This window comes from Gymnoscopelus braueri (genome assembly GCF_963280865.1).
Source record: "Gymnoscopelus braueri genome assembly, chromosome: 17".
In the NCBI taxonomy this organism is placed as follows: domain Eukaryota; kingdom Metazoa; phylum Chordata; class Actinopteri; order Myctophiformes; family Myctophidae; genus Gymnoscopelus; species Gymnoscopelus braueri.
Window position 1 is genome coordinate 52029535 of NC_137617.1, and position 72089 is coordinate 52101623.

At 41.0% G+C, this 72089-nt stretch overlaps 2 protein-coding genes and 1 pseudogene across 4 annotated transcripts; 2 read left to right on the plus strand and 1 right to left on the minus strand.

Moving 5' to 3' along the window:
- The first annotated feature begins 11850 nt into the window (after positions 1 to 11850).
- Positions 11851 to 15325, plus strand: LOC308104438 (uncharacterized protein). Of its 2 annotated transcripts, none has more exons than XM_080454845.1 (4): positions 11851 to 12907; positions 12994 to 13097; positions 13320 to 13760; positions 14097 to 15325. In XM_080454845.1, exons 1-4 carry the CDS (start codon positions 12743 to 12745, stop codon positions 14632 to 14634), a joined length of 1248 nt encoding a protein of 415 aa, XP_080310971.1. In that variant the 5' UTR covers positions 11851 to 12742; the 3' UTR covers positions 14635 to 15325. The 2 variants fall into 2 exon arrangements, with proteins under 2 accessions (XP_080310971.1, XP_080310972.1); XM_080454846.1 differs by having other exon boundaries at positions 13413 to 13760.
- Positions 15326 to 17456: 2131 nt separating this feature from the next.
- On the minus strand, positions 17457 to 27415 carry LOC308105231 (uncharacterized protein; the record flags this gene model as incomplete). Its single annotated transcript, XM_080455866.1, has 6 exons — positions 17457 to 18051; positions 19152 to 19394; positions 21313 to 21445; positions 21564 to 21795; positions 22090 to 22314; positions 27388 to 27415. The coding sequence occupies 6 exons, from the start codon at positions 27413 to 27415 to the stop codon at positions 17533 to 17535; spliced, it is 1380 nt and encodes a 459-aa protein (XP_080311992.1). The 3' UTR covers positions 17457 to 17532.
- Positions 27416 to 51696: 24281 nt separating this feature from the next.
- Positions 51697 to 71848, plus strand: LOC308105232 (transient receptor potential cation channel subfamily M member 5-like; annotated as a pseudogene). Its single transcript, XR_013935016.1, has 15 exons — positions 51697 to 51753; positions 53208 to 53399; positions 55069 to 55171; positions 56011 to 56168; positions 57689 to 57925; positions 58743 to 58841; positions 59893 to 60024; positions 60311 to 60440; positions 61851 to 61993; positions 63016 to 63502; positions 65044 to 65159; positions 66424 to 66556; positions 68636 to 68804; positions 69204 to 69357; positions 71623 to 71848. The product of XR_013935016.1 is annotated as a transient receptor potential cation channel subfamily M member 5-like (transcript).
- Positions 71849 to 72089: the final 241 nt, after the last annotated feature.

Below are 72089 nucleotides of genomic sequence, written 5' to 3' on the forward strand. Positions count from 1 at the left end.
GGTGGTGTTAATAAGTCAACCTGTATTGATCATATTTTCACTAATATACATGAGCTGTGTTCACAAGCTGTCTCAGTGGCAGTGGGATGCAGTGACCATAATTTGATTGCTTTAACAAGAAGAACGAAAATGCCAAAGTCAGGGGTTAGGATTGTTTACCGGAGGTCATATAAAAGATTTAATGCTGACTTGTTTGTTAAGGAAGTTCAAGATTTAAAGTGGTCTGATGTATGTCAGGAAAATGATGCACATATTGCTCTGAAAATCTTCATGGGTAGATTTGTGAGGCTTGTAGATCAGCATGCTCCACTTAGAAAGAGGTCTGTGAAGGGGAGTAGTGCATCATGGATTGATGATGAGTTAAGAGCTTTAATGCAGCAGAGGGATAGAGCTAAGGTATCTGCAATTAAATCAGGGTGCCTTTCAGACCGACATTTTTATTGTAAGCTGAGAAATAAAGTTACTACGTTAAATTACATTAAAAAGAAAGAATATTTTAAACATAAAATCTGTAATTCTGTAAATGATAGTAAAAGATTATGGAAAACTCTGAATGAAATTATGTGTAAGAAGTCACGGAATTCTCAAATGTATGTTGAATGTGCAGGTCAATTCATCACCAAGCCATATGATGTAGCTAATTACTTTAACAACTTTCAAGGTTGAAAGTTTGAGATCTAGTATGAAATCACATGATGTCAATTTAACATGCAACACAATTAACAGTATTATGAGAGATAAAACATGTTCTTTTACTTTTGATACGGTTAACCAAGACACTGTGGAGAAGATGTTACTTTCTCTTTCAGATGACACTTCCCCTGGTGTAGATCATTTAGATGGAAAAGTGTTCAAGATTGCAGCTGGGTTGCTTTCTAAACCAATATGTCACATTTTTAATAGATGCATAATTAGTGGGAGCTGTCCGCAGCTATGGAAGGAGTCAAAAATCATACCCTTACCTAAAGATTGTAAGGCTGGTTTTACAGGATCCAACTGTAGACCTATTAGTATACTTCCTGTGCTTAGTAAAATACTTGAAAAAATAGTTTTTAATCAAATGTTTAATTATTTTAATAGAAATGGTTTACTTACGAATGCACAGCATGCGTACAGACCAGGGCACTCTACTAGCACTGCATTAGTGCATATGACTGACAAATGGTTAAAATCTATGGATGACAGCAACCTAGTTGGGGTTGTGCTCCTGGACTTTACTGCTGCTTTTGATGTCATTGATCACAGCATTCTTGTAGCAAAGCTTAAATGTTATGGTTTCTCACCCTTATCGCTGGCTTGGATTGAGAGCTACCTCTTTGGCAGAACGCAGCGAGTATTTTTTAATGGTAGTTTTTCAACCAGCGGGAATATGTCGTGTGGCGTCCCGCAGGGGAGCTGTTTAGGTCCACTTCTATTTTCAATTTTCATAAATGATTTACCTTATGTTGTTAAAAATGCTGATTTAATTATGTATGCTGATGACTCTACTTTGTTTTGTTCATCACCATCTTCAGTTGAGCTGGAAGAGAATCTTCAGGTTGAGTTGAATAACATTACTAAATGGGTACGAATGAACAAGCTAGTATTAAATATTGCTAAAACTAAATCCATTGTATTTGGGAGTAGGTATGCTCTTGCCAATGCCGCTCCACTCAACTTACTTGTAAACGGGATATCAGTTGAGCAGGTAGTTAAGACCAAATTACTTGGTGTGAAATTAGATAATGTATTGACTTGGTCTGATCAGATTGATCATATTGTTTCGAAGATGGGAAGGGGCATTGCAATTTCAAGGAAATGCTCTGCTTATGTTCCATCTTCTGTCATGAGTGATGTTGTTCGGTCACTTGTTTTGTCACACCTGGAGTATTGCCCTGTTATTTGGTCAAGTGCTTCTGAGAAACATATAAAGAAACTTCAAATTGCTCAGAATAGAGCAGCACGATTAGTTCTTCATTGTTCTTTCCGTGCCAATGTAAGAAAGATGCATAAACAATTATCGTGGTTAACAGTTGAGGTTAAATTAAAATATTGTCTTTTGTTATTCATGCATAATGTTATCTGGAACAACACACCACACTTCTTTCATGAACAGGTATTATATTCAGGTTTCTGTCATGGACATTACACTCGTCAAGTGAGCTCAGGTCATCTGGTAGTGCCAAGCCACAACCTAAATAGTATGACAAGAACTGTTCATTATAGAGGGTTTTCAGCTTGGAATATGCTCCCCATAAATGCTAAACAAACCAGAAGTAGATTTTCTTTAAAAAAGTTACTTAAACATAAATTGAGTCCTATATAGATGTAATTTGTGTTTTTCACATTTTTTGTACAGTAACATTATTGTTTTTTGTGTATTTTGCGAACAATCTGTATTGACTTTTTTTGGTTATTGCTGTCTCTGTTTCATATGCAGAGTGACTTATTTTGCTGATAACTATAATTTGTCTGTTTTTTTCTAGTTATATTGCACAATTTTAACTATTGTCTGTTTTTATTGTATACATGTTATGTATGTGAGGACCCCAGGAAGACTAGCGACCACTTTGTGGAAGCTAATGGGGATCCTAATAAAGAATAAATAAAGAATAAAAAGTAACTAGTTATAGTTATAGTTACTGCTCTCAAAAAAGTTACTAATCCTCTACAACATCAGGAGGATTCGCCCCTTCCTCACGGAGAAGGCAGCCCAGGTGCTCATCCAGGCTCTTGTCATCTCCCGCCTGGACTACTGCAACTCCCTCCTTGTGCTCCGGCATCTGCCATCAGACCTCTGGAGCTTGTTCAGAAAGCTGCGGCTCGTCTGGTGTTCAACCGCCCCAAGTTCTCCCACACAACCATCCTTCTCCGTTCTCTACACTGGCTCCCCGTAGCGGCTCGCATCCAGTTCAAAACCCTGGTGCTAGCCTATAGGGCAGTGAAAGGAACAGCTCCTTCTTACCTCCGGGCTATGGTCGATGCCTACACCCCTGCCCGACCACTTCGGTCTGCCACCTCGGGGTGACTGATTGCCTCGTCACTCAAGGGTCCTTCTGGCCGATCCACACGGTCACGACTCTTTTCTGTTCTGGCCCCACAGTGGTGGAATGAACTTCCCACTGATGTTAGGACAGCAGAGTCACTGCTCATATTTCGCCGCAGGCTGAAAACTCACCTCTTCAGGAAACACTACCCTTCCTCTCTGCCTGACCTACTTGTTGTTAACTAGTTGTACGAACGCTTGTTTTCTATTGTTGTATTGTTTATTGGATCTTGTTTAGTCGATACACTTATTTGTTTTAGCTCATGCTCATTTGATTTAGCTATTTTGTCTCATCTGTTTAAGGAAATAGGTAGCTGATATATTGCACTTTTACCTTAGCGCTAGGTATACTCTTGGTTGCTTGTTTTTGCAGAAAATGCACTAAAGACTTCCGGTGATTAGTAGTTTTCGTTCCCTACCTATGTTGAATACACTTATTGTAAGTCGCTTTGGATAAAAGCGTCTGCTAAATGACTGTAATGTAATGTTACTTTATTAGTTACTACATTTTAAAAGTAACTAGTAACTAGTTACTTTACTTTACTTTCAAAATAACAACAATAAAAATAAAGTTTTTTTTTTTTTTTTGGTTTCTGTGGCACAGGAAGAGAAAAGACAACTCCCTATCATTGTAGCAATTATTATGAAATGTAGTGGAACAATAAAACACAAAAGATATGTTTAGATTTTTTTACAGGCATCTTTGGCATCTATATCTTCAGGCATCTATTGTAGCCTCAACAACTAAGTAGTGCACTTGTACAAATGTATTTTTGAGCTCAACTTCCATTTTGGCATATTCAATGTCCATGTACTTTGAAAACGTCTTTCTGCACTGTGGCCCTGAATTCACTCCTTTCACTGGTATATGGCTGACTAGTTGCCTGAAGGCAACAGACTCAACCGTTGCAATGGGCAGCATCTCCTCAATAACATACCTGGCAATCAAACTGTTTAGTTGATTCTGTGTGACACTGACATGTGGCGATTTAAAAAAATCTATTTTTGTCTGTTTAGCTGGTGTTGCTCCATCTGGATCACTGCTGGTTGTAGAGACGGTGGGGTCTTTGGGAACCACTTTTATAGACCCATGCGCCTACTTTACTGAGAGGTGCTTCAGCACATTGCTGTTATTGGATGTGGATAATGCTTTCTGTCCTGCACAGAGTTTACATTTAACAGTAATATTTTTTGCATATTTTATCCCTGCATATTCAAAATAGTGGCTAAATCGCCAAGTTGTAAAGCTGCTGCTGCTGTCGTTTGCCAGTGTGTGTGTGTGTGTGTGTGTGTGTGTGTGTGTGTGTGTGTGTGTGTGTGTGTGTGTGTGTGTGTGTGTGTGCGTTAGCAAGCGTTTGTGTGTCTGTGTATTTCCCCATAAGACAAGACCCGCCCAACTCTGTCTCTGATTGGCTTAACCTGAAATTTTACCCTGTGTTAACCAATCATCGTCCTCTCTAGCACTTTCACTTTTTCATCATGTTAGAGCGAGAGGGACTGCTGATTGTCGCTGGCTGCTGCGGGCTCCCTGTCTGTTAAATGACAGGCAGAGAGAGGAAGGCTGCTCCGCAAAAAACAGTTCATTTGGATCACATAACGTAACGCAAGTAACGTACCCATTTAAATCACAGTAACTCTAACGGCGTTACTGAATGGGAAAAGGTAACGCGCTACGCTATTAGTTACCGCAAATAGTAGTTGCGTTACTTAACGCGTTACCTTAGTAACGCGTTAGTCCCAACACTGGTAACCACAGCAGGAAACTTCTGGATCAGAGCATGCACCTCAACCCCCTGCTCTGGCTGTAGATGTTCCACCACCTGACCCCACTTGGCCATCACCTCACTATTTATCAAGCGTATTCCCACTGGCTCCAAACTCTCTGCCCCACTATCTTCTTCTGTCTCACACTTTTCTATGTTAATAGCTACTACTGGCCTCTCCCCCTGACCATGATACAACTTCAACATATTTATGTGACACAATCTTTTCTTCTTACGCCTATCCGATGTATTAATGACATAATTAACATCATTTATCTTCTCCCCAATCAGATAGGGTCCACTAAAACAAGCATGCAGGGGGTCTCCCCTAATGGGCAACAGTACCAGCACACTGTCTCCCACCTTGAAACTACGCGCCTGCATGTTTTGGTCATACGTAGCCTTCATTTTCTCTTGGGCCCCCTTCAAATGTTCTCTAGCAATCCCACATGCTGCTCTCAGTCTGGCCTTAAACTCTGCTACATAATCTAAGATGTTCACCTCTGTCTCCTGCCCCAGAAACTTCTCCTTCACCAACTTTAACGGTCCCCTTACTTCATGTCCAAAAACCAGTTCAAACGGACTAAAGCCTGTTGACTCATTTACTGCATCCCTGGCTGCAAATAGCAGAAAGGGGATCCCTCTGTCCCAGTCCCCTGGGTCCTCCACACAGTACGTTCTAATCATTGTTTTCAACGTCTGATGATGCCTCTCAAGGGCCCCCTGAGACTGTGGGTGATATATGGATGACTTCAACTGTTTTATACCCAGTTGACATTACTTCTTGAAACACCCCTGACATAAAATTGGATCCTTGATCAGATTGCACCTCTCTTGCCAGTCCATACTGTGTGAAAAACTTTATTAGTGCATCTAATACTGTTTTTGCCTTGATATCTCTCAGGGGAATTCCCTCCGGATACCTCGTAGCCACATCCATTATTGTGAGCAAATACTGATGCCCGCTTTTCGTTTTAGGCAGGGGCCCTACACAGTCTATCAACACCCGAGTAAAAGGCTCCTCAAAAGCAGGTATCGGAATCAGTGGTGCCCTGGGAATAACCTGGTTTGGTTTTCCCCCCACCTGACAGGCATGACATGATTTACAAAAATTGACTACATCCTTATGCATTTTTGGCCAACAAAAACGCTGTTGAACTTTGGCTTGCGTTTTCCTTATTCCTAAATGCCCGGCTGTCGGAACCTCATGAGCTAATTTAAGAATGTCCTCTCGGTAACAGGGTGGGAGCAACACCTGATACACTACCTTCCACTCCTGGTTAGCAGGACACTCCCTAGCCCTCCATTTCCTCATAAGTACCGCATTGTTCAAATAAAATCCTTCTGCTTCATTCCCCATTTCCTCCTGTGGTATCGCACTCTCACCCACCTCAAATGCTTTCTCACTTTTACCCACCCCGTGCTCCAATTTCTTAATTTCCAATTGGATCCTCAATTTCTCTTTTTCTAGTGCAATACGAGCAAGCTCCCGCTCTGTTTCATCCCTTTCCTTGACTCTCACTTGCTCAAGCGTTACTCGTTGTAACTCCACTGATGACAACTGCTGTCGAGTGGCGTTATCAAGCGGCTCTCCCCCCACCCGTTGCACCAAGATCTCCACCATTTCTCCCTTCTTCATCTCAGGCGTTAATACCACTTCTAAATGCTCGGCCACTCGGCGTAAATCATCTTTTTTCAGCTCATACCACTCGCTGAGCCTGCAAATCTTTTCTAAAAATGTCTCGGGCGTAAATTCATCACCCATGTTTACTTTTACTGGTTAACTCCTCGGCTACTAACTATATAACAAACAAACTACCCAAATAAACGGTTCAGTAAAGACGAGCCCCCATTTGTCACGGGCAAATCCTACCGGCTCGCCAAACACCATAGATAGGAGCTACCCTGACCTGAAATGTGTGGGTGTGTGTGTGAGCGTGTGTGTATATGGCAAACTAAAACAATATGGCACTGTTCCCCCCACGTCAACAACCCCTCAGATCCACTCACCTACTGGCTACGGCCAGCTCTGGCGTTGGCCCACACAGCCGGAGCGAGATGCTGGATCTTTCACGGTTCAGGTGCAGGGACAATAACCCGCGTTCTTTTTATGGTATTTTTATGTTTTCTTCTTTTTTCTCCCGTAGGGTTTTTGTGCTATTTATGTAAGTCTCTGTACATCACCGACACTGGACATCACTAGTCTACGGTGGGACAGTCAGTAACTTCTTCTCGTACGCGAAGCTCCACTCATCTCAATTCATCCAGAAACTACAAGGCACAGTAGGACAGCGCTATCCATCCGTCGCTTATCTTCTTAATCTTTAGTTGAGAGGTGGCCTCTGTGTGTACTGTATACAGAATATTACTGACTCCCAAACCGCAACTCGTAACAAACGCGCCGCCACACTCTTCAAACACTTCCTCCCCCCGTCCCTGCGTGATGACGTTCACTTATATAGCCGTACCTCCAGTGGCCGGCCGCCGTTGTGACGTACAGAAACAGTGCCAAAACAATAAATTAAAATAAACAAAACATGTGTGCAGGATGTGAAAAGATATGTATGTATGTGTGTCCTACATTGCCCACTGCACAATATCCTAAAATATGTCCATCAGATTTTGGAAGATGCTTTTGATTATTTATGGTACAACTGATAATGCTCCTTTTCATTCCCTTGCCAGCGCCATGGCGACTCTTATTGTGACACTGTTATTTGAGTCTTACTGTATTAGAGTGTATTTGTTATGACGGGGTCCGACAATAAGCACTGCCCGCTTGCCAAGCCCCCAGAACCCAGTGGTTTCATTGAAGCCAAATGGACATGCTGGCCATTCATGGTACTGCAGCTTAAGGGCTCCTCCAACATGAACGAGCGAAAACGGTTTCGACCAATGGGCTCGACTCACGAGCATGCGAATGGGGCTGCGCGCTTCTGTGACGCACTGAGGCCCAAAAAAGGCCGCGCCCACCAAATTTCCAACCCGGAAGAAGGGGTGATTTAGGCCCATGCGCTGGGTGAGCAACTCAATGCAAGTGGATGGGAGGAGATTTCGGGTGCCCTCTCTATTATTTTTAACTCTATGCTGCTTGCCTGGGGCATTTTGATTGATTTGATGGGTTCAGTTTCTGCCATATTGTTTTTACCTGTCCATGCTTCAAAATAGAAGTGGACTAACAGGAAACCTGGGCCCTCGCTAACATGGAGGAGCATGTTACTCTCCAGAATGTAGCAGATCTACAAGCTCACAGATCTGCTGCTTATACAATTTATACCACAAAACAATTACATTCACTCAGCTTTATAAAGTAAACTGTGGTGCACAAAGTAAATATTACCTTAGATTCATACATTTCTCCCAATATATCCCAACATGAAGTCTATCACAGGCAGTGGTGGAAAGTAACTAAGTACATTTACTTAAGTACTGTACTTAAGTGAAATTTTGAGGAATTTGTACTGTACTTGAGTATTTCCAATTTCCAATACTTTTACTTCTACTCCACTACATCTCAGAGGCAAATATTGTACTTTTACTCCACTACAATTATTTGAAAACTTTAGTTACTAGTTACTAACGTGCTAGAAAAAGTGCTCCTCGGAGCACAGGTCTCCGCCAGGTCAGTTATGTTATTATGGCCGCCTGGTGGCGCTATAATAGGCCAATGTGAAAAGGGTGCCATTTCTTCTTAGGCCTTTCACGGCAATAGGACACTGCATTCATGATTTGAGGCATTTTGTTCCAAAAATGTGTTTTGCTAAATTACACCTGCTGGTGGCGCTATAACAGTCCAATGTGAAATGGCTGGCATTTCTCTCTCGGCCTAGCGGGAATGTGCGTGTGAAATTTCACGGAAATTGCAAGCTGCGTTCATGATTTGAGGCATTTTGTTCAAAAGGGACCAGTCCTGCAAACTTTGGAAGCCAACCTTAGCCAATCAGGATGGAATATGGGAAATCGGACAGATCCGGGTTGATCACATGACTATTCTCCACTTGCACAAAGTCCTCCGCCCCCTTCCGGCTAGAGCGACAACCCCGCCGTTCACTTCCGGTCCATCCGGAATACATTGACTTCAGTCATTTTCCCCCCGTCAATTTAAGTACTTTCTCGTCACTTTTTTTCAATTTAATAACTTGCGTGTATCAGTTGTGTTTGTATTGTTCATATAATTTACCGTTTGTTGTGTGTTTAGTGTTGCCAGCGTGTTTTAACGGTGTCTCTCTGCAACGTGTGTTGTTGTTGTTGTTAGCCAGCCAACTAGCTCTGTAGGCTAACGCAGCTTTGTATACAAGGCACGTTATATTTCGCCATGGCTCAGGGTCATTTTTACACAAGATGCTTGGACGAGCTACCAAGAATGAAAGTGACGGATGTCCACAGGATCACAAAAGCAGGCAGTAAAGCATCTAACTCGTTGCTGGACAAGGGTTTTAGACTATTTGTATCCAGCTATATCTTCAATTATGAAGGCGAGTACATTTTTCATTTACAATTTGTGTAGCCTACACATTGTACACTGATAAATTAGTCTTGGTCAAACTATCTTGTTATTCATCATGTATATGTTATATGTCTGACAGTTTCAAATAAAGACAAGCTGACAGGTGAAGTCAGCATCAGAGCTTGTTGCTATAGTAGGGGGTACTAAGTGAAAAATCGTTACGCGGCAGATAAAAGCATGAAATTTGATACAGATGTCCCTTGGGTCATCCTAAAACATCCTAGAAGGGGTGCCCAAAAAAATCTTAAACAGGAAGTGAGTTATGGACAAAATCCAAAATGGCCACCTAAACTGTTGACCGTTGACTCAAAAGACACCAAAATAATCTCCAAAAAGCATAAAATGTGGCACACGTGTCCTTTGGGTCATCCTAAGACATCCTAGAAGGGGAGCCCAAAAAAATCTGAAACAGGAAGTGAGTTATTGACCAAATTGAAAATGGCCGCCTACAGTGTTGAAAGATGATGCAAGATACCTACAGAATCTCATAAAAGCATGAAATGTGGTACAAATGTCCCTTGGGTGATCTGAACGCATCCTACAAGGGGTGCCCAAAAAGGTTTTAAACAGGAAGTGACCGCCTAAAAGCAGTTGACACAAAAGAAAACATAAGGGGACGTCATAAAAGTGTATAATTTGGTACGTACATTGAGTGCTTCTTAATATATCCTAGAAGGGGTTATTTATTTGTTTGCTTGTTTATTAAACTTTTTAGGAAGGGACCATGTTGAAGAAATTCTAAATGGCTGTTTAAACAGTTGACCATGGCAGTCTGCATATTATGCAGACTCAATACGACAGGTTATGCAGTGCATAACTTGCCGTATTTTGTAGTCTACCTTCTGTTTTCATTTCTACATCACTTATTTATTATACTTTCTGCATAATTTTTTTTATTGTACTCTTTGAATCTTCTTTATTTATCTAACTCTCTGCATATTCTCATTTATTTTACTCTGCATCTTATCTTACTCTGCATATTCTTATTTTACTCTGCATCTTATTTATTTTGCACTCTACATCTTCTTGCTTGTTTTACACTCTATCTTCTCATGTATTTTCTTCTTGATCATTACTGTTTTTTTGTGATTAGTGTTTAGTAACTACATGTATTCATGTGTGCCATTTCGCAATTACCAGCACATTGGCATAATGCTCTGCAAGGTAACCCAGCATCCCGGCATCTACACTTTCTCGAACAGAAGGGCTCAGCTTTGCAGCCACACTTGAGTTCTCTACAAACTTAAGCAGCCTCTGGCAAGAGTGTCCATAAAGGTGTCCACGAATCAGCGACTTTAATTTATTTGTCAGGAGATGGTAGAGATTGCATAGCTTTCAGGCTTCTGGACCAATTGCTAGATTGGCTGCTCGATTTGAATATTGTAGCAGTGCAGCCCGTGTGGGAGGAGTGTTTTCCATTGAGAGACTATTCAAACTTTTTTTGGCACCCCTTAGGATGCATTCAGATCACCCAAGGGACATTTGTACCAAATTTCATGCTTTTATGAGATTATTTTTTATGAGTGTCTTTTGCATCATCTGTCAAGACTGTACACAGCCATTTTCAATTTAGTCAATAACTCACTTCCTGTTTCAGATAATTTCAGGCACCCCTTCTAGGATGTCTTAGGATGACCCAAGGGACATGTATGCCATTATGAGATTCTTTAGTTGTCTTTTGAGTCAATCGACAACACTGTAGGCGGTCATTTTCAATTTTGTCAATGACTCACTTCCTGTTTAAGATTTTTTTGGGCACCCCTTCTGGGATGTCTTGGGATGACCCAAGGGACATGTATGCCAAATTGTATGCTTTTATGAGATTCTTTAGTTGTCTTTTGAGTCAATAGATAACACTGTAGGTGGCCATTTTCAATTTTGTCAATAACTCAGTTCCTGCTTAAGATTTCTTTGGGCACCCCTTCTAGGATGTCTTAGGATGACCAAAAAGACATGTGTGCCAAATTGTATGCTTTTATGGGATTCTTTAGTTGTCTTTTGAGTCAATCGACAACACTAGGCGGCCATTTTCAATTTAGTCAATAACTCACTTCCTGTTTCAGATTCCTTTGGGCACCCCTTCTAGGATGTCTTAGGATGACCCAAGGGACATATGTGCCAAATTTTATGCTTTTTGGAGATTCTTTTGGTGTCTTTTGAGTCAACGGTCAACAGTTTAGGTGGCCATTTTGAATTTTGTCCATAAGTCACTTCCTGTTTAAGATTTTTTTGGGCACCCCTTCTAGGATGTTTTAGGATGACCCAAGGGACATCTGTATCAAATTTCATGCTTTTATCCGCCGCGTAACGATTTGGCAATTTTTTGTGCTTAGTACCCCCTACTACTACAGGTCACTAAAGAAGAACGAAAAACCCCACACTTAAGAGTAGGGTGAAATTGAGGGATGGTGTTTGTTCAGGGCTCCAGAGTACTAAAGGTTTTAGTTGGTTGCACTGTGTGCCTAACTTTTTCATGTAAAATTATCAATACTGCATTGTAGAAATACTCGGTTACAAGTAAAAGTCTGGAATTCAAAATTGACTTGAGTAAAGTACAAAAGTATTGGTATCAAAACGCACTTTAAGTACCAAAAGTAGAAAGTACTCATTATGCAGAAAGTCCCATCTCACATGTTAGCTAATGTATAAAAATCCTTTGAAAATGCATTGCATTGTGAGCTTGTAGATCTGCTATTTTCAAATGTCCTAAATGTATATAGGGCTGAAGTGGGTAATGTATATGTTTAGTAATAATAATCAAAATCTACAAAGTAACTAGTAACTAAAGTTTTCAAATAATTGTATTGGAGTAAAAGTACAATATTTGCCTTTGAGATGTAGTGGTGTAGAAGTAAAAGTACTGAAAACTGTAAGTAAAAAATAACTCAAAATTGTACAGTACTTGAGTAAATGTACTTAGTTACTCCACACCACTGGCACCTGCATATAATTTAGGACCTATACATACACACACATAGACAGACCTGCTAAATGTAAGGTGCACTGGTGCGACCAATTACAATTTTTAGATGCACTAAAAAAAAATTTGGGGTGCATGTGCTTTCCAAATGAGTGACTCTGGAGCCCTGTGGGTGCTCTTGTCAGTCACGTTATTGACTTGACTCTTATGGCCTGTTCATGGCCTAGTTTTCCCGTTCATGGTCCAGACCAGTTCTGTTCTGTTCATGAACTTGTTCTCTGTTCAAAGCCTGTTCATGGCTGTGTTCTGTTGAAAGCCAGTTCATGGCTGTGTTTTCTGTTCAAAGCCTGTTCATGGCTGTGTTGTGGTCTACCTGCTTAATCGTTACTGCTGGTAAGTATCAAAGCAGTGTTATAACTTATCATTAGCATATGGAGGTTTGTCTCATGTTGCCTAAAATCAAATCTATTCTTTCTAATATCTTCTTTTCTTTTTAGGTTGTCCTGAAACATTCAAAGTCAGTAATAATGACTGAGCATCATTGCTCTTGTGTTGCTGGCACAGCACTTTGCAACCACATTGTTGCACTACTCCTCCAGTCAGCTCAATATTCAGAGACGGGTACCAAAGTTGTCCCCCCTGTACACAGCTGCACTGAAACGGAGCAGCAGTGGCATAAACCAAGAACCATGGTCAGTTCCAAATGGTACATCTAATGTTTTTTGTTTATAATTTCATAATTTTGCATAGACCTAAGCACTGCTGAATTAACTCATAGGGGCTGAAACCAGGTCCAGTAGACCAAATGACCATCTCCAAGCCCAAGACCAGGAAGACCACAACCAGGATGTCCAGAAAGACAGGAACCTCAGGAGGAATTAGGTATGTAAATATGGAGTACTGTTTTACAAGTGTTTCAAGGATAAACACTGAAAAGATTATTCTTGTGATATTGAACAATGCACACCAGTTATTCACAATAATGTAGAGATTACAACTAAATTATATTCAACATCAATTTGTAAATTAGATTTTTGTATTATGTGAAATTCTTAAGTATAGAAAATGGAGTAAACCAATGAGCATCACTCATCTGTGTTCCAGAAGCACACTCTACAAGGCAATTGCTGGACCTCTTCCTGACCTCTCCGTTCTCAAGGTCGAAGAGGCTTACAAAAACTTTGACCCCCTGTCTAGGCCATTGGTCTGCAGCATGGGAATGTCTGCAGATCAACCCTTGGTTGACAGGCCTTTTGGACTTGTTCAGGCTGGTAGTGTCCTGTCATACCAACAGCCCCCAGTTCAAGCACGCCACATCATGCATCATGAAGATACTCTACCATTCCCCCCAATCCCCCTGGATGAGTACAGACTTGATGAGAAACTGCAAGGCTGTAGCTTTGTCCTCAGTGAACATGATGAGCTTCACATCAAGTCTCTTCAAGTCACATTTGACACAGCACAGAAAATTGAAGCCGCAACGACAGAGCAGAGCCGGAGTTCTGAGTGGAAATTGCTTCGCAGGCCAAGACTTACCTCGTCCAGGTATGGCTGGAACTACTGATAATTTCTTAGCAATTATTATACAATTACGACTTTTTCAATAGTATATTCAAGAAGCACATTGTAATCAGTGTTGATTTCTATTCAAAAGACTATGACTAAAACTAAATCAAGATTTTCTGTCAAAATCAACACTGATTGTAATATAATTTGGTGTGTGTGTGTGTGTGTGTGTGTGTGTGTGTGTGTGTGTGTGTGTGTGTGTGTGTGTGTTATATAATCAATGAAAAAGGTCAACCAATGAGCTAAATAGGGTTATTTTTATTCAAATCGATTATAATTGCTTAGTTCAATTAACTGTTTCACCACTACCTCCAGGTTCAGAGAGGCGTGCCATGTTCGCGGGATGTCTTCAGCAACGAATTTGGCTCAAAGAATTATTAAAGGCACCGTGCAAACAGCTGACATGAAGAGGGGCCTCGACATGGAGATGGAGGCAGCCATGGACTATGCCAAGTTGAAGAATGTCAACTATTACCCCTGTGGCCTGGTGATACACCCTGATGTTCCCTGGCTTGCTTCCTCCCCTGATGGAAAGGTTTTTGACCCTCTTAAGCACCCACCTTTTGGACTGGTTGAGTTCAAGTGCCCCAATGTTCCAAGTTTTGTGGACTGTCAATACATGATCATGACGGATGGCTCACATGTCTTGAAGAAACAGCATAAATACTACTGGCAGATTCAAGGACAGCTTCTCACTTCTGGCTTGGAGTGGTGCGATTTCGTTGTGTTTGCACAAGATGACATTTTTGTTGAAAGGATATACAGAGATCCAGGGGTGTTGTCAAAAATCAGAGAGAAGGGTGACTGGTACTATCATTATGTGTACATGCAGAGCTTTTTAGAAAGGGCATAGGTCATGGGTTCCCAAACTGTTCATGGTAGTGCTGTAGAACAATGCTGTGAAATGATGCCACAACTAACACACTGTGTCATTACTGCCTTCAATGCAACTGGAGATTATTTCTGCAATGAGTAAAACTCATTCATCAGACTTATGCAGGAGGTTACTCAGGTATTAAATCACTTCAATCGATTGTGCTTGGGTGGTAACTTAGAGTTGAACGTTTTGTCATTTGACAAGGTTTGGCAGTTGCTGGTTTGAAGCCTCACTGGCTCTTCTTTATGTTTGGAGAACTTGCTTGCTTTGAAATTATTTTCCCCTCTTCTCTTATCTTTAATCCGGCCTGATTGACTAGTATGGATTGCTGTAGTAGTTAGTAACTACTAGTTACCCTCTGGTCTATTTCAGTTATTCACGTTTTGTGTGCCCCCCCCCCTTTCTTATTGTTCCACAGCCCGATTGATCATAAAAATGGTCTTGGAATCTTTTGTGTACTTAATACTTCCACAGCTGCCTAAGTCCTCAGATGTCTGCTTACATGTTTAGCTTGTTTGGCAGGGGGTCGTGAGGGAAGTTAAGCGATTTATTCTGGAAAAAAAAGAATTTACATAAAAAAGATATCCACAAATTGAGGGGGAAAGGTGTTTGCGGTTGGTATATATTTTGAGACTTTCGCATTACGTTACACTAAAACATTTTCCGAAGGTAGGATCCATATATACTTTAGATATTGGGTTGTATGATGGATATTTTGGAGTGAAGTCCTTAAAACAATGTTCTATTGAGTTCAAGCAATTAATTGATTTGAAAAATAATCAAATGTACAGGGATGTTTTTCAACTGATTGAAGTGGAAAGGAATGAACCTTTTACAATTTTTCAACCACAATTTTTGTTTATTTTCACAATGTAGTGCCTAAAAGTAACATGTCGGGATATAAATATGTGAAATCTATAGCCTGTCCTACTAATGGCATCTGACTTTTCTTAATACCATGTATTATTTGCCGTATCTGCTGGTTTAAGAAATCCTATTAATCTCTGCCTTTTTGTTGGACTCCATTCACACTATTCTAATATAGTTCAAAAACCTTAATAGTGTGTCGGTAATTCATTTCACCAGTTGCAAGTGCTGTAGCGAGGAAGTTGAAATATGTTGTTGACTTTTATCCTTGCGAGATACATAGGCCTGCAGTGTTGTCTAGAGGTACAGACCATTATGCTAGTGTAACACCTGAGATTCGGACGAGGGTCCCCCATGTGGGAAGGGACTTTAGCCAAACACCATAACCACTAGACTAAGAGGGAATTCCCTCTTGGCCAGTGGAGATATTAGGCTTTTGGTCTTCAGGTTGAGGCTCTGCTACACATGCGATGAATTAACAGTCAAAGTCAAACGACTTGAACAAACTTTTCAGGACCCTCCCACCCTGACAAGCACTTGGAATTGTAGGCATTACATTGAGTTTGACTCGGTTACACCGATAAATATTGTGAAAATAGCAGATCTACTAGCTCAGTGCGAGGCGTCGCGAGCTTGTAGATCGTCTATTTTCACTATGTGCCTCTTATATATTTGGCCAATTTGCTATTAAAAGGTCTCAGAAATGTGTACCCTGTGTGTACCCTATGTTGTATGTAAAGGTATTTAGAAATGTGCAGATACCCTGTACAAACTTATACTGAATGTTGGTTTGTTTACTGTTGAGTGAGAAAACAATGTTGCACATTAAGCTAATCATCTGGGGACCCCCCAGTTTGGGAACCACTGGTTTGCAGGAAAGTGGCAACTAAAATGTAGACATACTGTTACAAGTCCTGTGTTCAACATTTCGAGTAAAAGTTTTGACATCAACATATACTTTAAAGTACCAAAATAAAAGTACTCTTATGAATGGCCCATTTCAATTAAAGATTGTATAAAGTAGGTCTTTTTACATGAAAATGTACAAATGTTGCAGTGGCACAATTTATTATCCAGCGAGCTTTTAATAAAAGTAATGTTTCACCAAAGTGTCTTATTCAAGTATATGCAAGGGTAAGTGTCCTCTTCAGGGTATGCAATGAAAATGGCAGATCTACAAGTTTTTTCTACTCTGATTCTCACACACACACACACACACACACACACACACACACACACACACACACACACACACACACACACACACACACACACACACACACACACATATATATATGCATGAAGTAAGAGAGTGTGAATGTGGTCAATTCATTATAAAATAAAGGCCACTGTCTGGAATTACTTAGTAGGCAAGTGATCCTGCACTGTAAAATCCTCAGTTTATTTATAATTCAGTTGCATCTACACACCAAATACAATCTGAAACAATGACGGCATGATATATTAACCACTTAAACCCTATGTACTTTGTTGACCACAGTCCCCCAGAGGTCTATAATAGGCCCCCTCCTTTTGAAGAATCCAGAGGCTTCATTTGTCACTACTCACAGGTAGAAGCAGTGAAATGCAAGTGTGGTAACAGCAGCAACATTGTATTGTCTTTGCATATGGCTCTAACAGCTGCCGGGAAATAAACTCTTCTTGAGCCCCAGGCATTGAGGCACCTGTAGATGGTCACAAACAGTCCGTTTATTTACCCGTCTATTCTATTTCTCCCCCCCCCCCCCCCCCCCATATACACAAAATATCTCCATAGAAAATAGCCAATATAGCCAATCTAAAAGCTCGCAACACGTTCTGAGCTTGTAGGCCCAGAATAAGGACGCCAGGGTTCACATGGCTAAAAGCCGTCCACACCAAGAATGATGAACTGTTAAGATGACTATACAGTAACTATAATGACGTGAGCATCCACACTTATGAACGATAACGTTCTACAAACATGTTGAGCATGAGTGAGGTGTTGAAAGTCAGATCTGCTATTTTTCACTGAATTGCCCACGCCTTTACAAGAGCTCCATACTGGTAGTTGGTTAGTAAGCAGGCTACGGTCCACATAGAGTTAATGCTTCCCATCGAGGACACTGGAATCTCAGACTGGAAGAGTTTGTTCAGTTTAATTCTTCCAATTAGCCTTTCAACGTGGACTCGAAGGTGCGCAATCTCCTGGGTTTTCTTAACCTGTTCTGCTGGCATCTGGCTCTGTTTTGAGAGGAAGGGTGGGCGATATAGTTTACCAGGGATACAGTCCTGTATCAAGAATCCCTTGTCTGCCATTACAGCCATATCCTCTGTCAGCAGGCGTTGGAGGCCTGACTGCTTAAAGAGCTCTTTGTCACTGATGGAGCCAGCATACAGTTCTGATATGAAGGTGACAGCTCCATGAGGTGCCATTCCGAGCAGGCCCTTCAGGGTGGTATGAGACTTGTAGTTGGAGTACAGTTCACTTTGCAGAGGCAGACTTTCTGGCTGTTGGCATCTCAGCTCTGTGCAGTCAACAACTACCTGCCAAATCAAGTAACATCAAATTATTTTTCACACATAGTCCTACTGCAACGTTGAGTAATAACCAGGCACAAAGGGGTTCCACTGCGCCTCAAGACAACTTTTGGCTGGTTCGGTGCATCTCAGGAGCGGGACTGGTATATGTAGAAGGAAGGCACTGTAGCGAACTCTGACAATTAAAGCCTTTTTATTCACAGGGTGCAGGCAAACAGAGTGACAACGTTTCGATGTCAATACATCTTTGTCAGGTCATAGAGCATGAACACAAAGCAAGCAGCAGTGGTGTAGCAGCCTGTATTGACATTGAAACGTTGTCAGTGTTTGCCTGCACCCTGTGAATAAAAAGGCTTTAATTGTCAGTGCCTTCCTTCTACACAGTGAAGTAATAACCAGTCACACTTCTCAGGTTTTAATAATGTAATAACACTAACTGGAGAGGAGAGATACTTTAAACATTGACTTTCTGTCAGAGACGCTAAGTCGCAATTCCTAAGACTTGGAGTCAGATATTCTCCTCTAGTTTCATATCCATTTGAAAGTTCTGGCATAAAATGTGTGTTTACTGTTTAGTATTATTTAGTACTTAGGATATGAAACTAGAGGACAATATCTGACTCCAAGTCACAGGAATAAATGATTGGGTGAGTACACATGCAGCGCGATGTTTTATGCCGCAAAGATCAGTCTGCTACCCGGGCGGGCATAGGAGCGATCTATGGCCGTGTATTTGGAATACATTAAATGTATGTCATATCACAGCCATTCTAGGGTTGTTGCACTAAGCTGATTCACAACAGTACATTACACCTACAACATTTAACTCAACTATTATATTTATTTTAGAACACTTAATGAATAATTCAGAGGAATGATAGTTATGATAAATGTAAACAATAATTAGAAATGCAGTGAGCCCAACGTGACTTGTATTCAGTGACAGTAGTTATCTCCTGCAGTCAATAGACTCTTCTATGCAGTGACCAAGCAAAGAGACCATAATTGGCAAAACATTATTTTGGTGTAGTGCTTTGGTGTGTAGCAACTGCGAGTCAGTTTATGTAACAAATAATACAGTAGTGTATGTGAGTGATAATGTTTACCTGTGTGTCTGCGTATTGGCTCTCCCTGAAATCCCTCGGCAACGCAGCCTGAACTTGCTCTTTAGATATCCAGATGGTCAGTGAGCCAAGTAGAAAGTACAGGTAATGGGTCCAGGTCGTGATGATCCGGCTAACTGTCGATGGGTGGATCCCAAAGCGATCTGCCAGGTCAACTTCTGTGGACCCCAGGGCCATGTACATGAGGTAAAGGAACAGCTCATCCAGCAGAGGAAGAGCATGTCTCTGTAAGACATTGTACAAAACATATTAGACAGTTATTATCTCAAGCATTCAATTTTACACATCTTTCTAATAGTCAGAAGTGGGAAAAACTTCTCCTAATGTTACCAACTGAGAATGGATTTGTTTCAGACATTTACACAGCCATCTCATCTCTTACTGATGTGAATACACAACGATTAAAAAGTAAATGGGAGAGAGAATTGAGGTCGAAGTTGACACATGAGTGGTGGGTGCTATAGACTTTATATATAATCATTTAAACTACCTCATGTGCACATCTTAGTCTAATTCATCTTAGTAAAGCCAAGTTGGCTGAAATGTATCCTGAAGCCGATTCAAAGTGTGATCGCTGTGCCCAAACACAAACACACCACCACACCTCATAGTCCAGGGGCCAACACTGATATTTTCACAAATTGGTACCACCTGAGGTGGCCGTGAAATGTTTGTATTTTTGTATTCCTACATGTCTCTAGTTTATATTTTGGTATGATACATCTTCCAATTCAGTAGCTTAATGACAGTAATCACTCTAAACAAGCCATATGAAACCGTGATGTGTGTGAATCATTTATATGACTTCTAGACAATACTTTTTGGAATCCAATGGTCTTATAAACAGTTGACCCTAAGGTAATTTTACCAGTAGAATCCATTTCTGCTGAGGAAAGTTTGGTATTGTGCATATTTAATAAGATAATTGCATAATTGAACACATTTGTGAAAATAATCACATGATAAATACAATTACAGTTAGATATTTCAAAAAGTGTAAAACATATGTGAGAAAAAATAGTGGAGATACGTCTGTGACCTACTGGCAATTTGGTGCTGATCGGCCGAACGGTTTGCGAGATTAGCTCGGACAAACTGCTACAAGCTGTAGTTGTAATAGCTGTGAGATTGTGCATTTTGACATGGTGTTAGGTGTGGGTGTAAGGTTTTCAAAAGCCCTGCATACAACTTGGGCTGGCCCACTAGTGGCCGGTATGCAGAAACTCCAATATTAGATGGCTCAGTATATGGTTGAACACCCCATAAATTCATACAAATTATGAATTATGTTACTATTGGGCATGCTAAAAAAGCATACAAAAAAAATCTAGGAAAATGTAACTTCCAGAAAGGCAGAAAGTCTCATTTTCAACATGGCGTCCATGATGGCTGCCAGGAGCTTAAAATGGCTATGTTTCAAATACTATTCAATCTATAAAGGGAGAAGCATAATACGCAAGCATAAATCTACTGCTTACTTACGAAATTACTTGAATAAGCCCAATGGGGTTGTCCAGTAATCCAGTAAGCCATAGCCCATTATAGGCACTTATTGTGTTATTAACAGGTGCTGTTATACAGTCACTATTCATCGTCATACTCATACTCTGACTCCTCTGGAAGATTTTTTTTATGTGGAATTGAGACATTCCTCAAGTTGACACAGACAGTAGTACATGGTTGTCCATATCTTCTACCAGATCAGCGGAGTGTCTTGTAGGCAGTGGAGAAGTTACAATGAATGAACTCCAAAATGAATGCTTCTGGAGCAGCATGCATTATTGACATACAGTAAGTTGGACAAATGGATCATCCTGCAGCTTGCACCCCTAGTTCATGGCATCCACACACCCTCCTTTTCCCCATCAAAACCATGTATATGATAGACCAGTGTCAGCTATGACCACCCACTAGACCGAAGGAAAGTCAACTTTTACAAGCTTATGTTAAATGGGAAATGTCAATATTCAATGCTCTCTAAAGCAGTTAGGATAGGTCAAATGCAGAGGACAAATTTCCACAACACCATGTTGCTGTACTTTTAACTACATCTTATCTTGATTACATCCTTTTGTGGTATAGTGAAGCTACAGTAAAAACATACCGCACTGATCAAAATACTAAACCAGTAAACACAACTTACTGAGTAAGTACATGGAAGAGTTATTTCCTCATTTCTCTGCTGGGCTCTCCGTGCTCGAGTGACCCGGATGATGTTGGCAGTGGATGGTTCTATGAGTTGCCAAAAAGCCATCAGGTGCTCATAGCTAGCAAATCTAAGGAACATTAAGACACGTGCATACAAGTAAGGTTTCATATAATGGCATTTACAACATCATAACTTAGTAATGTTATTCATGTGAAATTGGTATGCTTTGTGCAAGTTATACTAACCTTGTGAAGACTCTAATCTGTGAATCTGAGCCTTCAAATCTACGTAGCCCAAACCGAGATTTAACTGTCAAGTCCTCCACTTGCTTCGTCAGTTGACGGATTTGATCTTGCATTTCATCCCTCTCACTCAAGGCCAGGTCAACTATGGCAGGTTCAGGGGCTGTGCAGTAGTCGTGGTCACACACTTCCACTGCATGTGCAGCTGCTCCATCCCCGTCATTGTCAGTCTGATCTGCTGATTGATTGAATACTTTATTGGGCAGAAATACAAACAGCAGGAGTACAGTCATACACTTGGTCTAACTAAAAGGACAACCCCAAAAGGTCCTGAGGACTTGTTTCCATTGAGGTCCTGTGTATTCAATTCATAGAGATATTTAAAGACATACAATAATATACAATACTATATCCTAGACATCATCAGCATTAGTAGCAATAAAACGTAGCAAAACAATATATGTATGTAAACTGTTGGGGGGGGGGGGCATTTCTGGTTTTAAGTTTAGACGTTAATCAGACCAGTTACCTCCAGCTGCAGCACCTCCATCCCCGTCATTGTTGTCAGCCTGATCGGTGCAGTTAGCCACTGCCACTGGTCTTTCTCTCCTCTCCCAAACACTCACACGCTGGCGGACTTGAAAGCCATTCCACTCAAAAAGTACAGGCAATGCTCCCTTTCTGAGACGATTGACTCCACCGGTAGTTTTGCTCAGGTCTTCAGGGAGGAAATGCCTGCTACACACCCAGGGGCCTGTTCCTCAAAAGGTGAATTAGAGCTAAAGCCTGGCTTTACCACCTATCCTGGCTTAATTTAGCCAGGATTAGAGCTGAGTCGGTTCCTCAAAAGGTGAATTATCTTGAAGATTAGTTTAGCCAGTTCACCCTGGCTAAGTTTAGCCTTATCCGATTCCTCAAAAGAGAATTGAAGCAACACATGTGTTTGTATATGGACTCATTTGAATGACCCTGCATTCAAATAAAATGAAATCAATACAATAAGATATAATCAATGTAATTACATTACTGAAATAGTGTGTGACCATGAATCATAATTGTTTCACAATAACTCATGTGATATGTCATTGTCACTCTGTTAACACTATAGTTCATATTGTTGTTAGATGTTTGATAATATATTACTTTTTTTTGGTAATATTATAAGAAATGTCTAACACATACATACATAGCCTACATACATATATATATATATATATATATATATATATATATATATATATATATATATATATATATATATATATATATATATATATACATATACATATATACATATATTTAAATATATATATACATTATTAGTTACGGGTTTAAAGGAGCCTCTTTGTAAGTCAATAAGGAGCATATTTTAAATTATCAATTTCTAGTCAATGGAGAAATTATTTTTTATTTCTTGTCCACCTTTGGAGTTACATCATGATGGCAAGGTAACTACACAACCCAAATTTCTACTAAAGTGGTCTTGCAATGTGGGGTTATTGCGTGTCTCGTCCCGTCCCCCGCTCATCCCGTCGCGGTCAACCCCCCCGACCCCCCCCGTCCCGTCCCGTCCCCTCCATCGCCCCCCCCCCCCCCCCCCCGTCCCGTCCCGTCCCGTCCCGTCCCCTCCATCCCCCCCCCCCCCCCCCGTCCCGTCCCGTCCCGTCCCGTCCCCTCCATCCCCCCCCCCCCCCCCCCCGTCCCGTCCCGTCCCGTCCCGTCCGTACGTCCTGTTGCCCGTCCGGCGCTGACACACACACACACACACACACACACACACACACACACACACACTCTGTGTGTGCTTTCAATACTTTGCCAGCTTTCGCCCTGGATCTATTTATTGCGGTCGCGTTTCCTTTTCTGTTGATAACATGTTTCACTTCCTCATAAGCTTGCATGAGCTGCTGCTGTTCGGCCACAGAGAAAAACGCTGCGCGAGTTTTGTTCCCCGCTGCCATGATTGGTCAAGTTCAAGGAATCTGCGCTCGAGTTCATGGTCTTTTATAGAAATACGTCGTCGGCGAATCGCCGCCCATTTAGCCTGGCTTCATTATCCTGGCTGGACACAGCCTGGCTTGACAAGGTCTAGCTCGACAAAGTTGCTCCTTTTCAGCCTGGCTTGGCGTCTGAGGAACGGAACAAACGAGGCTTTTCGGACCCGACTTTGTCAAGCCTTGATTTGGCTTAAGGCCAGGCTTTGTTAATTCACCTTTTGAGGAACAGGCCCCTGCTCTTTGAAGTGACGGTGAAGTTATCCCTTTTAATGTTGACAAGCCACTTTGCTCGAACCTCAGCATCAGCTGGGAAAACATGAAAACTCATGGAACAGAATGAAGATGATGCAGAGCAACGAGGGACTGAGCAAAAGTCTGCAGAACTGCCCGTCTTCTTCATAAATGTCGTGGTGCCTTTCTTCATTCTGTAGTTGCTAAAGTTGCTTCATTGCTGTAGTTGTTAAAAATGACCCTGAGCCATGGCGAAATATAACGTGCCTTGTATACAAAGCTGCGTTAGCCTACAGAGCTAGTTGGCTGGCTAACAACAACAACAACAACACACGTTGCAGAGAGACACCGTTAAAACACGCTGGCAACACTAAACACACAACAAACGGTAAATTATACGAACAATACAAACACAACTGATACACGCAAGTTATTAAATAAATAAAAAAGTGACGAGAAAGTACTTAAATTGACGGGGGGAAAATGACTGAAGTCAATGTATTCCGGATGGACCGGAAGTGAACGGCGGGGTTGTCGCTCTAGCCGGAAGGGGCGGAGGACTTTGTGCAAGTGGAGAATAGAGATACTGTGTACTGATTTGCATGACATTTGGATAAAATCTGTAGGAGTATTGTCAAAAAATTGGTTTTGCACAAAACGGCCTCCTGGTGGCGCTATAACAGGCCCATGTGAAAAATGTGGGGCAGAGGTTCTGAATTGGCATCCAGGGAGTGTGTGTGCACAGTTTCACAACGGTGCCGGAGATTAGCTGCTAACACACAGACACACACACACACACACACACACACACACACACACACACACACACACACACACACGGACGGACAGGGGGTAAAACATATTCTCTCGCCATGCCTTTCGGCCTGGCGGAGACAATTATGATATTATAAAACACACATTAACCACTTTAGCCCTATTTTATACATACTGTAGGCTATTTGAAAATAGCCGATCTACAAGCTCACAACGCGTCGCATCGCGAAGCGTTGTGAGCTTGTAGATCTGCTCTTTTCAAACATTTTAGTCCTTTTACTTTTGGTTACTTTAAGTACATTTTGATGCCAATACTTTTGTACTTTTACTCAAGTAAATTTTGAATTCTGGACTTTTACTTGTAACGGAGTATTTCTATATTGCAGTATTGATACTTTCACTTAAGTAAAGAATTTAAGTACTTTTAGTACTCCAGGAGAGGATGTTACATAAAGCTGAATGTAAGAGTAATAAGCAAACAGCCTGGTCTACAAACAGTCTGATAATCATCATCGTAATCCTCATCCTACCTAATTTGCATCATGTTCCCTAATTTGCATCATGTTCGACATGTATTCAATCATTGGCTGTCCTGGCTGTCCTTCACTCCTTTAAGCCAATGGGGAGACGGCCCGTCCTCCGCAGTAACCGCCCTCCGCTCCATTACTTCAACACCGCAACAGTTGCAGAGAGACAGTGCTGGCCTCAGGCAACAGAGGTAGCCTCAATGCTAGCGTGCTTCATTAGACCTAGTTTGGCTATTAAGTTATTATTTGGCCATGTTCACATTGACTTTAATCTTCGCTATTGTTGGGAAGACCCGTGTGGTGTCTAAAAATGTTGCCACCACTTATATAAACAAGTAAGACGCGCGAACGCTGGAAGCGAACGCAGATCGACTGTGGCTGCTATATTTCAACCACACTGTAGTAGTGCACTCTGCCGCACTCTGCCGGCTGTATACAGGCAGTGCAGCTGCTGGCATTTCAGCACGGACTTTCGAGTCACATGGGGGCGCGAGCCAATGAGAGCGTGAGTCACATGAGAGCGTGAGTCACATGAGAGCGTGAGTCACATGAGAGCGTGAACACAGAGACACAGACGGAGACACACACACACACAACCCAAGCACGGTGACATAGTATGCTCCACTTGGTCGGAGGCGGCGCGTTCGCAAAAACATTATTAGCGTTTTGTGTCGCATATTCAATGTTGCCAAGTTCGGCGAGAAACAAGCAATCCGAAAAACAAGCAACCAGGTCTATGAAAACAATCTCTCACACACACACACACACACACACACACACACACACACACACACACACACACACACACACACACACACAGCACCTGGTAGAATATGACTTTTGTCATTTTGTTCTTGTTTTACTTAATTCTTTATTGAATTATTTCTCTCACATCATTATGGTTATTTCATGGTGTGGAGTAAAGGCCCTTTACTCTGTGTGTGTGCATCCATTGACATTATCAGGTGGGTCACCAATTTCATTCAATCAGGAGAGAACCTATTTTTCAGCTTCAAATCTATAGGGTTCCAAAAGAAAAGTTGTCACTTCTGACACAACTTGTTTATCCTGTACGAGTTCTCTGTCCTGACTGTTAGGTCATTCTGACCTCTGACCTACACGTATGTTCTGTTTACTAAAGACTGTAAGTCTGCTAAATGCCTAAATTGTAAAGAGCTGGAGAAATGTGGAAATGCCTGTTCTAAACAATCACTTTGTAGCAATGATTACGTAATGAAAAAACGGTGTTGTAACTGTCCCAGAAGGAGAGACGGTGGTTTCAGTTATAATTATATATATGTTTTGTTTATGTCAAATTCATGTAGGCCTACACACTGGGTTAAAAAGATTCATTTCAACATGAATAAATAGTTCTAAAAGGTACAATACATATATTAAAAAGGTCTATATTACAAGGGTTTAAGGTCAAAATGCTGTGCCCTTTGCCTAGAGGATTTGTGGTAATCACAGAGTCACATGATCAGAGTGAAGCTGTCAATCAAAGTCAGAAGCAAGCTGAGTTGATCCAGAGAGGTCACAGAGAGGTCACAGAGAGGTCACAGAGGTCACGTTTAAAAAACTCCAGAGAGAGAGAGAATAATATTCTGCACATGGTTCAAGAGGCGCACACGGTAAATGCTTATTGTATTTGTGCCTTTCATTGATTTATGTGTCTATTTGTTGTGTTTTATTGTAATGTACAAGTTAAACTTTGTTTGAGAGACTTCAGTGTAACTGCATGTGAATAATTGAATGCACCTGTGTGGACTTACTGATTAGAGGACTGTTTCATAATGATTGAACTGAACAAATGTATGTTTTATTTCTTTATAGTTTTCACGGTGTCTTGTATGGTGTCAGTTTGGAGAGTTTTGATGGAATAGATACCAGAAAAGACATCTTTATGATGGGTGGACATTTTGTTGAACCTGTGGCAGCTACAGGTGTTAAGTTATATCTTTTGTTAAGTGTTAAATAGCTCTATATTCTAAGCCGTTGCTCAACCACTATTTTCTCAACATTCTGTCCTCATGAAAATATGTACTGTATTTGTTCAATCAAGGAGGAAGTGGACAACGGAGGCTCACCGCACGGCCAAAAAAGTTTGTCCGTGCGGCTTTGCTGCTCGCCCAGGATAGGTGTCCCTTATTTAAATCTCTGGGAGTTGGCAACCCTAACCTTGCCATACCTTAGCTTTTGCTGAACTGATGCCACTGAGTTGGATAGCTCCCCACTTTCTCCTGAAGCTCATGAATTCAGCAAGATGGCCGAATCCATCTGCAAAGTTTGTGGTGTTACCATGCCGCTTCAGCTTCTTGCAGCCCATGTAGATAGATGCCTGTTTTTCTGTAAGTATCACTTTCTGATGAAGACCCGCTTTCTGTTGATGTAAGTCAATCTAGTTGTATCGCCCCATCCTTTGACTTTTCTTTTTTTTTTCAAGGAACCCAGGGTGGTGAAACAAATATTGATTCAGATGTGGAGGAAATCCCTACCGAGACACTGGCTGATGTTTGTGATGACGTCAAGGAGAAAATGGTGTGTGTACAGTGTTGTTCATGTATTATTTACTAAATCAAATCAAATCAGACCTCTGACATAAGCCACCTCTTGTTCTTTAGCAAACCTGCCCTGTTTGTGAACAGCAGTTTCCACCATATTTGATCCTCTATCATGCAAGTTCATGTGGCGAAATCTGGCAATACGAGGTAATCCAATCTATTTGTATTTGGGAAGGTCCTCTTAATGTAAAATTAGGGATGGGCATACTGGTCAAAATCATTAAAATACTGTCCTGACCAGTTAAATTCAAATATTAAGGTTTATTGGGAATATGACAGACATGTTTCTTGTCCTCTTTCCATTAATTATTGTGTAGGCTGCCTGAGCTGAGAACTTGTTTGTGTTTGAAGTTGTTCCTCCTTATGTTTTTTAGTACTGCATATGCTAATGTTCTGTATATGCTTCCCCTATTCTACACAAGCAGAAAACATGGCACCTAGGTTACAGTGTTGATTTTGTCGACTGAAACTACGACGAAAAATGTGCTCCTCGGAGCACAGGTCTCCGCCAGGTCAGGTAGGTTATTGTGGCCTCCTGGTGGCGCTACAATAGGCCAATGTGAAAAGGGTGCCATTTGTTCTTAGGTCTTGCACTGCAATCGGACACTGCATTCATGATTTGAGGCATTTTGTTCAAACAAATTGTTTTGCTAAATTAGACCTGCTGGTGGCGCTATAACAGGCCAATGTTAAAAGGTAGCATTTGTTCCTCAACATAGTGTGAATGTGCGTGCAAAGTTTGACCGCAATCGGGCGCTGCATTCATGATGTGCGGCATTTTGTTCTAAACGGGCCACTCCTGCAAACTTTAGATCGGGATGGAATATGAAAAATTAAACAGATCCATCTTGATCACATGACTATAGACATCATGTGTACCGATTTGCATGAAATTTGGATAAAATTGGAAGGAGTAATGTAAAGAAATATGTTTTACATAAGTCGGCCTCCTGGTGGCGCTATAAAAGGCAGATGTGAAAAATGCAGGGCAAAGGTTTTTCCTTGACCTCTAGGGAGTGCGCATACAAAGTTTTACACAGATTGGTGCAGTTATAGGTAAAAACACAAATCAGGCTGTTATAGCGCCACCATGAGGCTGATTAGAAAAATCTCAAGTGGAATTTCTTCCTCGGCATAGTGGGAATGTACGTGCAAAGTTTCACGGAAATTGCATGGTTTGTTCATAATTTGAGGCATTTTGTTCAAAACAGAGCAGTCCTGCAAACTTTGGAAGCCATTTTTAGCCAATCAGGATGGAACATGAAAAATCTGAAAGATCCGTTTCGTTTAATGACTATAGAGATACTGTGTACCGATTTGTGTGATGTTTGGACAAAATATGTAGGAGTACTGTGAAAAAATGTGTTTTGCAAAAAGCGGCCTCCTGGTGGCGTTCTAACAGGACCATATGAAAAAATTGGGACAGAGGTTCTGAATTGGCATCCAGGGAGTGTGTGTGCACAGTTTCGCTGCGATCAAGCCAACGGTGCGGGAGATTAGCTGTCCACAGACGGACAGACGGACAGACAGACGGACGGACGGACGGACGGACAGGGGGTAAAACATACTCTCTCGCCCTGCCTTTCGGTCTGGCGGACACAATAAAATAAAAACTAAGCTACGATGACTAAGACTAAATATATTGACAATTTCGTCAACAAATAAAAACTAACAACACTAACATGTTAGTGAGGGATCTAGTGGAGAAGAGATCCAGTAGAACTAAAAGACAAGTCATTTTACGTTTGGTTGCGCTCTGTGTTGCGCTCTGAAAATAGCAGATCTACAAGCTCGCAGCGCGACGCGTTGTGAGCTTGTAGATCGGCTATTTTCAGCACGCAACCAAGTGTAAAATCAGCCATTACCACGCCATCAAGGCGACGCCAAAATACATTTTAGTCGACTAAATCAACAGTAGATTTAGACGACTATAATCTTATGATATTTACTCGACTAAAAGTAGACCAACAGTAAAACATTTCAGGTGACTAAAATATGACTAAAACTAAATGGAATTTGATTCAAAAGACTAAAACTGAATCAAAATTAGCTGTCCAAATCAACACTGCTAGGTTACCTGAGCAGCAGGAGCATGGGGGACCAAGTTGTCACGAAAACCCATAGGCCGTGGGCCGAGTGCCTCTATCTGCTTTAGTTTTTGAGTTGATGGTTGATCCCCATCAAGGAACTGGCTAATGTTTTAGTATTGTGTAGACATATTGTGGAGCAATTCATAATAAAAATGTTTCGCTATTATCCGTTTCCCTGTAAAGAGAAGAGTTTTTCACTGAGACATTAAATAGTCCCTGTAGCAGCGCTTTGAGTTTGAGGCACCGTCTCATCAACACAGCCGAGCTATCAAGTGCGCAGTGGAATGAATTCCAGTGGGCTATATGCTCCGTCGTACGACCGTGTCACGTGGCCTAAATAACTGATCTACAAGCTGACAACGCGTCGCGATGGCGACGTGTTGTGAACTTGTACATAGGCTATTTTCGCCGTGCGATACCTTCGTACGATAAGTATAACATACACTGGACTGTTAACGAAATGGGAGTAATTTTACTTTAACACAGGAGGATATTTATAACCTTCTAACCATTGATCAACCGTAAGTCCACCAAATAAGTCAAAATTAACAACATAGTCCATTTTGCATAGCTGTTTGTTCTCCGGTGGCGGCGGTGGGTCAGGCTATGCAGGCTCTGTCTGTTTGTTTTCCTACCGTGGGACAGCGTGACTTCACAGCACAGCTGTGCGCTATATGGTCTAATCAGGTGCGGACTGCAGTACGGAGTGATTTATTAATGTGCTATGATGCTGGTTTGAAGCACGGCTAGAAAGCTATTTCAGCCAATCAGATTGCTTTGGTCGGAACTACCTGTTGTATAATCATTGTTTATGAACACGGTTTTGCCTTCCAGGCTATTGTCTGTCTTATTGTCTCCGCCAAACGTCATGCAAATCGGTACACACTATCTCTATAGTCATGTGATCAACACGGATCTGTCCGATTCCCCATATTCCATCCTCATTGGCTAAGGTTCGCTTCCAAAATTTGCAGGATTGGTCCGTTTTGAACAAAATGCCTCAAATCATGAACTTTCCATGAAATTTCACACGCACATTCCCACTAGGCAGAGGAAGAAATGCCACCCTTTTTCACATTGCCCTGTTATAGCGCCACCAGCAGGTCTAATTTAGCAAAACAATTTTTTGGAACAAAATGCCTCAAATCATGAATGCAGTGTCCGATTGCAGTGAACGACCTAAGAATAAATGCCACCCTTTTCACATTGGCCTATTATAGCGCCACCAGGAGGCCACAATAACATACCTGACGTAACAGACCTCTAGTTTTAAAGGATTTTGTGTGTCTGTTTGTGACCCACTTTACTTGATTGTATCACCTGTGTAACTAGCAATTGAGGGGTAATCAGTCTGCACCTGTGTGAGGGAGAGAAGGCAGAGACATGTTTGATGTGCAGAGAGATGTAGACTGTGTGGTTTAACACTACAGAAGAAGCATTGTTTGTAAGTTTTATGTTTATTGAAATGCTGTGATGACAATTATTTGATTGCCTTTTGATGCCTGTACACATCATGCTTAATCCCTGACTCCGGTCTCTTTTTTGAATGGAGTTTGGCTGGCTGCCTCATTGTTGTTGCCTAACACTTCAATGAGGGCAGTACAAACACATTATCAAATGTTTCCAACCTGAAAAGTTGCTCCAGAATAATAAAACTTAGATATAATATCACTAACTAAACACTACTTATTTTCAAAAACCTGGCAACCCCATGTGAAGTATAAACCAATCAAAGCTTGTCTACTGGGTATTGTGCAATTCAGTTGGCCAATCACGTTCTTCGTACCACTTGAAAAGCAGAACCAGGAAATACAGCTCAGATGGAATCAAGAAAACAACAGATAGAGGTAATATTTGTTTTGGGATGATTGTTGGACTTATTCTTATGAAAATGTATACAATGGATGCAGACAATAGAATGAGCCGTGTTGATGACGGCACATTATGATATTAAGCATCAATATATTATATCATTATATAACGTTAGTATTGCGCAGGATGGTTTGCAGATGCAAATTTTGTTTTAACAACTGCTGCAAATGCTTAAGATACTATTAAGCAGTGACCAATCAATATGTACCCCTTTATAAATGCCTCGCTCTGCTACACTATTTTGCCTCATTATTTTATTGATTCCCATCTGGTATCATTTCTGTTAAGATCTCATCACTGTGCATCTGTTGTCAAAGTTGGTGTTTAAATTATAGTTACGGTTGGTGATTTGTTCTTTCTCTCTTGACAAGTTCTAAGCTAAAGTTAACAGTTGTTAATGTATTTAGTTGGGTTAAATTACGTTTGTCTGTCAAGCAAATGTGTGTGCACTCATGCTGCATTCGTTATTTTGTACAGTGTTTGTTATCTCCATCTTATGTTTGTGTGCAATAACCACAAACACAAGCAAATCCTGCTTCATACATGTCCTGACTGTAGGTACCATTTCATAAGACCTTCAAAACAGTAGACAAAAAATATACATAATCAGATGCTAGTTAATGAATCAACACCAGACAAAATCACTTGAATAATATGAATCAGTGTTGTGAAGCTACATTTAGGCAGAATTATGCTCATCACAGAATCTGACTGGTTTTTCTAAACATGTTAATGGAACACAATGTATTGATACGGTATTGAATCTAGATAACACAGTTTTGACTTAAAATAATCTACAGAGCCCAAGTATTTGTGCAGAACACCTGAGATTAAATTCTATAAACCTAATTAGATGTGGTAATGTTTCCTCTTTAGTGACCTTTGATGTGTGTGTGTTGCAGGCTGTATGGAGTGGCTCAATTGCAGAGGTGCAAGAGGTGACAAACAACTGGATCTGGGAAATGAATGTGACATGTTTGAAGAAGAGTGGATTGTGTGTCACGTTTGCAGTCTATGAGAGATGGGTCGACATGATTATGAAGATCTATGTGTTAATGATTGTGTAGAAATTATTAAAATATATTCATAAGCTGATAGAAACTGCCCTCATCGACTTCAATGCATTCGAGTGAACTTCAGGTGCCAGTTTTCCTCACAGTGCGTCCATGATACATGCTATGTTATAGAACATCTGTCCTAGTGGTTATAGGGGAAGTTCAAGGCTGATCTGATATCCACTCAAATGCAGAAAATGTACGTATATGAAGTAATGTAGCTGGGCCACAGACAAGGACCTCATGGCATGTCATCCATCAATGCCACAGTTTGCTGCTGCAATGTGTAATATCTTAACTTTGAATAAATCACTCTAAAAAAAGTAACTTTTTGTACTACCTCTGCTGGTTACCATACCCTACTGAATAAATGCTTTTTGATGCAGTTCAAGAACTTCTTTTTAGTATAAATGTTGAGATGCAAAGTGTTCAGAATATATCTGTGATGGCCACATGTGATGGCCACACCAGCTGACACACAAAGTTGGTAAAACATGGTGGACACTTGTCTTTTTTTGGTTTATAGCATGTGTGCAAAATTCAAGATGGCGGCGCGTTCAGACACAGCGGCCCGGTGCTCTCTAACACGTAGCAGTGTAACAAAGGAAATAAGGACTTATACCAGAACAGAGATTCTGTGTTTAAAGGACCATCACACTGTATGTGTACCCCAAGAGTTTTGCGCCTTCCCGGCGGAGATTACTCGTTCATCGGGACACACGGAGAGGAGCGCCCGGCCAGAGAGAAGGCACAGGCGGCGATGCGAGAGGAAGCAGAAGAGAGGCAGGCGGGCAGGGGTGCGGGGCTAGACTCGCAGCGGTACCGTACAAGCCCGCTGTCCCCAGTATCTTCCTTGCAAACGCCCGCTCTTTGGTCAACAAATTGGACGACATTAGACTACGGAGGACAGACGGACACAAGGACAGCCGGCTTGAAAGTTGTGTTATGGTGATAACGGAGACCTGGATAAAGGAAAGCACACCCGAAGTAGCGGTGGAGCTAGCAGGCCACACTATCTACCGAGCGGACCGCACAGCAGACTCCGGTAAGGGGAGAGCAGGAGGCGTATGCATATATATAAATAACAGTTGGTGCACGGATACTTCTGTTATAGGAAAACATTGTCTGCCAAGGGAGATGTCGGCAGCCTCTGTTATGGCTGTCTACGTCCACCCCCGTGCTAATGGAAAAATAGCTATGGCTAAACTGCATGCTGCTATTAGCGCACAACAAAATAAACACCCGGACAGCTTTTTTATCGTGGCCGGTGATTTTAATCACACAAACCTTAAGACTGTCCTCCCTAAGTTTTATAAAAATGTTCACATTGGGACAAGAGGACGCAAAATACTGGACCAAGTATACACGAATATACCTGGAGCCTATAGGGCCTATACATCAGCTGAACTGGGAAACTTGGGAACAGATAAACAATCTGACCATTTATCTGTTGTACTCATTCCAACTTACAGGCCTCGCGTCTGCAGAGCCAAGCCCCAAATCAAAATGGTGCAGACCTGGACAGAGGAAGCTTCATCAGCCCTGCAGGACTGCTTTGAGGACACAACATGGGAGCTCTTTGAACATGAGGACATCGAGCAGTACACCTCCACTGTACTGTCCTACATTAACTTCTGCACTGACAATGTATGCCCAAAAAAGCAGATTACAATACTCCCCAACCAGAAACCATGGTTCAACAATGGGGTGAGAATACTGCTCAGAGCCCGGGACACAGCCTTTAGATCTGGGGACAGGGAGGCTTATAGTAGAGCCAGATCAGCCCTAAATAGAGGCATTAAAAAAGCAAAAAATCAATACAAAAAACGTATTGAGGCCAATTTCACTGACAACAACTCCCGTGATATGTGGCAGGGCATCAGGAATCTCTCAGACTATAAACCGATCCCCAGTACCCCCCCCTTGACTGACCCCACCCTCCCAGACCAGCTTAATGCATTGTTCGCTAGATTTGAGAATAGCAGTAATGCAGGCCCGGACATTAACATCATAATAGAGGGGGGCCATCAGTGTCGACTCACTCTGCAGCCTTATCAGGTTAAACGGGTCCTAAAAAACATCAATGGCAACAAAGCAGCTGGGACAACAAAAATGTCAGTCTTTGCTGACATTTTTAACTTGTCACTAGGCAAGCGACAGTGCCGACCTGTCTCAAGGAAACCACCATCATCCCCTTACCCAAATCCTCTGCCATCAACTGTATGAACGACTACAGGCCGGTTGCTCTCACGCCGGTTATCATGAAGTGTTTTGAGAGACTGGTGCTGGCCAACATCAAGACCTGCATCCCCCCCACCCACGATCAACATCAGTTTGCCTACAAGGCCAACAGATCAACTGATGACGCTGTGGCACTAGTGCTACACACAGCTCTCTCTCATCTGGAGAGAAAGCCTAATATCTACGTGAGAATGTTGTTTGTTGATTTTAGCTCTGCATTTAACTGCATCAGCCCCAGTAAATTGATCATTAAACTACAGATGCTAGGTATAGAACCACATCTCTGTCTGTGGATAAAGGATTTCCTGACTAACAGGCCCCAAAAGGTCAGGCTAGGCCAGCACACATCCTCCACTATCACACTGAACATAGGCGTCCCTCAAGGATCTGTTCTCAGCCCAATCCTTTACTCTCTTTTTACCAGTGACTGTACTGCCCACCATCATTCGAACACTCTGGTCAAGTTCGCAGATGACACGACTATAGTGGGTCTGATAACAAATAATGACGAGGGGGCATACAGGGAGGAGGTCAGTGCACTGACTGTCTGGTGCAAGGACAATGATCTGTGCTTGAATACAAAAAAAAATAAGGAGATAATCATGGACTGTAGGAGGGAAAACCCCAGTCACAGCTGTCTTAGCATCGGGGGGGAGGAGGTTGAGAGGGTCTCCAGTTTTAAATTCCTCGGCGTGCACATCTCGGAGGACTTGACCTGGAGCCTCAATACCTCAAATCTGGTCAAAAAGGCCCAGAAACGCCTCTTCTTTCTGAGGAAACTGAAGCGTAGCGGACTTCCACAAAACCTGCTTATCAACTTTTACCGTTCTACCATCGAGAGTATCCTGACTTATGCCTGCACAGTCTGGTATTCCAGCTGCACTGATGCAGAGAGGAAGGATCTGCAGCGGGGGACTAAAACGGCGCAGTGGATCATTGGTTCTCCGCTTCCACGCCTGAGTGACATTCACTCAAACCGTCTCCAAAACAGGGCCGTAAAGATCTTTAGGGACCCCTCACATCCTGGACACCACCTGTTTCAGACCCTCCCCTCGGGCAGGCTGAAGGTCTTTAAGGCCAAAACCAACAGGCTGTCAAACAGTTTTTTCCCAAAGGCTGTGAAAGTGCTGCTGGACTCGCATGCGCGCGCGCAGCCACGTGCACGCACACGCACACTCACATGAACAATTTGTGTGAGTTTTTATTGTCCATTTTATATATTATATATCTTATCTTATCTTAATTTATTTTCCTACTATATGCATTATGGATGTCCTTCTTATGAATTTTTGACAGGTGACTATGGACTGAACTGACTGACCTATTGAACAGACTAAGGGTTTTATTGCTCGAACAGTGTTTTATATTTTATATTTATCCTCTTTCTCTTTGTTGCTGATGCTGTTGTTATGGATGTACCAAACAACATTTCGCCGTATGTTGATCATGCAATGACAAATAAACATCTTATCTTATCTTATCTTTATTAATTTAGTTTATATTTATGTTCAGCAAACTACATACTACATGCATAAAGGACTACACACAACCGGTTAAAGGACATACTGTTTATTGCAAGTTTGATGATAAAGTTACTGGCTGGAGGGTACATCCATTAAGTTATTTTGTTTGGGTCAAGTTGTTTTATCAGGAGTCATTTAATTGGTATTCAAGTTTATTTTGTTTTGAGTTATCAGTTCTGAGGAGTGTTGAAGTTTAGATGGCTGGCCATGGAAAGGCCCAGCTGCTTCACATGTCCTTATAAGGAGCTGATTAGTAATTGGACTGCACCATGTCCCCTGTGCATAAGGGGAGGGGCAGAGATTTATTATAAGTTTGAATGTATTACTACACGTGTGAAGAAATGCATTTTGTAATTTCACTTGTATGTAATTTCTTTATTTAATATGAGTTAGTGCTGTAGTGGATTATGTTGTAGCTATTTGTAGTCTGTTTAAATGTTATTCTTTGTCTTCCCCTTTGTGTCAAGAGTGGTCTGATCACCCACTATATGTTCCCCTCATGTCTCATTTGGTTAGTTCAGTCTTGATGTCAAGTTCAGTCCTGTGTATTGTTTTCATTTGTTTTGGGCCAGAATGAATGTCTTGTCTTATATTTATTGGAAAAAGAAAATATAAAAAAAGACATTTTAAAGAAACTACACACTTGTCCTGGTGTCTCTCTTGCCGACCAACTCTGGTCCCTTACAATATCCATGAAATTCGCAATGTCGAATTCAGGGTTACTGGTATTGAGTAGGTTTATTGAACCTCAGTGTAATAGACTGCATTTGATACAAACCATTTATTTGGCTACCTTTCTAGTCTTACATGCTCTTGAAATGTGTTCTTTATTGGTCAAGAGAATGTAACTGGTTATGAATGAACTATTAGTAGCCTATGGTATAGCTGTTGCAAGTTCGTTATGAAAATCTATATTTTACACTCATTTTAGATTTTTTTGGACCAGAAGTTTCGGTTTTGCAGAATGTTTTCTTCCTGGTTGCCATGGAGATTCTTAGTAGCCCTGCATATTTGCCTGTTTAAAATTGCATTTTTTAAATTGGTCTCTTTCATTCTGGTGCACGAATCGAAGCTGGAAACATTTGTTACAGTACTTAACAGTAAGAATTGTATATGACTACCCTGAAAAAAGAATGCAGTTCCTGAGTGGGGATCAATGGAAGTCAGAATTGGAGCACTCGGCCCACGGCCTACCAGCAGCAAGTCAAGGCAAGCAGAGCGGGAGGCTGGCCCATCTCGTTTGACCACAAATATGGGTGAGTGATGAACTGTTTAGTCTTGCTTATACACAAATCCACAGAGCGCTGCCCTGCGAGCAGCCATTGCTGGGGTGTTAGACTCAGTCAGCTGCAGACACTGACTGTTCACGTTAGTCTTTTACCTGCTTTTTACTAACTTTTACTAACACTAACTTTGCAAAAATGTACAGAAAATGGGGACGAACCACCTAACGCCAGGTGCCAGTAGGCTAGCTAGTCTATGGCTGCTCTGCTAACGTCAACAGACGGGCTGAACCGCAGCAGCAGCTGACTGACGCCGCAGCAATGATTGCGCCCCCTACAGGGCAGCGCTCCGTGGATTTGTGTATAGAGAAAGCAGAAACCATGGCGCTATGTGCCCTGTCATCAGCTTGCCTGGTATTGCTGTGGTGAAAGCAATACTAAAGAACAGGGGAACTGCTGCGCCTTTCTTTGTCCTTTGGTGAAGGTTGACTGCAGGTGCGGTGGTCTCAAAAACATAAAGGTAAACTGACAGACTTTCATTGAATTTAGATAGATTGCTTTATAGCACATGTACTGTACTCCAGGGAACAGTTGATGCTGGACACTAAATAATAAAATGGTAAATGGTGCATTTATAAAGTGCTTTTATCCAAAGCGCTTTACAATGTGCATTACATTCACCCATTCACACACACATTCACTCACACACACATTCACACACACATTCACACACACATTCACACACACACTCCCCCCCCTGTTCTTGTACATATAGTTTTTTTCCCCCCTTTTTTTAAATGTTTTTATTTATTTGTTGTACATAGTGTTATCTTTTTCTGTATTAATTGTATTGATATTTGAACTGTGGTGCCACTATATATGTCTATGAGTTAAATACCAAGGCCCTCATTGGAAACAAGACCGCAAGGACTTTCATGAACGGACCTGTTAGACAAAGTATTTTATATGTAATTGTGCTGTTTTACATTTTAGTGTTCTTCCTCCACAAACCTGTTCGTCCACAAACCTGTTCGTCCACATACCAGTATCAACATGGAATGACCTCACTCTGTCACTACCCTCTGACCTGTCTCTCAACCACAGACAGTCGGGGAGGATAGACTACAGTCCCTGGACACAGCTCTACAGGAACACAAGTGATTACCATCGTCTGGAGAAAGTAAGTTCTCTCAAAGCTACCATATTTATATTATTTTATATTTATTCTAGATGGAAAGTGGGGTCCATGCACATAGGGTGGATTTATTTTCACCACTTGGTGTTTCTTATTCCTTGAAGTGTGTATTTTAAGATTCTGCCAGGTGACAGGCTGAAATAATGTCCCATGGGGTTCATTTTAACCCTTTATTACACATATGTTGTTATTATTTTATACACATTCGTAGCAGGTCAGTGAAGGGTCCTGGACATCACTATATGCTTCAAAGTGAGGCTCTACTTGCAGCACTGATGGACCAAAGTACTTGAGTCAAAGTATAGATACTCCTGGTGAACATTATTCAATTACAAACGAAAGTCGCTCAGTCAAACTTGTAAAGTTAAAGTATTGGAGTATGTGCTTTTAAAAATGCAAAAAGTATTAAAAAGTACATTTTACTAACTAATAGTGAATATAGCAGCTCTACAAGCTTAACTGTGATGCGTTGTGAGCTTGTAGATCTTCTATTTTATATATTTTTTTAATATGGCATAAGTGTCGAAATGTCCCTGAGCAAGCCACTTAAAGGGGAATACCACTCATTTTCAACATTGAACTATGTCTTTAATACACCTTAGAGCTGTTGTGTGGAAATAAGAAAAAAGCCCCCCCGCCCCCTTCTGTGTTGCCTAGAAAAGGATAATTGTTTTAGGTCATGTGATCAGTGACATACGCAGGGTGTACATTTGGCTCCGCCCCCTCAGCCAAAAGTACACCTTGCGTATGTCACTGATCACATGACCTCAAATCAATGATCAAGTTCTAGGAATGCGAGTTGACGTCACACCAGAGCTCACAGCTGCGTGTCTGCTGTAGAAAAGCCCAAAAAAAAAAACGTTTTTCTTTTTTTTGTAATAGAATAATCGAATAGTGGTTTGATAGTCGAATATTCGAATATTCGACTATTCGGTGAATGCCCTAGTGTGTGTGTGAGAGACTTGTGTGTGAGGTGTGTGAGACTTTTACTTGTAACAAAGTATTCCTTGAGGGAGTTCCAGGGGGTCCCCAGCCAAATGATTGATAGTTAGGAACCAAATGGACTTTTGGGTCTTTAAGTCCTTTAACTCTTCATATGGGGTGTGTAATTGATATGAAATAAGTATTTTCTTGCGTGAACTACCTCTTTAAGAAAAACAAGGTGGCGGGAAAAAATCCACCCTATGCGTGTGGACCCCGCTTTCCATCTAGACTAATTATATCATTGCTGTTAACTCTGTTTTATTGTGTGTGTGTGTGTGTGTGTGTGTGTGTGTGTGTGTGTGTGTGTGTGTGTGTGTGTGTGTGTGTGTGTGTGTGCATCACGACAGCTTGTAGATCTGCTATTTTCTAACATTTTAGTACTTCTACTTTTGGTACTTTAAGTGCATTTTGATGCCAATACTTTCGTACTTTTACTCAAGTACATTTTTAATTCCGTACTTTTACTTGTAACAAAGTATTCCTTGAGGGAGTTCCAGGGGGTCCCCAGCCAAATGATTGATAGTTAGGAACCAAATGGACCCTTATGGGTCTTTAACTCTGAGAGTGTACACATGGAACCAAATGGACCCTTTTGGGTCTGTAACTCTGAGAGTGTACAAATTGATCCAAATGGACCCAAACGTGTCCATTTGGTTCCATTTGTACACTCTCAGAGTTAAATTAACATTGATTTTACAATATAAATTGGGGTCCCAGAGATATAAATGTCATTAAGTGGGTCCGTAGCTTAATGCATGTCAAACTGGGGGTCCTTTGACATGAAAAATGTTTGAGAACCACTGCTAGAGCCGTAAAAATCTTCTCTCATGGGGGTCCTTGAGGCATATCTTTTCAAATGGGGGTCCGCGGGCTAATAAGTGTCAATTTGGGGGTCCTTTGAGAACCACTGGTTTAGACCATGTTAAACCAATAAAACATCATCTCTGTCAACCTAGGAGGGAGAGAGAAGGAGCGAGGGGCTTGGTGGACATTTGAAACGTCCTTGAATCCACCAGGACAACAGAAACCATCATGAGTCACCATGAAGATGGGAGTTCAGTCTGTGTAGAGATGGACCCACTTCTACATGAGAGTGAGGAGGGGCAGCGCCACCATGAGGAGGCAGGAGGCACCAGTGAGGAGGGGCAGCGCCACCATGAGGAGGCAGGAGGCACCAGAGAGGAGGGGCAGAGCCACCATGAGGAGGTAGGAGGCACCAGTGAGGAGGGGCAGCGCCACCATGAGGAGGTAGGAGGCACCAGTGAGGAGGGGCAGCGCCACCATGAGGAGGCAGGAGGCACCAGAGAGGAGGGGCAGCGCCACCATGAGGAGGCAGGAGGCACCAGTGAGGAGGGGCAGCGCCACCATGAGGAGGTAGGAGGCACCAAAACATCTACATCTGAACAGAAGGTGGTTCTTTATGAAGACCTTTAACCAACACACTTTACTGTGTAAATACAAAGTCAATATTTAGAACAAACCAACATTATAAAACCTGCAGTTATATGAATTTCACCATAATTATGCCCAATACATTTAGATTTGTCAAAACTTGGAGTGTTTGTTTTCTTTGCAAGCTGATGACTTTCACTACATTTCAATTATAAATATTGTACTTTTAACTCCACTACATTTCAATATAAATATTGTACTTTTGACTCCATTACATTTAAATATAAATATTGTACTTTTGACTCCATTACATTTAAATATCAATATTGTACTTTTGACTCCAATACATTTAAATATCAATATGGTACTTTATAATCTGGGTGACATAGATTATCATACAGTTCATGGGTGTGAAGCCGGAAGGGCATTGTGTCCTTGTTGCTGTAATAGAGAGTCCTACTAGTCGGGTCACTTGTTCGGCAGACAGGGGAATTTGGTGAGATAGAATGAAAGTTGCATGTTAAGCAGATGTAGATTGTGTTAATAGCATCCTCAATCTTCATACGCAGATCTACTATTATATTGATACCCCTTCTCTCTCTTTTGTCTTTAAGAAAGCAGACACGGATACAAGATCCCAGACGGGAGGTGAAGGTATGTATCTTAACAGAAGACATTAACTACCATTAGGGCTCGAGCACTGCAGCAGTGTGAAGCCCTATTGAAGTTGCAAAGATTATTAATCAGGGGTAGACATTAAAGGGAAATACCACTCATTTTCAACATTGAACTATGTCTTTAATACACCTTAGAGCTGTTGTGTGGAAATAATAACCCCCCCCCCCCCCCCTTCTATGTTGCCTAGAACTGGAGAATTGATTGAGGTCACGCAGGGTGTACTTTTGGCTGAGGGGGCGGAGCCAAAAGTACACCCTGCGTATGTCACTGATCACATGACCTCAATCAATTACCCAATTGAGAGAGAGAGTCCTTGTCCTTCATTGGAGTTACTTAGCCCCACCATGATATGCGTTTAGTAAAATATGGTCCAATATTTTTTAAATTAATGATAAAGTAGGGTATGTATCTAGGGCTTCTACTGGTTCTACCAAGTGAAGAACCGCCCTCTTTGCGGTAAATTAGCTACCTGCATGGCCTGGTGGAGACCTGTGCTCCGAGGAGCACTTTATCTAGTAATAGACTCAATACTGATACATACTGTACATTTCTCTTGTTTTGTTTGCCAGATCCTTGCATGCGGCACCGTGGAGTGGAGTGTGACGGCTGTAGCGGAGATATTTTCGGGATCAGGTATAAGTGTACAGTGTGTCCTGACTATGACCTGTGCTCTGCCTGTCAGTCCACTGGGCTTCATGAGGAACACAGTCTGAGGTCCATCCAGCCCCCACTCCAGGTCAGAATATAATCATTGCTGTTGGCAGAAACCTCATATCTCTGTATGTTAATTGTTATGTTTCCCCTCACCCCTCCTGTAAATTAAAGTCCTACTTCGCCATACTAGTGTCACACAGAGGAAGCACAAATAGCCAACCTGCAAGCTCACAACGCACAGCGTTGCAATGCGTTGTGAGCTTGTAGATCTGCTATTTTACGTGTATTTTTATTTTTTATTTACTGAAAAGTAGCGGTTTTGGACATCAAGGATTACACCCGACAATAAACGTTTTCATCTGAAAACCGTGCAGTTGTAACCTTTAAATAGCTCAGGAAATGTAGAAAAGGAACTAATGTTGAAAAAAAAAATGCAGTCACTGCCATTTCATCCTGTAATGTGGATGATGATAGATCTGTAGGCTACTTGTAACTTCCCTAGTTGCTGATGATATTTATATTTGACTGTCTACTTTATTCACTTGGATAATGTTTATATATATAAATATATATATATATATATATATATATATATATATATATATATATATATATATATATATATATGTACTGTATGTATTAGAGATGCGCGGATGTGCTTTTTCGTCACCCGAATCTGCATGTAAACGTTCATTATCCATCCGCCATCCAACCGCATTGATTTTATAATCCTATTTATAGTTCCGCACCAACCGCACCACAGGGACGCACATGGGATTATATTCACCTCTGTAGTGACTGTATACAATACATATCCATGGTAACAGCAAGCCCTCCGTCTCCCATCACTTTCTCACATCACAACTTTTCATTAGACATATCTAGTGATCGGCAGGGTTAAGAACTTCACTAAATCACTCCCACACCAAACTGTTATTCCTCCCTTCTTCTTTTTTCTTGTCTCCGCCAGGAGCGAAAGGCATGACCGAGGCTATGTTTTGCACCCTGTCACGCAGTCCGTGTGTGTGTGTGTGTGTGTGTGTGTGTGTGTGTGTGTGTGTGTGTGTGCGTGTGAGTGTGTGTGTGTGTGTGTGTGTGTGTGTGTGTGTGTGTGTCCGTCCGTCCGTCGCCCCCTCCGTCTGTGATCAGCTAATCTCCGGCACTGTTGGCTTGATCGCAACTAAACTGTACACACACACTCCCTGGATGTCACTTCAGAACCTCTGCCCCAAATGTTTCACATGGGCCTGTTATAGCGCCACCAGAAGGCCGCTTTTTGCAAAACACATTTTTTGACAGTAGCCTACTCCTACAGATTTTATCCAAACATCACACAAATCGGTACACAGTATCTCTATAGTCATTAAACAAAATGAGTCTTTCAGATTTTTCATATTCCATCCTGATTGGCTAAGAATGGCTTCCAAAGTTTGCAGGAGTGCTCCGTTTTGAACAAAATGCCTCAAATCATGAACACAGCATGCAATTTCCATGAAATGTTGCACACACATCCTCACTAGACCGAGAAAGAAATGCCACTTGTAAATGTTCAAATCAGCCTCATGGTGGCGCTATAACAGGCCAATTCATATTTTTTACCTATAACTGCACTGTAAAACTTTGTATATGCACTCCCTAGAGGCCAAGGAAAAACCTTTGCCCTGCATATTTCACATCTACCTTTTATAGCGCCACCAGGAGACCAATTTATGTAAAACACATGCTTGGATATTACTCAGGTTTAATTCAGATTTTATCCAAATTTCACACAAATCGGTTCACATGATCTCTATAGTCATGTGATCAAGACAGATCTGTTTGATTTTTCCTGCTTGGCTAATCTAAAGTTTGCAGGAGTGGCCCGTTTTGAACAAAATGCCGCAAATCAAGAACGCAAGGGTCCGATTGCGGTGAAAATGTGCACGCACACTCGCACTACGTTGAGGAACAAATGACTCCCTTTCAACATTGCCCTATTATAGCGTCACCAGGAGGCCGATTTTTGCAAAACATTTTTTAATATTACTCTTACAAATGTTGTCCAAACATCACGCAAATTAGTACATATGCGATCCGATCCGTCCGATTTCTCACATTCCAGCCTGACTGGCAAATTCTGAACATTGCTGGCCCACACTAACCTACCTGACCTGGCGGACACCTGTGCGCTGAGGAGCACTTTTTCTAGTTTTGTTTTAAATCTCTCTCACTATAGCATTAGCTGCCTTTACCGGCAAGGGGTCCTCCTCCCGCTTCCAAACAACAATAACACAGTGCACGCAAAGCACGTGTAGGCGGCTAATTTGTGCATGATGGAAGATTACGTAATATTAAAATACTGCAAACACACTTTATAGCTTTTTAAAAGCTATAATAGGCCTATAGATAGATGTCATTCATTTATTTCCCGAATTATTTCACCCACGGTTTATCCAATATTAATTAATAATAATAATTGATTGACCCAAATCCACCTAAACTGTGGTTATCCGCGGCTAAAACCACGATCGGTGCATCTCTAGTATGTATGTTTTTTGCTTGTCCACTGATGCTAAGTAACCTATGCTAGATGGTTTGTAGTTCAGACACATGCTAGGTTTGATGTTTACCTGCTATAGTTACTTTATTTAGCACTTTTTAATTTTTCTTTACACTCCATTTACTTTTACTTTTACTCTTGACTTGTTGTTTGCTGAAGTTTACTCCGGTTTGGCACTTTGTAAATCACTCTGAGTTATAAGTTACATTACATTGTAACACGTTACATTACATTACATGGGACAAACAAACATTGTAAAACCTGCAGTTATATGAATTTTCACCATATGTTCTATATGGATTGGACGTTTGATTTTCCAAAATATAAATGTCCATGTTTTACATGTCTGATATATCCCATGAATAACATAGAAAAACATATTGATTGCAGTGAGCTGTAATAACATCCCATAATGTGTGTCTAATATGTTTTCAGAGATGGAAACCAGCAGACTTCAAGATAAGAGAGTGTAACACCTTCATAGAAGATTCTTCCAGGTAAACAAACCTCCATTATTACAACACACTAAACAGAACAGACAAGTTATTGGAAACAAAGTGAGCTGATTAGAATAGATAATGTGATGATTGAGTGACAGGATGTCTAGTTCAGTGCTACTCAATCATGTTCATGTCACAGCCCCCATGTGTAGCTGAGGCTGAGGACCCCCATCTGAAAATATATAGTGCAAAGTGTTGCGTTTTTCAGCTGTTCAAACAGATCAGCTGTTTTTGAATATCTGAACATTTAATTAGGGTTTAAGAGTTTAAAGTCTTCCTCATTTTGCTGGGGACCCCCTGGAACCCCCTCAAGGACCCCTGGGGGTCCCCAGATATTGATGTATTGTCCTGTTGTGTCATCAGTGATGGACGGTGTCAGTGTGGACGTCCCAGAGATCATCCAACACACATCAACACAGCTGAGGACACTGAGTGGACCAGTGAGCAGCACTCCTCTGAACGGCCCACTGATGCTTTTGGAGAGTTGGACATTGAGGGAGGCAGAGGGTACAAACCTGTAAGTGTCTGACTGACAATGTGATGAATGTTCTCTGTGGTTCATGATACTCTGTCTTACATCATCTATTTAGCATTATTCAGTCAAGAGATGCAACATTAAAGTTTTCCACATACTGTAGTACCGTACATCAGAGTAAAACATATTTAGTTTGATCATAAGGTTGTTGTTGCTTTAAAGGAGTAGTTCACAAAAAAATGACTTATTTTTTATCAATCACAAACCCCATGAAGCCTTGAATTCAGGGAGATTATTTAGTTATTGACGCATTCCTGAGACAATAATTTGATGACTGTGTATCCGGTAGGAGACACAAAGAGTCTCCTACCGGGGGTACATTAGCATCTTTCTTCCGGAACTAAAATTATTGTCTCAGGAATGCGTCAAAAACTAAATAATCTCCATGAATTCATGCTTCAAGTCATTTTTGGGGTGAACTACTCCTTTAAGGTCCCTGAGTATGATGTCATTGAATCCTCCAAATACACCATTAACACACACACACACACACACACACACACACACACACACACACACACACACACACACACACACACACACAAACACACGCACACGCACACACACGTACACAAGCACACGCACGCATTCATGCACGCACGCACGCACGCACGCACGCACGCACAGACACGCACACACACGCACGCACGCACGCACACACGCACGCAAGTACAATTCAAAGCTGTACCCGCAGACACACAACTTAACTAACCCTAACCCTTTAGAATAGACAATAAGGCTATAAATGAGTGTGTAAACCCCGCCTCTCTTTTTTTTTACTCTAAATTTTTATCCCGTGATTTTTGTAACCCATTTTTTTCACCCGGTGCCAATTTCCTAAGTGATCCTGGGCACTACACCAGCCCTACACCAGTATTACACCTGTCACCCCACAGTAGGGAGGCCAGGGCCGAGCTCATGCTTCCTTCAGGCATGAGAGCCAACTGACCTTCTTGTCACCTGACAGGGGGGAATCTCCCTGGTTGGACGTAGCGCGTGGAAGGAACACGTTATTCCAACCAGTTCCCTTCCCCTCCATCAGGCGCCCCGGCTGTCATGGGGGAGGCGGTATAGTGACCAGGATTACTACATGTTTTTGTGAGGGTATTAACTACCCTAGGAGACACGGGGAGAACATGCAAACTCCACACAGAGTAGGCCCTTTCGCCAACCCCACCTAGGGTATGGGCGCTGATGACGCGGAGGAGAAGACACGCCCCCAGTGCCCACAGCGTCCCCGGCGGGAATCGAACCCAGGACCTTCTAGCTGTGAGGCGACAGCGCTACCGACTGCGCCACCGTGCCCCCTACCCCGCCCCCGCCTCTCTTGATATGAAAGATGAGAGTGTATTTATGTTGATCATCATCACTGTCATCTTCTGATTTGTCTCTTTGATCACCTAGTTCCTGCGTCTGTCATCAGACACTGAACCCTCCCTTATCTACGACCTGATGACAAGGAGGAGGGGCCAAGATGATGGGTGGGATTTAGAGACACCCAAACCCTACATGGTGGTGTCTGTGGTGGGAGGACAAGGCAGTGCAGAGGTCAACCCCTGGGTTCAGAAGGTCATCAGGCAGGGACTGGTCAAAGCCTTGGAGAAAGGTTTGTGTGTGTGTGTGTGTGTGTGTGTGTGTGTGTGTGTGTGTGTGTGTGTGTGTGTGTGTGTGTGTGTGTGTGTGTGTGTGTGTGTGTGTGTGTGTGTGTGTGTGTGTGTGTGTGCGTGCCTGAGTGTGCACATGCGTGTGTATGTGCGCTCGTGTGACAAACTCATACTCAGGATAAACAAGTGAAACAGGAAGTGATGACACAAAGAAGTGAGTAGACAACATTGGATCTTGAACACTATAAAATAAAAAGCTGATGAATGGATTCTCTAACCTGAACTTCTTTGTGTCATCACTTCCTGTTTCAAATGTGTATCCTGTATGAGTTCTCTCTCCTGATTGGATTAAATTAGTATCCCAACCTGTTCATGAAAGAGCTGGAGAGACATGGAGACTCCTGTTACTGAACAAGCACTCTATAGCAATGATTACTATCACAATATAGATCTATTTAACACTGTTACTGAACAAACACTCTATAGCAATGATTACTATCACAATATAGATCTATTTAACACTGTTACTGAACAAACACTCTATAGCAATGATTACTATCACAATATAGATCTATTTAACACTGTTACTGAACAAACACTCTATAGCAATGATTACTATCACAATATAGATCTATTTAACACTGTTACTGAACAAACACTCTATAGTAATGATTACTATCACAATATAGATCTATTTAACACTGTTACTGAACAAACACTCTATAGTTATGATTACTATCCCAATATAGAGCTATTTAACTCTTAGTTTAACAAACAATATTGCACCTTTAAATATGTCTGTCAGGATCCATATAGAATCTTATATTTATGACATAATATGACAATGTGGACAAAGGTTCAGCCTGAACACGGCTCCATTGACTTCCATTATAAAACTGAAGTTCAACATATAAGTATAACACAAGTGGAGAAAACAACTAGTAAAGCTACTTTATGGTCTGATGGCATTATGCATGATGCTGACCAGACAGACAGACAGACAGACAGACAGACAGACAGACAGACACACTGACAGACAGACAGACACACTGACAGACAGACACACTGACAGACAGACACACTGACAGACAGACAGACAGACAGACAGACACACAGACACACAGACACACAGACAGACAGACAGACAGACAGACAGACAGACAGACAGACAGACAGACAGACAGACAGACAGACAGACAGACAGACAGACAGACAGACATGACTAATGACAGAAATTGGTATGAAATAGTGAATATTAAATCATGTATTTCACATCATAATCCAGTTAATGAATGGAGTTATAATTGTCTGAAGAGGTCAGTAGAATGTTGATGATGATGTAATGATTGATACAGAATTCATCCTCATTCCACGTATGTTAAAGTTCTGTCTGTCTGTCTGTCTGTCTGTCTGTCTGTCTGTCTGTCTGTCTGTCTGTCTGTCTGTCTGTGTCTGTCTGTCTCTTTCTCTCTCTGTTTCTCTCTCTCTTTGTCTCTCTCTCTCTGTGTCTCTCTCTCTCTCTCTCTCTCTCTCTCTCTCTGTGTCTCTCTCTGTTTCCACCACCAAAACACACTAACGCTCTCCCTCTTTATCTCATTGACTAACATATTACATATTTCACACACACACACACACACACACACACACACACACACACACACACACACACACACACACACACACACACACACACACACACACACACACACACACACACACACACACACACACACACACACACAAACATATCCAGGAGGCTTCAGCTGGATACTGACAGAAGGCTTTGATGAAGGCGTGGGGAGATGTGTAGGAGAGGCGGTGAGGGACATCTACTGGGTCGTTGCGGTGGGCATCACTCCTTGGGGATGTGTGAACAACAGAGACCAGTTGGTCTCTCAGGTATTTATACAAACACACAAACACTGTTTACAAAGTGTTTTCCTCCACCTAATTAATCATCTTCATAAAAGTATCATTCTATCAAACTCCACTATCTGTACTGTAACTGTACTGTACCATACTAATATATACTGATATTAAATGTCCTTTTTATTATGTTTCTGCCACTCTCTAATAATATTAAATACTGTTATCACATGTGATTTCATTGTTTTTGACAAAGTGAGTTAGGATCTAGTTTAGTAAATATGGAGCCTTTATGAATTAAATATACTCTTAACTTCCTGTCTTGGATCCATATTGAGTCAATTCAGCCTTAACATGTGACCCCCCCCCCCCCCCACTCCCCCCATCTTAGACTCACCAGAAGCACATCGTCACCTTGCTAAACTAATGGCCTAAGTCATTTTTTTTTGGAAAATGATATATTAGCCTACGTCAGCTCCTCATGACACTGGCCACCTCTGGTAAATGGCCCATCTCCTTATCTCCTAATTGAAAAGGATCATGCTGTTCCCTCCCCTTATAATGGCCTATCTCCCTAGTGTGACTTAGGCTAAAATAGGCAATTTTTTTGGCCTAAGTCACTTGTTTTTGTGTCTTGGGCCAAAATAATTGCAGGTTTAATCCTATTTAAACCTATATAAATCTCTTATGTTACATAATTGACAGACAGTGTTATTTTTATGTTAATAGTCATAATTTGTTATAAACGTTTTGGGTGAAATGATTAAGAAATATCATATAGTTTTGTTTTGGATCAGTTTAGAATTTTTCCTGAAAAAAAATGACTTAGGCCATTCGTTTAGCAAGGTGACGACATGGATAACAAGAAAGTGAGATGTAATTCCTGTTTTCTTCCATCTCAGGGCAGAAGAGTTAAGTACTCTGTTGAGAACACAACCAGTGACCTCTGTTTCCTGGAGAAGAACCATACGGCCTTCCTGCTGGTGGATGATGGGAGTGAAGGTCACAGAGGAGGAGAGAAGAACTTCAGCGTCAAGTTAGAGGAACACATCTCTACACAACACATCTGGGGTAAGAGATGATGGACGTAAAGGATGTGTTTGTTACTGGAATTAAATTAATATTGGTTTGTTATATTCATGTTATATTCATTCATATATACATGGTAAAGTTATATTCCATCGATGAAAGTGACAGGAAGCCTTCAGGCTCCAGTGGAAACTAATGTGTCCACAAAGTGAAGATAATATTTAATGTTTCAAGTCAGAACCAGGTTGCACTGTACACTTCCTCTTGATGCCAGATTAACCATTGAGGTCAAATGTACACTTGAGAAATCTAATAGAAATGACAGAAATATAATAATAATAAGGGTAATAATAATAATAATAATAATAATAATAATAAGTACCCAAAGTACCCAAAATCTTGAAGAGGTGGGTTTTGAGTGAGGTTTTGGAGGAGATGAGGGAAGGGGCATTTCTGAGGTGGTTGGGGAGTGCATTCCAGAGGGGGGGCGGGATATATATTAGTAAGAAGTAATTAAAATCAGACCCACCTTTACCAGCTGCAACATTAAAGTGATGATACTAATAATAATAATAATAATAATAATAATAATGATAATATTTTATTTATGATTGATGATATATTGATTTATACAGCACTTTTCTAAGTACCCAAAGTCGCTTTACATAAAGAAAAAGAAGGAACCAACTGTATTAAGAGGAAAAACAATTAAAGATAAGTAATAAGCTACATTAAAAAGAAAAAGGGTTAAGCATGGGTTGGAGAGGCATCTTAACCAGACATCAGCTGGGAAAATCTATCTTGAAGAGGTGGGTTTTGAGTGAGGTTTTGGAGGAGATGAGGGAAGGGGCATTTCTGAGGTGGTTGGGGAGTGCATTCCAGAGGGGGGGGGGGGGTATATATATGGATATATTCACATATGAGATATGTAGAACTATGATAGTGTGATCAGTGTGCTATAGCTATAAATGAACTGTACTGTACATAGAGCAATGAGAAAGGAGATCATTTCCCAGTTGAGTTATGATTTAATCAAATTCATATTTTTCTTACAGAGAGCAGCAGCAGAATTAACATTCCTGTCCTCAACATGCTCATATCAGGAGAGCTTTCCATGCTGGAGGTACAATCACTGCTTCTTAATACAATATTCATTCATCCAATATCATTTACATGACAATTAGGGATGCACCGAAAGGATAATTCTTGTCCGAAACCGAATATAGGAAACACTTGGCCGAATACCGAAAGGCCGAAAATGATAAAAAAAAAAATATATATATATATATATATATATATATATATATATATATATATATATATATATATATATATATATATATATATATATTGTACCAATGCTGTCATGGCTGTGCCTCTGTTGTAGAGCTACATGATTATGGCCAAGTATCATCACTATAATGGGTTTATATTGAGAAAAAATAAATAACATAAAATAAATACAATATGTCTGAAAACATTAGCATGCCATACAGTTGAATGATTGCAAATTAAAGAAATATTAATTCAACACATTAAAACAAATATTGAATAGCCTAATAAAAGGCAATATAATGTCTGCAGCTGCATTAATGCACATAGTCAAAATAAATTAATAATATTAGGCCTGCCACTGAGAAGTTACTTTCAGTTTCATTTCAGAAAGACAGAAAGAGAGAGAGAGACACACATTTTAACAATCTATTTATGTCCACACAAAAGGAAATGTATACAAGGACACAAATATTACGGTGCAGCAAAGGTTACATCCACAAAGTCAAGTCATATGTCCTCATGATAAAAACAAGCATGTCATGTGTCCCACCCAGCCATCCATGGGCACAAGCAGCAGTGTCTCCACATGGCGGCTGACAATCATAGCAGAGACAGCACAACACTCTGCCAGCCCTCCTGCCTCGTTTCTGGGCATCCCAAGTTTTGGAACCCCGCTCTAACAACCAGTCTGTGGGCATATCCCAGGCTGGACCACCAGAGGAAACAAAAGTTCCCAGTCCACTGGTGTTAATTATCTTGCGCCACGTAGCCTCTTAACTAGCGCTGGTTAACCTACTAATGTTAACTTACACCCTCTGACATGTGGATTCTAGTTTGGTTAATTCAAGATGACAACAGCAAAGCTTGGTTACAAAGTTAGTAGGCTATTCCTTCAAGTTGAGACGGTGCTGTCGTGTGTGTGTGTGTGTGTGTGAGGGGGGAGGGGGAGGAATGTCAGCTGGGCTCAGAGAGAAGCAGCTCCTCCATACAACAGTGTGTGAGAGAGACGCCACTGATGTATACTTCTCTCTCCCTACAACGTTTTTTTACCTATCGCCGATCGGATTGTGCTGTTTGTGTATGACTTCTACACATTCTGTGATATTTTTTCGGTGATAAAACTTCAGCCAAAAATGCATTTTCTAACCATTTTCGGACAATATGTTTCCATGGCCGAATATTCGGTGCATCCCTAATTACAATGATTGTATACAATATAACTTGACGTTTATGTGCCTGGAGCATTACAAGTGTGTGTGTGTGTGTGTGTGTGTGCGTGCGTGCTTCTCATATCTTCATCAGAGGGTGGGCGTGTCTTTGAAGAACTCCACACCCTGGTTGGTGCTGGCAGGTTCAGGAGGTGTGGCTGACCTCTTGAGTGACATCTTGGAGAACCAATCACCTGCCTCTGATAGTGTTGATGTCACTAGAGTGACAGAAGTGATCAGGAAACACTTCCCTTCTGAAGCCCTGACAGATCAACTTGTTGAACAGGTAAGAGCATAGAGTTATAAATAATAGAGAGGGCACCTGAAATCCCCTCCCATCCACTTGCATTGAGTTGCTCACTCAGCGCATGAAGCGAATTCACCCCTTCTTCCGGGTTGGAAAGTGTGATGGGCGTAGCCTATTTGGAGCCACTGTGACACGTTCTGCGTCACAGAAGTGACGCGTTTTACGTCACAGAGGTGCGCGGCCCCGTGCGCAAGCTCGTGAGTCGAGCCCATTGGTCAAAACAGTTTTCGCTCGTACATTGTGCAGTGGCCCCGTCCGTTTAAGCTGCAGTACCTACGAATGGCCAGCATGTCCATTTCGCTTCAATGCAACCACTGGGTTCTGGGGGCTTGGGTAAGAGCAGTGATTGGTTCACAGTGATGAGGCTGAACCTGTAGCCAATCACAGGCAGATAATTATTTGTAAATCCACTGGGGAGAGCGGAGGCTGGTGGCTTGTCGGGTGAAACGGGCGTTTTGAAATGGAATCTAAATATTCAGAACAGAACTATGTTATAGTGATGGGGGAGGGTCTTAGGGGGGGCGGCCATAGCTGAATGGTTAGTGAGCCTGCCTAGGGAGCCAGGGGCCCTGGTTGCCCCAGGTTCGATTCCAGGCCAGATTAGCATATGTGTCGATGAAATTAAATTTGTCCCTGAGCAAGACTCTTAACCCCTAATTGCTCACAGGTTCTCATTGGAAACAAGACTACAAGGACTTTCATGAACGACCTGTTAAAAGGAATTATCCTTATCCTTAATAGAGTGAAAACAGTGATCAGATGGATAAAGCTCTGGACATTTATCGGTTTAGAGAATGTCCAGAGAAGGGTCAAAGCACACTGTCTGTGACACAAGAAACATATCATACATTACGTGTGTGTGTGTGTGTGTGTGTGTGTGTGTGTGTGTGTGTGTGTGTGTGTGTGTGTGTGTGTGTGTGTGTGTATACTAGGGCTGTCAAACGATAAAAAAAATCATCATATTAATCACAGCTTAAACATTAATTAATCATTATTAATCACCATTCTAACTATGTCCAAAATATGCCTTTTTTCTGTATATTCTGGTTATAACAATCCACAGTGTGGTATAAATATCAATAATATACACAATAATACAAAGACATTTCATCGTCTCATTGCTATTCCTCTAAACAAGTGGTCCGGGGACCACCAGTGGTCCTTGAGGGGGTTCCAGGTGGTCCCCAGCTAAATGATGGAGAGTTGGTAACCAAATGGACCCTTATAGATCTTTAACTCTTGAGTGTAAAATGAAACCAAATGGCAGTGGTGTAAAGTAACTAAGTACATTTACTCAAGTGCTGTACTTAAGTACACTTTTGAGGATGTTTTACTTTACTGGAGTATTTCCCATATTCAGTACTTTATTTTTTACTCCACTACAATTATTTGACAGCTTTAGTTACTAGTTACTTTGCAGATATAAAGTGTGTGTGTGTGTGTGTGTGTGTGTGTGTGTGTGTGTGTGTGTGTGTGTGTGTGTGTGTGTGTGTGTGTGTGTGTGTGTGTGTGTGTGTGTGTGTGTGTGTGTGTTTACACTAAATGCCATCAGAATATCATAAAGTCTTACAAGTTTCTGTTTACAGTTGATGTAATTGCATTGCATTTTTAATTTGCCCATGCTGTGACCTTTGACCTTGACCCTCAGGTTCAGAGCATCTACCTGAACAGGAAGCTGATAACTTTCTACCATGAAGAGAAGGAGAAACCAGAAGACTTTGATACAGTCATGATCAAAGCCCTGATGCCAGGTACAATATAGAACAATAATTAATATGATATTTAATAGTCTTTACTTCTGGGAGATGAAACACTGTGGGTTACAGCACATTTAGTGCAGGAACAAACACTCAAAAAGGGCCTTTGTTTTATAGATACCTCTCCCCACGGTAGGAAAAAAACTAACAATGTTTCCTTTAGTTCTATCCCTGATAGAAGAGTAGTAAAAGTAAAACAAGTGCCGCGCTATGAGCTTGTACATCTGCTATTTTTTGAAAAATGTGTGCAACTCTTTCAACATGTATACATTTTAAACTCAAATCTTTGCTTCTGGGGGGTCCCTGGAACAAAATATTTTGAGATGTGGGGTCCGTGGCCAAATACATATAATTTTGGGGTTCCTTGACATGAAAACGTTTTGAGCACCACTATAGCAACGTAAGTTTTTTTTAAGAACTGACATTTGTAGAATACCCAGAAGCAAAGTTTTGAGTTACAAATGTTCGCTTTGAAAAATATACATATATATATATTGAAAGATTTGCACACATTTTCATGATTTAAAAAAAATAGCAGATCTACAAGCTCGTATCGCGGTGCCGCGCTATGAACTTGTATATCTGCTATTTTTGAATAGCGAAAGAAATCTAAAATGACACAGATGCGTTCCCGGTTTAAATGGGTCAAAGATATGAAAAAACAATGTCACATTTGTTCTACCCCGGGGAGAGGTAGAGTCAACTTTTGGGCTTTTGGTTCCTCCACTAATTATGATGTTCATTTAACATTGTGTGTGTGTGTGTGTGTGTGTGTGTGTGTGTGTGTGTGTGTGTGTGTGTGTGTGTGTGTGTGTGTGTGTGTGTGTGTGTAGCCAGTAAGCACCGTGCATCAGGTGATACCTTCCCTTACAGTAAGGAGCTGATTCTAGCAATGAGATGGAACAGAGTGGACTTTGCCAGCACTGAGCTCTTCAATGATGACATCAGTGATGATGACATCAGTGATGATGACATCAACATCAACTGGACGGTGAGAAACAACATCACAACATACCTGCAATGGTGTAAAGTAACTAAGTACATTTACTCAAGTACTACTTAAGTACAATTTTTAGATGCTTTTACTTAACTGGAGTATTTCCAATTTTCAGTACTTTTACTTCTACTCCACTACATCTCAGAGGCAAATATTGTACTTTTACTCCACTACAATTATTTGAAAACTTTAGTTACTAGTTACTTTGATTATTATTACAAAACATACATTAACCACTTCAGCCCTATACATTTTGTCCATTTGAAAACAGCAGATCTACAAGCTCACAATGTGTCGCATCGCGACGCATTGTGAGCTTGTAGATCTGCTATTTTTAAAAGATTTTTATACATTAAAAACATTTTTAAATGGGACATTCAGCATAATGACTACTTTCTACGTTTGGTACTTTAAGTACATTTTGATACCAATACTTTTGTACTCTTACTCAAGTACATTTTTAATTATGGACTTTTACTTGTAACAGAGTATTTCTACATTGCAGTATTGATACTTGTACCTAAGTAAAACAAATTGAGTACTTTTTCCACCACTGAATACCTGAATGTTGAAGTCACACATACTGTACAGGTATATTCACTGTATGTGAATACTGCCACCTAGTGGTTCAGACATATTACTACTGTAGATTTGAAATGACTTACTGATTGACACACACACACACACACACACACACACACACACACACACACACACACACACACACACACACACACACACACACACACACACACCCCAGTGGTTCAAAGTAACTAAGTACATTTACTCAAGTACTTTACTTAAGTACACTTTTGAGGATTTTTTACTTTTACTTTTGAGTATTTCCCATTTTCAATACTTTAACTTCCACTACACCTCAGTGGCAAATATTGTACTTTTACTCCACTACAATTATTTGAAAACTTTAGTTACTAGTTACTTTGCAGATATACATTATGATATTATAAAACATACATTAACCACTTTAGACCTATTGTATACCTAGGCTATTTGAAAATAGCCGATCTACAAGCTCACAACGTGTCGTGAGGCGTTGTGAGTTTGTAGATCTGCTATTTTCAAACATTTTAGTACTTTTACTTTTGGTACTTTAAGTATATTTTGATGCCAATACTTTTGTACTTTTACTCAAGTAACATTTTGAACACAGGCCCTTGCAACAGAGTACTTCTACATTATGGTATTGATACTTTTACTTAAGTAAAAAATGTCAGTACTTTTTCCACCACTGAGACACACACACACACACACACACACACACACACACACACACACACACACACACACACACACACACACACACACACACACACACACACACACACACACACACACACACACACAGAGATATTTTGTGCATATATTTTAGGATAAGGAATTACACAGAAATGTCAATATTGTCTACATATTATTTTCCCTTTTTAGTTTTCTGGTCTACAGCTTAAAAACAGTTAGATAACCTGTCCCTGTTTGACCTCCACTGTGTCCAACAGGATGAAGGCATGAAGGAATGCATGATGTTCGCACTGACCTATGACATGACACAGTTTGTACGTCTGTTCATTGAGAAGGAGTTCAACATGGAGGAATACCTGACTTATGGCCTCCTGGAGGAACTCTACATCAGAGTGGATGAAGACACACTGGTCTACAAGCTGCTACTGGAACGCCTGAAGGAGCGACTGGGATCCTCAGACCTTGACTCTCTGGAAGAGATCAGCCTGTTTGAGGTGGGTTTAGGTTCAGACTAATCTATATTATAATCCTTGATCAGTGGTTCTGAGGAGATGACCTTCACTACTTAACCCATTAAGACCGGGAACGCATCTGTGTCACCACTTTAACCATAATTTTATACTTTAACTTTGGCTATTTAAAAACAGCAAATCTACAAGCTCATAGCGCGGCACTCGGTGCCGCGCTATGGGGGTCTGTGGCCAAATACATATAATTTAGGTGGTCCTTGACATGGAAAAGTTTGACAACCACTGATATTATGACAACATATGTTTTTTCAACAAAAAGAAAAATTATTAGGATTTAGAAGACATTTGTAGAATCCCCAGAAAGATTTGAGTTAAAAACGTTCACTTTTAAAATCAAAGATTTGCACAATATTTCACTATTTGAAAAAAAATTGCAGATCTGCAAGCTCATAGCGCGGCACTCGGTGCCGCGCTATGAGCTTGTAGATCTGCTATTTTTTAATAGCCAAAGGAATCTAAAAATGACACAGATGCGTTCCCGGTCTTAATGGGTTAATGTTGTAAGTTTGGTGGAGGGGGAATTAATCAACAACAATCTACTTTGAATATAAAGCAAATCTGTAATGTATTGGTGAATAATGTAATCTTTATAATTCTGTTGAACATAATATGTTCAACAGAATTATAAAGATGACATTATATAATATACTGTATGAATATTTTTTTCTGAAGAAAAAAGAAAGAAAGCAATAGTTCAAAGCCACTTGATTTGAGAGGAAATGTGTCCTTTGTGACAGGATTGTCTTATTTCCTCTTCTTTGTCTCTTCTCTGTCTCTCCAGGTGTCAGGTGTGTTGAAGAAGTTAAAGGTTGATGTGAAGCCTTTCTACTACACTGTTCTGGGTCTAGAAGACTTCACCTCTGACAAGAAGGCTCTGGAGGTATTCTTCTGAATATATAATACTGTTATGTTCTTTCATCCTCTCTTTAAACGTGAACACTAGTGTCCCTGTTCTGGGGTTGAACCCTCAGCAGCAGATCTACAAGTTCTCAACGTGCAGTGTTGTGGCGTGTTGTGAGCTGGTAGATCGTCTATTTTCGGTGAAGATAATTAGTGTAGAGGTAAATAATTAGGGGGCTCTAGTAATGACCCCTGGGGGACTCCGGTAATAGGGTCTAAGGGTTAATAGCAGTTTAATAGTTAGTAACCTCTACTATGCTTTAATATGATAATAATCTGTTACACAGTTTGTTTTATTCAATTAAAGTAAATAACTGCTTTCTTCAGTTTAAGTCAATGAAGGCCTGATCAGTGATATAAATGATACAATTTCTAACACTATAGACAACATATAAATGATTTCTAAGCTGTGTTTTCTGTATTCTGTTTAATGTTTGTAAACATTGGAGTAAAACATACATATATTTTGATTCATGATGGGGTTAAATATTTGCAAATTTTTCCAATTGCAAATCAAACTGTTTAGGAACACAAGCCTAATATATCAGTTCAAAACCATCCCAGATTGGGCCTTTAACCCATTAAGACTGTGAAGATCTGTGTCACTTTTAGATATGAGCTAAAAAGCATTATTTTACATTTTGGCTATAAAAAAAATAGCAGATCTACAAGCTCATAGCGCGGCACCGAGTGCCGCGCTATGAGCTTGTAGATCTGCTATTTTTGAAAAAACGTGAAAATGTGTGCAAATCTTTGAATATATATATATTTTTAAAGCGAACATTTTAAACTCAAATCTTTCCTTCTGGGGGTCCCTAGCTGGAACAAAATATTTTGAGATGGGGGTCCGTGGCCAAATACATATCATTGTGGGGGTCCTTGACATGAAAAAGATTGAGCACCACTGATATAGAAACATGCAATTCAGAAAACTGTTGGGATTTAGGAGACATGTAGATTCGGCTTCAGGCCTTAATGGGTTAATGCTCATTTTCCATTTCCTCTTCATAGTTCTGTTCTTCTCTCCTCAGGATGTCAGAGAGATGCTGAAAGGAGAACGTTCATACAGGAACCAGCCCTGTGAATCCCCCTGGACTCATCTCTTTATCCTGGCTGTCCTACTGAACTACAGTGACATGGCTGTCTGCTTCTGGGAGCAGGAGGTAAAACACCTGATGCTCACAGAAGGCTGAAGATTTATTTAAAATTATTATTGTAGAGTCGAGAGTCTATAATGAGCCCTTTGTCCCTCTGTCTGTCTGTCTGTCTGTCTGTCTGTCTGTCTGTCTGTCTGTCTGTCTGTCTGTCTGTCTGTCTGTCTCTGTCTCTCTCTCTCCTCTCTCTCTCTCTCTCTCTCTCTCTCTCTCTCTCTCTCTCTCTCTCTCTCTCTCTCTCTCTCTCTCTCTCTCTCTCTCTCTCTCTCTGTCTCTGTCTCTCTCTCTCTCTCAGGCAGAGGAGTCAGTGCTGAATGCTCTGAGTGCCTGTAAGATGCTTAGAGAGATGTCAGAGTTGGAAACACAGACGGACACCAAACTTTCCATGAAAGAGTCGGCACAGAAGTTTGAGAAACTGGCACATGGTGAGACCTTGAATAAATCATCAAACTGAAGTTTTTAGGTTGTGGCTCCTATGGAGACTATGCACAAAGATGCTACGCACACCAGGTCCTTATAGTGGTGCTGGCTCACGGCAGAAAAATCTAAAGGTAAATTGTCAAAAGACAAAAAGTGGCCGCAAACACTGTTATAACAAAAGTGCAACAATTTATTATAGGACGCAGAGTAAAAATTACCAACGTTTTGGCACAACTGCCTTCTTCAAGGTATACAGAGCAACATGCAAGTGACACTTAAATATGGTGCCTGAGAGTCATACAGCCAATCACAATAAACTTGGAGGACACAGGTTCTAATGGGCCATGTCCCTGTGATGGGCCATCAGGATCAAGTGTTGTCTCATATTCCTGAATAATTAAGGAGGGATTATCCCTCATGACTAACCACTCTACTGGTGAGTGTGTGGAAGGTTAGTTCCTTGCCAATTTGACAAATAAATATATATGCGATTTTTTTACCAAATACATACATGTAATAAAGAAAATAAAGAAAATAGCACCATATAGCAATCTTTGCAATACACATTAATGTAGGAATCAGATACAGTCAAGGGAGGTAAAGAAATAAACAAATAACATGTCCTGAATTTTATTCATGTCCCCTATATAATTCTGAGCCTCTGAGGTGGGGATAGGCCGCCTGCGAATCAGAGGGGGAAAAAGTCATAGGGTTAAAAGCGTATTTATACAAAAGTATTTTTTATTTTTATAAAAATGATTTAAGGTCAAAATCTACATTTAGGCCAAACGGGGTAAGAGTTTTAAGAGACTGAATCCAGAAAGCCTCGTGTTTTAAAAGTAACTGGTCTATCTCTCCCCCTCTTCTTGGTACAGGGACCTTTTCTATCCCAATGTAATGTAAGGAAGCAACGGGGTGGTTGGATTCCACAAAGTGAGCGGCAACAGGGTAGTTCATGTTCTTGCACCTAATGGTGCTGCGGTGCTCTGCTATACGAGCCTTAAGTTCTCGTGTCGTCATTCCCACATATGCTTTGCCACACAGGCATGTGAGTAGATAGATGACGGCTTTTGTTGTACAGGTGATTACACCTCTGATGGGGATACTTTTACCAGAATGTGGGTGCTTAAACTTGTGGCATTTGTAAGTACTGTTGCATTGTGCACAGGAGCCGCATTTGTAATTGCCATTGGGGATGGGTGCCAATAAACGTTGAGTGGGGGGTACAGCAGGGGGTAAATCAGACTTGACCAAAAGTCCTATGGAGACTATGTCAACTTTGGAAACATTGGAACATGGAATGGAATTATATGTTTCATATATAAATATCAATATATTGTCATTCTAATTATTTCCAATAAATACATAGTATGTCTTTCTTATGATTGTCCTGTGTGCCGTCTTCCTAACCTCAGGTCTGTTGAGCTCATGGTACCAGAGCAATGAGAGTTACTCCTTTGAGCTGCTCAACAGAGAGTCTCCAGTCTGGAACACAAACTGCTTCAAGATGGGCATAGCTGTTGAATCACACCTCTTCTTCAACCATGATGGATTAGAGGTTGGTCCATCTCTGTCTGGCTGGTTTCAGCCACTTTAATGACTTTAACTCTAATTATAATATTACATTTAAAAGAGAAAAGTGAAAATAGTGGAGGCACATATTTCTGTCAGTCTGGAATCCAGACTGAATCTCTACGTTCAGCGTCTGTTTGTTTTTTCACTTCACTTCTCAGTCTGGGACTCTTCCTGTGTGAAAGGTTCTGATTGGTCTGTGGGCGGGGCGGGACCAGAGCCTTCCAATGTAAAATTCAAGTCATTTCACTTCCTACTGTGATTCGTTGAGCACTATCCAATCAGAAATGACATTTCTACATAACAGGTGACGTTCTGAAAGGAAGACTGACAGACTGAGAAGTGCAGTGAAAATACAAAAAAAAAAAACGTAGTGAATCAGTCTGGATTCCAAGTAAAATTTTCTGTGGCCTCCTGGCAGCGTGCTTAGTGGCACTGATTAGAACCACACACACACACACACACACACACACACACACACACACACACACACACACACTCACTCACTCACTCACTCACTCACTCACTCACTCACTCACTCACTCACTCACTCACTCACTCTTATAGACTGCTGGCCAAGCGCTGTAAAACATGTTTGTTTATAATTGTTGGTTCTGGTGACGACATAATCTATTAGTGCAGAACAAGGAAAAGGTTTTATGTTCTAGTCATATCTAACTTAGTTAATCCTATTAGTTTAGCCTGAAATGGTTTTATAACTTGTACTGTAACTTAAGTAAATCAAATACACATCTGTGTATCACATTAACACAGTGGTTCTCCACCTTTTTTCTTGACTACCTTTGACTATTTCTGATAATATAATGACCCAAAAATGCACGGCCGTTTGGCGCCCCCTCAGTGTGTGTGTGTGTGTGTGTGTGTGTGTGTGTGTGTGTGTGTGTGTGTGTGTGTGTGTGTGTGTGTGTGTGTGTGTGTGTGTGTGCGTGGGGACCATGAACTCATGACCCTACAGAAACCGCTAAAACAAACCGTTCTGCTTCTCAGTCTCTGCTGTCTAAGGCTTGGCGGGGTGACATGGAGAAGGACACAGCAGTGTGGAAAGTCCTTCTCACCCTTTTCTGCCTTCCACTCTGCTACACCAACCTCATCTCCTACAGGTTAGCACCCAGCCCTACATGTTTAACACAATAACACACTTGTTGTCCCATATGCATATTATACTTGTTACTAAAACTATACATTAATTCACTTTGTTTAAGACTAAGTTGAGTGGGTTTATGATGATGCTCCACCTTGCAGGGAACCAAAAGAGGAGCCCAAGCCTTCCTTTGTCGTATCAAGATGGCGTCAGTTCTGGAGTGCTCCCGTCACTTCCTTTTTGGGCAACGCAGTGATGTACTTCCCCTTCCTCTTCCTGTTTGCCTACGTGCTGCTGGTGGACTTTAAGCCACCGCCCCCTAGTGGGCCGTCCATCAGTGAATATGTGCTGTACTTCTGGGTGTTCAACTTCTTCTGTGAGGAGATCTATGAGGTGAGCATTTCCTGTGTTAACACACACTCTCCTCTCATCCAATAAATACCTACATAAAGTACAACAGTGGAATGATGTTTGAATTGTGTCATTAAAGGCATATTATGTAACTTTGCCCTATGTTTACAAAACATATCAAAAAGAAATCCGATGCACAAGCTCTCTCTCTCTCTCTCTCTCTCTCTCTCTCTCTCTCTCTCTCTCTCTCTCTCTCTCTCTCTTTTATATATATATATGAGAATTATTTTCTCTTTTATATATATATATATGAGAATTATTTTCTCTTTTATATATATATATATGAGAATTATTTTCTCTATCTAATTGCTGTATTTTGGTGTTTTAAAGGTAGGGTAAGTGATATTTTTGGGTTAAAACAAAAAGTATTTTTTTAAAGGTTAAAGCACTATATTCTGATAGTAATCATTGCTATAGAGTGTTTGTTCAGTAACAGGAGTCTCCATGTCTCTCCAGCTCTTTAATAAACAGAAAATACATTTTCCGGTAGGTGTCAAAATCTCAGCCAATCAGGAGAAAGTACCAATTTTAAGCTTCATTTTTATAGTGTTCCAGTTCCAATTTTGCCTGCTCATTTCTTAGTGTCATCACTTCCAATTGCACTTGTTTAATCTATGTCCTGATTGAGTTCTCTGTCCTGATTGGATAAAATTGGAAATGAAACTGAAACTGAAACGAAAATGCATTTTCTGTTTTATAAAGAGCTGGAGAGACAAGGAGACTCCTTTTACTGAACAAACACTCTATAGCAATGAGTACTATCAGAATATAGAGCTATTTAACTCTTAATTTAACCAAAGTAAATCACTTACCCTACCTTTAATTTTTATTTTGATAAGCAGGATGCATTTGGGCGTTACCTTTTGAGAGCTTCTAAGTTCCAACCAATATTTGAAAAACAGCTTCTTAGCTAATCAGCTTTTTCAGACAATTTTGAATATTTTATTTTTGTCCACACTGTTTAGGGGGATTTAAGTTCAATATGTTCACTGCCTGCAACGTTGCCACAGCTGTAATGTAAGGCAGCCTACATGTGGTTACATGTGACAGCTATATTTCATTAGTCTAGAGGGTGGGTGGACCGACCGCAGCAGACCGTGGACCCAAACGTAACATTCAGACCTGCCACATCCAAACTGGACACAAACACTGTTCAGGGGTCTGCCATGAAAATAGTCAAACCAAAAAACCTAAATTGGGCACTACAGCAGTGTTTAACACTTCAAATGTCAATAACTCAGTGACCGTCCACGTGGCTGACTGAAAATCTAGTTCTTATGAATGTGCTCTGAAAGCTGCTGGTGGGAACAGTTCTGCACACAATAATGCAGGTGTGTTTACGAACATCTGGGGGGTTCTGTGAGTCAGTGACTGATGGTCAGTTGGGGGCCCCTGAGGGAGGCGGGGCCCATTTAAATTGAAATGGGTGAAACATAAATGATAGGCTGCCTGTGCATGTGACACATTCAGTTGATTGTTTATCAGCTTGATTCAGTTTGATTGATGTGTTTATGAACTTTCAGGCATTCATCATGCGTGACATGACTTCACGCAAGAGGATGAAGCTCTACATGCAGGATGTCTGGAACATGTATGACCTCACTGCCATCCTTCTGTTCATTATTGGTCTCATCTGCAGGTTGGTACACATTATTCAGGTATAGTACTCCAGATTGTGACATAAGCAAGGACAGAAAACAACAACAAAAAACAGTAAATATTGTGTGGGTAATGACTTTGGCATCAGGACCCATAATCGTCATTAATGGAGCTCAAGTGTTCATTAGACTCCAGCACCATGTGATCATATTGGTGTGTGTAACGTTACAACACAATGAAATACGAGGTAAAGATATTAAACATGAGCCTATGGCTGCCAGTTATACAGTAGTGATTATTGACTAGTTTATATTTGTGATTTATTTATTTAGATTATTCAGCTACTCCACATAGTGCCTTCTGGCCTCCTCTTTTGCTAACTGTCCGTCCGTCCGTCCGTCCGTCCGTCAGTCCAGCGTAACTCCCCATATAGATTTCGTCCATTTCCGCCTGGCACAATTTGCCACTGTTTTCTTCAAAACACACTTTTTGCAACAACACTGATTTTGTCCAACTCACACACACATCGTACACATGATCTCTGTGATCACTTGATCACGACTTATCTGTCAGATGTTTCAGACTCCATTTGGATTGGCTATAATTGGCTTTCAAAGTTAGCGGGAGGGGCCTGTTTTGCTCAAAATGCCACAAATCTTGAACACAGCATTCAATTACTGTGAAACTCCCAGTAGGCCAAGGAAGAAACTCCACACCTTTCTCAAAATGGCCTCTTGTTGGTGCTACCTATAACTCTTGAACCGTAGGTCGTACAATAAAAAAGGACCCATTGGTCCTTTGTGCCAGACTAGATTGTCCACTATTTTGTGTTTTCTTCAAAACAGACTTTTTTCTCCAACTCCCACATCTTTTGCCCAAAACTCACACAAATCGGTAGATATTTAAATCTGAAGTCATGTGATCAAGATGTATCAGTCACGTTTCTCATATACCATTCCAGTTGTCTATAACTGTCTCCCAAAGTTTGCAGGCTCTATGGCAACCTGAATTGGCAATGAAAATACTTTTTTTTCGTTCTAGTCACTAAATTTGACTTTCGTTCTAAAATTCATGTTGATATTTCAGTGTTAAATATAGTCTGCATGCATGGACCACAGAAGTGACACTGCCATCTACTCGATCACATACGTGGAAACATGCCTATAATGCCTGTCCATTAACACCATGAAGTAAATAGAGAACTAAGAGAAATGCCCGGAACAGTCATGATAATCTTGAAATCCTAAAAATAGGAGTTTGGTTAAAATGAGTTAAAATGTATTTATTCTGCTCGTGTGCTTCAGGATGTTTGAGCGGTCCTATGACGTTGGGCGATGTGTCCTGTGTATCGACTACATGGTCTTCACACTCCGTCTCATTCACTTCTTCGCCGTTCACAAAGAGATGGGACCAAAAATCATCATTGTTGGCAAGATGGTAAGATATAAGACAGATTTTAATGTTATTTTGTCACGCTGTGAGGGTCGCATTGGTCACTGATATCATAATGAATACTAGCCCTGTTTGTGACGTCTCCCTCCTCTCGAGCTCCGGGATGAGATCCTGATGTGTCAAGCTCTGCATGGCGGAGGGAAGACAATGTCCAATTCTTACCTTTTTCTGAACATCGATTTCAAAATGTAAATGTAGTCCAGCAATTCTACAGATGTCTGTTTAGTTGTATTTCTGAAAAGGAAGAGGTTATTGATCGGTTATAACAAACTTTTAAATGGCTCATTTAGTCACTACGGTATGTGCTTTGATTTTAAGACCTAAAGGAAGTTGCTGCCCCATCGGCAGCAGTACTCTCCATAGATATTAGAAACCTAGATACCTCATTGGCCTCAGCAGTTCATTGGGGCGACCTGTATCGCAATACACGGCGGCTCTTCCGTCTTCCGCCTCTGATTGGCCTACCGAACTTCCGCTTCTGTGACGCACACGACAGCCCTGCGGAAGCAGGAAGCGCGCCCGAGATACAAACGCTTCAGAGCCGAACGAGGCGTCTACCTTTATATGTCTATGGTACTCTCACCCCAGGTCGTTTGTTGAACATCTTTTTTTCTCCTAATTAACCTCTCTCTTCACATCCTTGTACATAGATGATGAGTAAAAAAGTAGATGAGTCAAAGTCATTAGCACAAGTCAAAACACACAGGGAGAAGTCGACGAGCTGTGTATTATTTTTTGTTATCGTTGTTTGTGTGTGTGTGTGTGTGTGTACGGTATGCAAACTGTAAGTAGGATTGGTTATTTGTCAAAGACAGGAGTGATTCTTCCTTCTTCCAACTAGCAGTGTTATGCTAATTTAGTTTTTCAATGTATCGTCCACAGTTCTAATTTAGTTTTTCAATGTGACGTCGACAGTTCTCAGATAGGATTTAAAACATTACTAATAAGCCTTTAATATGTAGAGGAGGTGTAGCCTGGCTCCACCCCCTGAATCGTTTGCCTCGCATTCAGGGTCTGGTGACGCTGTCGAAGGCGGGTGTTTCTCGGTTGAAAATCTGTACGACGAATCGGGATCGGGATAATCCAGTATGAACCAATCGCCAAAGAGTCTTTGAAAAAAAAAAAACTTTGGCCACGCCCCCATCTCAGAAATCGGCTGCATTGAGAGGGCTTTCAGACTGAATAATGGAGTGAAACGAAATAAAAATTCAGGCTGAGTGTCAGGCTAGAGGAGGTGTGCTCTGTGACAGCTGAACTGCACTCTTTTATCACTCTTAAAAATAGTGTAAAATAGCGAAAATAGACGATCTACAAGCTGGTAGATCGGCTATATTCAAAATGTTTGTGCGACACTCTTGTAATATTGAAGTAGGGCCTTAAAGGACGACTTAACCGATTTTCAACCTATCTTCATATAATTGGTCCTCACTAATACTCATGATAAAATGGTACAATGTTTTTCTACTCGGTCTGTGTCTCAGAGGAGGGCTGTGGACAGTTCAGAGTCCCGTCTACCAGTGACATCATCAATGGGGAATCCAAGCTAATAGAAACTGTAGGCTTTCTATTCCTGGAAAGTTGCAATGCAATAAAAGAAGCCATTGTTCTCGTGTTAATAAAAATCTAAATAAAAAATGTGAAATCTTGTTGGAAAGAAATTCATGCCTAACGATGATGTCACTTGTAGACGGGTTTCTGGACTGTCCACAGCCCTCCTCTGAGACACAGACCAAGTAGAATTTTTTTTTACCATTTTATCATGAGTATTAGTGAGGACCAATTATATGAAGATAGGTTGAAAATCGGTGAAGTCGTCCTTTAATTTATGAAAAAATCATAAAAGGTTTAAATATAAACTTTTCTATAGTTTATATAAAAAAATATAAACTATATTTACGATATTAAAAGTTTGTTTCAACCCATCAATATTTGTTAAAGGATTTGAAATTTCCACCGGTCCGTCCTCAGCCAGAACTGGACACAGTGGGACCTCATCCTGGAGCTAGAGTGGAGGGAAGGTCACAAACAGGATAAATAAACACTAAATGTCTTGTTTCTGTTCAGATGAAAGATGTCTTCTCATTCCTCTTCTTCCTGGGGGTGTGGATAGTGGCATACGGAGTAGCCAATCAGGCGCTGCTCTATCCCTACGACCCCAACCCAGAACGTATCATCCATCGAGTGTTCTACAGACCTTACCTGCACATCTATGGACCTGTTGATGATGAGGATGGTGTGTGTGTGTGTGTGTGTGTGTGTGTGTGTGTGTGTGTGTGTGTGTGTGTGTGTGTGTGTGTGTGTGTGTGTGTGTGTGTGTGTGTGTGTGTGTGTGTGTGTTCGGTTACCACAGCTCTATAGCAATGATTACTGTCACAATATAGAGATTTCACTTTTTAACTAAAAACTATATATTGTATAAATCACTTACAATACCTTTAAAATGCCATGGACCATAAACTTATCTTATGTGTAAGTTTGAATTTCAGTTTGAGACTGTTGAAATATTCGACCATTTAATGTATTATTATTATCATTATGATTATTATTATTATTATTATTATTATTATTATTATTATTATTATTATTATTATTATTATTGTTAATATTGTTAATATTGTTATTTTAATTAAAGTGGGATTAGACTGCACTAACATCACGGAACTGATAGAGGGCGGTGCTGAGCCATGCAGGAGCGTGAACAACAACTGGCTGGTGATCATTCTGCTGGTGCTTTTCCTGCTGGTCACCAACATACTGCTCATCAACCTGCTCATCGCCATGCTCACGTAGGAACCCTGTTGTACCTGTTAGCCACCTTCCTTCTGTCTGTCTGTGACTCCATTAATGTTACTCTGTCTCTCTTTACTGAACTCAGCTCTTCTCTCCTCTCATCATCTCATTAGTGTGGTCCACAGTAACCTTGTAGGCATGTATAATGTCCTTATATGACTCATCATTGCACCATAAATGAAAACCTTAACTTGCCATCTCCCACAGTAAGACGACAGCAGCACTGGTTGAAGTTCATCTACTTTAATTACAAACAGTATCTCAAACAGTATACGGATCATTTTACTGGAGACATTGTGCACAAGTTTACTTTGATGTTCCAAAAGTATATAATTCAGTTTCCAAAATATCCTTTAGGTTTTAAGCTCCTTCTGACTGGAACAACCTACCTGTTCATATTCGGTCAATATCATCTCCTCAATTGTTTAAAACGGCGCTGTCCTCTGACCTTGAGACTACCTGTTCATGTTTTCACTAATTATCAGTACTAGACCATACCCGTAGGGGGATATGAGCACCCAAAGTGTGCAGTTTGGCTTATCCGCTGTAAACAGACAGTTAATCAGGGATGGAAAGTGACCTTGTACTCTGTAGTGTGTAGGCTACACACACACACACGCACATCCCGTCGCCGCGTTGTGGAGGCACAGAACACACACAAACACCCGCGCATATACAGATGTAACAACTGGAGCCGTCCCCCGTCGCCAACACACACACACGCGCAAGCCGTCACAAGCGCGCACACACACACACACACACACACACACACACACACACACACACACACACACACACCACGGTACATCCTCATGTGGCCAGAGCCGTCCCCCGTCGCCAACACACACACACACGGCCGTCGCGCGAACACAAATAATGTACATTCTGACAAGTGCCTCCCCAACGTGTATGCGCACGTACGTGTCCATGCACGGCCGCGGACCCGAGTTGTGGAGCGATCTACTCCCCCCCCCCCCCCCCACACACACACACACACACAAATGCGCACACACACACAAACGCACGCGCGCACACACACACACACCGCCCAGCACCAGTCCGTGATGGAAACCTGTGGTGTAGCTCTTAAAAACAAAACACCATATATGATGAACGCAAGATCCAATCAACCCCAAATATGTTCCAATCAACAGTTTGTTGTTTTGTCCAGTGTTGGGCAGTAACAAATTAATAATAATATATTACTGCAATATTATTACTTTTCCCAGTAACGAGTAAAGTAAGGTATTAGTCTGCCAATAGAGTAATATTATACCATATTACTCAGACAAAAAAGGCCTCGTTACTCGTTACTGATGACGAGCGTCATTTATTTTTGCTCATTCATTCATTTAATATGTACTCTCTCCGTCTCTCGTAGAGGCAAGTTGTCGCATCATGCAAAAATAGAGCAGATCTACAAGCTATCAACCTACGTCAACAGAGATGCTTTTTAGCTTGCAGATCAGTTCTTTTTAGCACGCAGCCTGCGCACAGTTATGACGTAGTGCATGACCCGTATGCGACCACTGCGTCGTGTATTTCTCCTTTTTAACTTCAAAAAGCTCTCAAACTTCTATTTTGAGGCACGGAATTTACTTATAAGATATCGTTCGGATAGAATTTAGTTGTTTAACTTCATATATGTGGTCAATTAATCATGACAGAGCCTAATTAAAAATAAAAAAAATGTAAGTGATAGAAATGCCATTAAATGGGGGTCTGTAGCCCTAATCCATGTCAAACTGGTGATCCTTGAAATTAAAATGTTTGAGAATCACTGCTAGGGCCGTAAAAAATCTTCTCTTATGGGGGTCCCTGGCATATCTTTTGAAATGGGGGTCCACGGGCTAATAAGTGTCAATTTGGGGGTCCTTGACACGAGAAAGTTTGAGAACCACTGCTCTATATCTCCTCTCCTCTCTCCTCCCCCCCTTGCACTTTGGCTGATTAATATTGACTGCAGTGTAAGATATGTTGAAAAGGTTAAGAAATGTTACTTAATTGTTTCAGTTTTTGAGAGGCTGCAGCCAGTGTGTGCAGTTCAGATTGATGTTGTTCCTGTAAGGATAATTATTGTTCCATTCCAATTATTGTACTTTCCGGGGAAAGTAATATAAAGTAATACGTAATATATTACTCTTGATTCCAAGTAATAAGTAATATAATATTATTACTTTTCAAATGAGTAATAAGTAACATATTACTCTCCTAAGTAATATTGCCCAACACTGGTTTTGTCCCTTCAACCCTCCATGCAGCAAGACCTTTGAGACGGTGCAGGAGAAGAGCGACCACTACTGGAAGTTCCAGCATTACAACCTCATCATGGAGTACCAGTCCCGTCCTGTTTTGGCTCCTCCGTTCATCTTCCTCTCCCACCTTCATCTCTTCTTCTCTTTTTTAAAGAAGAAAATCCACAGGGAGTCTCCCAGCACATCCAACATGGTTCTACAGACCTTCAGTAGAGGTCAGTATTTGATTTAGATCAAATAAAACAGAATAAAACACATGTTATCTTTAGTAAAAGGTTATAGTGTGATTTGACCACTGGGTGAAGTCTAGATCAAAAGATAATCATTGACAACTGTCTATTTTATTGTGAGCGCCTGAATGAATGAATGAATGAATGAATGAATGAATGAATGAATGAATGAATGAATGAATGAATGAATGGATGGATGGATGGATGGATGAATGAATGAATGAATGAATGAATGAATGCATG

What these genes read in the sequence shown, in the direction of transcription:
- LOC308104438 (XM_080454845.1), top strand. Translation starts at nt 12,743, where the DNA reads ATGACTGAGCATCATTGCTCTTGTGTTGCTGGCACAGCACTTTGCAAC. An exon ending in GGAACCTCAGGAGGAATTAG is followed by an intron (nt 13,098 to 13,319) that starts GTATGTAAATAT and finishes TCTGTGTTCCAG; the next exon opens with AAGCACACTCTACAAGGCAA. An exon ending in CCAAGACTTACCTCGTCCAG is followed by an intron (nt 13,761 to 14,096) that starts GTATGGCTGGAA and finishes CACTACCTCCAG; the next exon opens with GTTCAGAGAGGCGTGCCATG.